Below are 72,089 nucleotides of genomic sequence, written 5' to 3'. Positions count from 1 at the left end.
TGCGATCCTCGGAATAAAAATCGGTACTGGGGTACTAAATGTGTTATTTCTGGGATAAAAAGCGATGTTCTGAGGAAAAGATGTTGAATTAATGGAAGGACAAACTGCATTTTGGCTAGATTATGACTAATTTTAGGGCAAAAAGGCGATATTTTGGAGTCAAAATGTATTCTTTCTGGGATAAACTGTGAAATTTAAGGGAGAAAAGAACTTATGTTCGGGATGAAACGCGGTGTTTTGGAGAGAAAACTTCTTACTTTGGATATGCATAGCTATGTTTTTGGAAGAAGATGTGCGATCCTCGGAATAAAAAGCGGTACTGGGGTACTAAATGTGTTATTTCTGGGATAAAAAGCGATGTTCTGAGGAAAAGATGTTGAATTAATGGAAGGAGAAACTGCATTTTGGCTAGATTATGACAAATTTTAGGGCAAAATGCGATATTATGGAGTCAAAATGTATTCTTTCTGGGATAAACTGTGAAATTTAAGGGAGAAAAGAAGTTATGTTCGGGATGAAACGCGGTGTTTTGGAGAGAAAACTTCTTACTTTTGATATGCATAGCTATGTTTTCGGAAGATGATGTGCGATCCTCTAAATAAAAAGCGGTACTGGGGTACTAAATGTGTCATTTCTGGGATAAAAAGCGATGTTCTGAGGAAAAGATGTTGAATTAATGGAAGGAGAAAATGCATTTTGGCTAGATTATGACTAATTTTAGGGCAAAAAGGCGATATTTTGGAGTCAAAATGTATTCTTTCTGGGATAAACTGTGAAATTTAAGGGAGAAAAGAAGTTATGTTCGGGATAAAACGCGGTGTTTTGGAGAGAAAACTTCTTACTTTGGATATGCATAGCTATGTTTTTGGAAGAAGATGTGCGATCCTCGGAATAAAAAGCGGTATTGGGCTACTAAATGTGTTATTTCTGGGATAAAATGCGATGTTCTGAGGAAAAGATGTTGAATTAATGGAAGGAGAAACTGCATTTTGGCTAGATTATGACTAATTTTAGGGCAAAAAGGCGATATTTTGGAGTCAAAATGTATTCTTTCTGGGATAAACTGTGAAATTTAAGGGAGAAAAGAAGTTATGTTCGGGATAAAACGCGGTGTTTTGGAGAGAAAACTTCTTACTTTGGATATGCATAGCTATGTTTTTGGAAGAAGATGTGCGATCCTCGGAATAAAAATCGGTACTCGGGTACTAAATGTGTTATTTCTGGAATAAAATGCGATGTTCTGAGGAAAAGATGTTGAATTAATGGAAGGACAAACTGCATTTTGGCTAGATTATGACTAATTTTAGGGCAAAAAGGCGATACATTGGAGTCAAAATGTATTCTTTCTGGGATAAACTGTGAAATTTAAGGGAGAAAAGAAGTTATGTTCGGGATGAAACGCGGTGTTTTGGAGAGAATACTTCTTACTTTCGATATGCATAGCTATGTTTTTGGAAGAAGATGTGCGATCCTCGGAATAAAAAGCGGTACTCGGGTACTAAATGTGTTATTTCTGGAATAAAATGCGATGTTCTGAGGAGAAGATGTTGAATTAATGGAAGGAGAAACTGCATTTTGGCTAGATTATGACTAATTTTAGGGCAAAAAGGCGATATTTTGGAGTCAAAATGTATTCTTTCTGGGATAAACTGTGAAATTTAAGGGAGAAAAGAAGTTATGTTCGGGATGAAACGCGGTGTTTTGGAGAGAAAACTTACTTTGGTTATGCATAGCTAAGTTTTTGGAAGAAGATGTGCGATCTTCGGAATAAAAAGCGGTACTGGGGTACTAAATGTGTTATTTCTGGGATAAAAAGCGATGTTCTGAGGAAAAGATGTTGAATTAATGGAAGGAGAAACTGCATTTTGGCTAGATTATGACTAATTTTAGGGCAAAAAGGCAATATTTTGGAGTCAAAATGTATTCTTTCTGGGATAAACTGTGAAATTTAAGAGAGAAAAGAATTAATGTTCGGGCTAAAACGCGGTGTTTTGGAGAGAAAACTTACTTTGGATATGCATAGCTATGTTTTTGGAAGAAGATGTGCGATCCTCGGAATAAAAATCGGTACTCGGGTACTAAATGTGTTATTTCTGGAATAAAATGCGATGTTCTGAGGAAAAGATGTTGAATTAATGGAAGGACAAACTGCATTTTGGCTAGATTATGACTAATTTTAGGGCAAAAAGGCGATACATTGGAGTCAAAATGTATTCTTTCTGGGATAAACTGTGAAATTTAAGGGAGAAAAGAAGTTATGTTCGGGATGAAACGCGGTGTTTTGGAGAGAAAACTTATTACTTTGGATATGCATAGCTATGTTTTTGGAAGAAGATGTGCGATCCTCGGAATAAAAAGCGGTATTGGGCTACTAAATGTGTTATTTCTGGGATAAAATGCGATGTTCTGAGGAAAAGATGTTGAATTAATGGAAGGAGAAACTGCATTTTGGCTAGATTATGACTAATTTTAGGGCAAAAAGGCGATATTTTGGAGTCAAAATGTATTCTTTCTGGGATAAACTGTGAAATTTAAGGGAGAAAAGAAGTTATGTTCGGGATAAAACGCGGTGTTTTGGAGAGAAAACTTCTTACTTTGGATATGCATAGCTATGTTTTTGGAAGAAGATGTGCGATCCTCGGAATAAAAATCGGTACTCGGGTACTAAATGTGTTATTTCTGGAATAAAATGCGATGTTCTGAGGAAAAGATGTTGAATTAATGGAAGGACAAACTGCATTTTGGCTAGATTATGACTAATTTTAGGGCAAAAAGGCGATACATTGGAGTCAAAATGTATTCTTTCTGGGATAAACTGTGAAATTTAAGGGAGAAAAGAAGTTATGTTCGGGATGAAACGCGGTGTTTTGGAGAGAATACTTCTTACTTTCGATATGCATAGCTATGTTTTTGGAAGAAGATGTGCGATCCTCGGAATAAAAAGCGGTACTGGGGTACTAAATGTGTTATTTCTGGGATAAAAAGCGATGTTCTGAGGAAAAGATGTTGAATTAATGGAAGGACAAACTGCATTTTGGCTAGATTATGACTAATTTTAGGGCAAAAAGGCGATATTTTGGAGTCAAAATGTATTCTTTCTGGGATAAACTGTGAAATTTAAGGGAGAAAAGAACTTATGTTCGGGATGAAACGCGGTGTTTTGGAGAGAAAACTTCTTACTTTGGATATGCATAGCTATGTTTTTGGAAGAAGATGTGCGATCCTCGGAATAAAAAGCGGTACTCGGGTACTAAATGTGTTATTTCTGGGATAAAAAGCGATGTTCTGAGGAAAAGATGTTGAATTAATGGAAGGAGAAACTGCATTTTGGCTAGATTATGACAAATTTTAGGGCAAAATGCGATATTATGGAGTCAAAATGTATTCTTTCTGGGATAAACTGTGAAATTTAAGGGAGAAAAGAAGTTATGTTCGGGATGAAACGCGGTGTTTTGGAGAGAAAACTTCTTACTTTTGATATGCATAGCTATGTTTTCGGAAGATGATGTGCGATCCTCTAAATAAAAAGCGGTACTGGGGTACTAAATGTGTCATTTCTGGGATAAAAAGCGATGTTCTGAGGAAAAGATGTTGAATTAATGGAAGGAGAAAATGCATTTTGGCTAGATTATGACTAATTTTAGGGCAAAAAGGCGATATTTTGGAGTCAAAATGTATTCTTTCTGGGATAAACTGTGAAATTTAAGGGAGAAAAGAAGTTATGTTCGGGATAAAACGCGGTGTTTTGGAGAGAAAACTTCTTACTTTGGATATGCATAGCTATGTTTTTGGAAGAAGATGTGCGATCCTCGGAATAAAAAGCGGTATTGGGCTACTAAATGTGTTATTTCTGGGATAAAATGCGATGTTCTGAGGAAAAGATGTTGAATTAATGGAAGGAGAAACTGCATTTTGGCTAGATTATGACTAATTTTAGGGCAAAAAGGCGATATTTTGGAGTCAAAATGTATTCTTTCTGGGATAAACTGTGAAATTTAAGGGAGAAAAGAAGTTATGTTCGGGATAAAACGCGGTGTTTTGGAGAGAAAACTTCTTACTTTGGATATGCATAGCTATGTTTTTGGAAGAAGATGTGCGATCCTCGGAATAAAAATCGGTACTCGGGTACTAAATGTGTTATTTCTGGAATAAAATGCGATGTTCTGAGGAAAAGATGTTGAATTAATGGAAGGACAAACTGCATTTTGGCTAGATTATGACTAATTTTAGGGCAAAAAGGCGATACATTGGAGTCAAAATGTATTCTTTCTGGGATAAACTGTGAAATTTAAGGGAGAAAAGAAGTTATGTTCGGGATGAAACGCGGTGTTTTGGAGAGAATACTTCTTACTTTCGATATGCATAGCTATGTTTTTGGAAGAAGATGTGCGATCCTCGGAATAAAAAGCGGTACTCGGGTACTAAATGTGTTATTTCTGGAATAAAATGCGATGTTCTGAGGAGAAGATGTTGAATTAATGGAAGGAGAAACTGCATTTTGGCTAGATTATGACTAATTTTAGGGCAAAAAGGCGATATTTTGGAGTCAAAATGTATTCTTTCTGGGATAAACTGTGAAATTTAAGGGAGAAAAGAAGTTATGTTCGGGATGAAACGCGGTGTTTTGGAGAGAAAACTTACTTTGGTTATGCATAGCTAAGTTTTTGGAAGAAGATGTGCGATCTTCGGAATAAAAAGCGGTACTGGGGTACTAAATGTGTTATTTCTGGGATAAAAAGCGATGTTCTGAGGAAAAGATGTTGAATTAATGGAAGGAGAAACTGCATTTTGGCTAGATTATGACTAATTTTAGGGCAAAAAGGCAATATTTTGGAGTCAAAATGTATTCTTTCTGGGATAAACTGTGAAATTTAAGAGAGAAAAGAATTAATGTTCGGGTTAAAACGCGGTGTTTTGGAGAGAAAACTTACTTTGGATATGCATAGCTATGTTTTTGGAAGAAGATGTGCGATCCTCGGAATAAAAAGCGGTATTGGGCTACTAAATGTGTTATTTCTGGGATAAAATGCGATGTTCTGAGGAAAAGATATTGAATTAATGGAAGGAGAAACTGCATTTTGGCTAGATTATGACTAACTTTAGGGCAAAAAGGCGATATTTTGGAGTCAAAATGTATTCTTTCTAGGATAAACTGTGAAATTTAAGGGAGAAAAGAAGTTATGTTCGGGATGAAACGCAATGTTTTGGAGAGAAAACTTACTTTGGATATGCATAGCTAAGTTTTTGGAAGATGTGCGATCCTCGGAATAAAAAGCGGTACTGGGGTACTAAATGTGTTATTTCTGGGATAAAAAGCGATGTTCTGAGGAAAAGATGTTGAATTAATGGAAGGAGAAACTGCATTTTGGCTAGATTATGACAAATTTTAGGGCAAAAAGGCGATATTTTGGAGTCAAAATGTATTCTTTCTGGGATAAACTGTGAAATCTAAGGGTGAAAAGAAGTTATGTTCAGGATAAAACGCGGTGTTTTGGAGAGAAAACTTCTTACTCTGGATATGCATAGCTATTTTTTTGGGAGAAGATGTGCGATCCTCGGAATAAAAAGCGGTATTGGGCTACTAAATGTGTTATTTCTGGGATAAAATGCGATGTTCTGAGGAAAAGATGTTGAATTAATGGAAGGAGAAACTGCGTTTTGGCTAGATTATGACTAATTTTAGGGCAAAAAGGCGATATTTTGGAGAAAAAATATATTCTTTCTGGGATAAACTGTGAAATTTAAGGGAGAAAAGAAGTTATGTTCGGGATAAAACGCGGTGTTTTTAAGAGAAATCTTATTTTCGATTTGCATAGCTATGTTTTCAGAAGATGATGTGCGATCCTCGGAATAAAAAGCGGTACTCGGGTACTAAATGTGTTATTTCTGGAATAAAATACGATGTTCTGAGGAAAAGATGTTGAATTAATGGAAGGAGAAACTGCATTTTGGCTAGATTATGACTATTTTTAGGGCAAAAAGGCGATATTTTGGAGTCAAAATGTATTCTTTCTGGGATAAACTGTGAAATTTAAGGGAGAAAAGAACTTATGTTCGGGATGAAACGCGGTGTTTTGGAGAGAAAACTTCTTACTTTGGATATGCATAGCTATGTTTTTGGAAGAAGATGTGCGATCCTCGGAATAAAAAGCGGTACTCGGGCACTAAATGTGTTATTTCTGGAATAAAATGCGATGTTCTGAGGAAAAGATGTTGAATTAATGGAAGGAGAAACTGCATTTTGGCTAGATTATGACAAATTTTAGGGCAAAAAGGCGATATTTTGGAGTCAAAATGTATTCTTTCTGGGATAAACTGTGAAATCTAAGGGTGAAAAGAAGTTATGTTCAGGATAAAACGCGGTGTTTTGGAGAGAAAACTTCTTACTCTGGATATGCATAGCTATTTTTTTGGGAGAAGATGTGCGATCCTCGGAATAAAAAGCGGTATTGGGCTACTAAATGTGTTATTTCTGGGATAAAATGCGATGTTCTGAGGAAAAGATGTTGAATTAATGGAAGGAGAAACTGCGTTTTGGCTAGATTATGACAAATTTTAGGGCAAAAAGGCGATATTTTGGAGAAAAAATATATTCTTTCTGGGATAAACTGTGAAATTTAAGGGAGAAAAGAAGTTATGTTCGGGATAAAACGCGGTGTTTTTAAGAGAAATCTTATTTTCGATTTGCATAGCTATGTTTTCAGAAGATGATGTGCGATCCTCGGAATAAAAAGCGGTACTCGGGTACTAAATGTGTTATTTCTGGAATAAAATACGATGTTCTGAGGAAAAGATGTTGAATTAATGGAAGGAGAAACTGCATTTTGGCTAGATTATGACTATTTTTAGGGCAAAAAGGCGATATTTTGGAGTCAAAATGTATTCTTTCAGGGATAAACTGTGAAATTTAAGGGAGAAAAGAACTTATGTTCGGGATGAAACGCGGTGTTTTGGAGAGAAAACTTCTTACTTTGGATATGCATAGCTATGTTTTTGGAAGAAGATGTGCGATCCTCGGAATAAAAAGCGGTACTGGGGTACTAAATGTGTTATTTCTGGGATAAAAAGCGATGTTCTGAGGAAAAGATGTTGAATTAATGGAAGGAGAAACTGCATTTTGGCTAGATTATGACAAATTTTAGGGCAAAAAGGCGATATTTTGGAGTCAAAATGTATTCTTTCTGGGATAAACTGTGAAATCTAAGGGTGAAAAGAAGTTATGTTCAGGATAAAACGCGGTGTTTTGGAGAGAAAACTTCTTACTCTGGATATGCATAGCTATTTTTTTGGGAGAAGATGTGCGATCCTCGGAATAAAAAGCGGTACTCGGGTTCTAAATGTGTTATTTCTGGAATAAAATGCGATGTTCTGAGGAAAAGATGTTGAATTAATGGAAGGAGAAACTGCGTTTTGGCTAGATTATGACTAATTTTAGGGCAAAAAGGCGATATTTTGGAGAAAAAATATATTCTTTCTGGGATAAACTGTGAAATTTAAGGGAGAAAAGAAGTTATGTTCGGGATAAAACGCGGTGTTTTTAAGAGAAATCTTATTTTCGATTTGCATAGCTATGTTTTCAGAAGATGATGTGCGATCCTCGGAAAAAAAGCGGTACTCGGGTACTAAATGTGTTATTTCTGGAATAAAATCCGATGTTCTGAGGAAAAGATGTTGAATTAATGGAAGGAGAAACTGCATTTTGGCTAGATTATGACTATTTTTAGGGCAAAAAGGCGATATTTTGGAGTCAAAATGTATTCTTTCTGGGATAAACTGTGAAATTTAAGGGAGAAAAGAACTTATGTTCGGGATGAAACGCGGTGTTTTGGAGAGAAAACTTCTTACTTTGGATATGCATAGCTATGTTTTTGGAAGAAGATGTGCGATCCTCGGAATAAAAAGCGGTACTGGGGTACTAAATGTGTTATTTCTGGGATAAAAAGCGATGTTCTGAGGAAAAGATGTTGAATTAATGGAAGGACAAACTGCATTTTGGCTAGATTATGACTAATTTTAGGGCAAAAAGGCGATATTTTGGAGTCAAAATGTATTCTTTCTGGGATAAACTGTGAAATTTAAGGGAGAAAAGAAGTTATGTTCGGGATAAAACGTGGTGTTTTTAAGAGAAAACTTCTTATTTCCGATTTGCATAGCTGTGTTTTCAGAAGATGATGTGCGATCCTCGGATCAAAAAGCGGTACTGGGGTACTAAATATGTTATTTCTGGGATAAAATGCGATTTTCTGAGGAAAAGATGTTGAATTAATGGAAGGAGAAACTGCATTTTGGCTAGATTATGACTAATTTTAGGGCAAAAAGGCGATATTTTGGAGACAAAATGTATTCTTTCTGGGATGAACTGTGAAATTTAAGGGAGAAAAGAAGTAATGTTCGGGATGAAACGCGGTGTTTTGGAGAGAAAACTTCTTACTTTGGATATGCATAGCTATGTTTTTGGAAGATGATGTGCGATCCTCGAAATAAAAAGCGGTATTGGGCTACTAAATGTGTTATTTCTGGGATAAAATGCGATGTTCTGAGGAAAAGATATTGAATTAGTGGAAGGAGAAACTGCATTTTGGCTAGATTATGACTAACTTTAGGGCAAAAAGGCGATATTTTGGAGTCAAAATGTATTCTTTCTGGGATAAACTGTGAAATTTAAGGGAGAAAAGAAGTTATGTTCGGGATGAAACGCGGTGTTTTGGAGAGAAAACGTCTTACTTTGGATATGCATAGCTATGTTTTTGGAAGAAGATGTGCGATCCTCAGAATAAAAAGCGGTACTCGGGTACTAAATGTGTTATTTCTGGGATAAAATGCGATGTACTGAAAAAAAGATGTTGAATTAATGGAAGGAGAAACTGCATTTTGGCTAGATTATGACTAATTTTAAGGCAAAAAGGCGATATTTTGGAGTCAAAATGTATTCTTTCTGGGATAAACTGTGAAATTTAAGGGAGAAAAGAAGTTATGTTCGGGATAAAACGCGGTGTTTTTAAGAGAAAACTTCTTTTTTCCGATTTGCATAGCTGTGTTTTCAGAAGATGATGTGCGATCCTCGGAAAAATAAAGCGGTACTGGGGTACTAAATATGTTATTTCTGGGATAAAATGCGATGTTCTGAGGAAAAGATGTTGAATTAATGGAAGGAGAAACTGCATTTTGGCTAGATTATGACAAATTTTAGGGCAAAAAGGCGATATTTTGGAGTCAAAATGTATTCTTTCTGGGATAAACTGTGAAATTTAAGGGAGAAAAGAAGTAATGTTCGAAATGAAACGCGGTGTTTTGGAGAGAAAACTTCTTACTTTGGATATGCATAGCTATGTTTTTGGAAGATGATGTGCGATCCTCAGAATAAAAAGCGGTACTCGGGTACTAAATGTGTTATTTCTGGAATAAAATGCAATGTTCTGAGGAAAAGATGTTGAATTAATGGAAGGAGAAACTGCATTTTGGCTAGATTATGACTAATTTTAGGGCAAAAAGGCGATATTTTGGTGACAAAATGTATTCTTTCTGGGATGAACTGTGAAATTTAAGGGAGAAAAGAAGTTATGTTCGGGATAAAACGCGGTGTTTTGGAGAGAAAACTTCTTACTTTGGATATGCATAGCTATGTTTTTGGAAGAAGATGTGCGATCCTCGAAATAAAAAGCGGTATTGGGCTACTAAATGTGTTATTTCTGGGATAAAATGCGATGTTCTGAGGAAAAAATATTGAATTAGTGGAAGGAGAAACTGCGTTTTGGCTAGATTATGACTAATTTTAGGGCAAAAAGGCGATATTTTGGAGTCAAAATGTATTCTTTCTGGGATAAACTGTGAAATTTAAGGGAGAAAAGAAGTAATGTTCGGGATGAAACGCGGTGTTTTGGAGAGAAAACTTCTTACTTTGGATATGCATAGCTATGTTTTTGGAAGAAGATGTGCGATGCTCGGAATAAAAAGCGGTATTGGGCTACTAAATATGTTATTTCTGGGATAAAAAGCGATGTTCTGAGGAAAAGATGTTGAATTAATGGAAGGAGAAACTGCATTTTGGCTAGATTATGACAAATTTTAGGGCAAAAAGGCGATATTTTGGAGTCAAAATGTATTCTTTCTGGGATAAACTGAAATTTAAGGGAGAAAAGAAGTTATGTTCGGGATGAAACGCGGTGTTTTGGAGAGAAAACTTCTTACTTTTGATATGCATAGCTATGTTTTTGGAAGAAGATGTGCGATCCTCGGAATAAAAAGCGGTACTCGGGTACTAAATGTGTTATTTCTGGAATAAAATGCGATGTTCTGAGGAAAAGATGTTGAATTAATGGAAGGAGAAACTGCATTTTGGCTAGATTATGACTATTTTTAGGGCAAAAAGGCGATATTTTGGAGTCAAAATGTATTCTTTCTGGGATAAACTGTGAAATTTAAGGGAGAAAAAGAAGTAATGTTCGAGATGAAACGCGGTGTTTTGGATAGAAAACTTACTTTGGATATGCATAGCTAAGTTTTTGGAAGAAGATGTGCGATCCTCGGAATAAAAAGCGGTACTGGGGTACTAAATGTGTTATTTCTGGGATAAAAAGCGATGTTCTGAGGAAAAGATGTTGAATTAATGGAAAGAGAAACAGCATTTTGGCTAGATTATGACTAATTTTAGGGCAAAAAGGCGATATTTTGGAGTCAAAATGTATTCTTTCTGGGATAAACTGTGAAATTTAAGGGAGAAAAGAAGTAATGTTCGGGATGAAACGCGGTGTTTTGGAGAGAAAACTTCTTACTTTGGATATGCATAGCTATGTTTTTAGAAGAAGATGTGCGATGCTCGGAATAAAAAGCGGTATTGGGCTACTAAATATGTTATTTCTGGGATAAAAAGCGATGTTCTGAGGAAAAGATGTTGAAGTAATGGAATGAGAAACTGCATTTTGGCTAGATTATGACAAATTTTAGGGCAAAAAGGCGATATTTTGGAGTCAAAATGTATTCTTTCTGGGATAAACTGTGAAATTTAAGAGAGAAAAGAACTTATGTTCGGGATGAAACGCGGTGTTTTGGAGAGAAAACTTACTTTGGATATGCATAGCTATGTTTTTGGAAGAAGATGTGCGATCCTCAGAATAAAAAGCGGTACTCGGGTACTAAATGTGTTATTTCTGGAATAAAATGCGATGTTCTGAGGAAAAGATGTTGAATTAATGGAAGGAGAAACTGCATTTTCGCTAGATTATGACTATTTTTTGGGCAAAAAGGCGATATTTTGGAGTCAAAATGTATTCTTTCTGGGATAAACTGTGAAATTTAAGGGAGAAAAGAAGTAATGTTCGGGATGAAACGCGGTGTTTTGGAGAGAAAACTTACTTTGGATATGCATAGCTAAGTTTTTGGAAGAAGATGTGCGATCTTCGGAATAAAAAGCGGTACTAGGGTACTAAATGTGTTATTTCTGGGATAAAAAGCGATGTTCTGAGGAAAAGATGTTGAATTAATGGAAGGAGAAACTGCATTTTGGCTAGATTATGACTATTTTTAGGGCAAAAAGGCGATATTTTGGAGTCAAAATGTATTCTTTCTGGGATAAACTGTGAAATTTAAGGGAGAAAAGAAGTTATGTTCGGGATGAAACGCGGTGTTTTGGAGAGAAAACTTCTTACTTTTGATATGCATAGCTATGTTTTTGGAAGAAGATGTGCGATCCTCGGAATAAAAAGCGGTACTCGGGTACTAAATGTGTTATTTCTGGAATAAAATGCGATGTTCTGAGGAAAAGATGTTGAATTAATGGAAGGAGAAACTGCATTTTGGCTAGATTATGACTAATTTTAGGGCAAAAAGGCGATATTTTGGAGTCAAAATGTATTCTTTCTGGGATAAACTGTGAAATTTAAGGGAGAAAAGAAGTTATGTTCGGGATGAAACGCGGTGTTTTGGAGAGAAAACTTCTTACTTTGGTTATGCATAGCTATGTTTTTGGAAGAAGATGTGCGATCCTCAGAATAAAAAGCGGTACTCGGGTACTAAATGTGTTATTTCTGGAATAAAATGCGATGTTCTGAGGAAAAGATGTTGAATTAATGGAAGGAGAAACTGCATTTTGGCTAGATTATGACTATTTTTAGGGCAAAAAGGCGATATTTTGGAGTCAAAATGTATTCTTTCTGGGATAAACTGTGAAATTTAAGGGAGATAAGAAGTAATGTTCGGGATGAAACGCGGTGTTTTGGAGAGAAAACTTACTTTGGATATGCATAGCTAAGTTTTTGGAAGAAGATGTGCGATCCTCGAAATAAAAAGCTGTATTGGGCTACTAAATGTGTTATTTCTGGGATAAAAAGCGATGTTCTGAGGAAAAGATATTGAATTAGTGGAAGGAGAAACTGCATTTTTGCTAGATTATGACTAATTTTAGGGCAAAAAGGCGATATTTTGGAGTCAAAATGTATTCTTTCTGGGATAAACTGTGAAATTTAAGGGAGAAAAGAACTTATGTTCGGGATGAAACGCGGTGTTTTGGAGAGAAAACTTCTTACTTTGGATATGCATAGCTATGTTTTTGGAAGAAGATGTGCGATCCTCAGAATAAAAAGCGGTACTCGGGTACTAAATGTGTTATTTCTGGAATAAAATGCGATGTTCTGAGGAAAAGATGTTTAATTAATGGAAGGAGAAACTGCATTTTGGCTAGATTATGACTAACTTTAGGGCAAAAAGGCGATATTTTGGAGTCAAAATGTATTCTTTCTGGGATAAACTGTGAAATTTAAGGGAGAAAAGAACTTATGTTCGGGATGAAACGCGGTGTTTTGGAGAGAAAACTAACTTTGGATATGCATAGCTAAGTTTTTGGAAGAAGATGTGCGATCTTCGGAATAAAAAGCGGTACTGGGGTACAAAATGTGTTATTTCTGGGATAAAAAGCGATGTTCTGAGGAAAAGATGTTGAATTAATGGAAGGAGAAACTGCATTTTGGCTAGATTATGACTAATTTTAGGGCAAAAAGGCGATATTTTGGAGACAAAATGTATTCTTTCTGGGATGAACTGTGAAATTTAAGGGAGAAAAGAAGTTATGTTCGGGATGAAACGCGGTGTTTTGGAGAGAAAACTTCTTACTTTGGATATGCATAGCTAAGTTTTTGGAAGAAGATGTGCGATCTTCGGAATAAAAAGCGGTACTGGGGTACTAAATGTGTTATTTCTGGGATAAAAAGCGATGTTCTGAGGAAAAGATGTTGAATTAATGGAAGGAGAAACTGCATTTTGGCTAGATTATGACTATTTTTAGGGCAAAAAGGCGATATTTTGGAGTCAAAATGTATTCTTTCTGGGATAAACTGTGAAATTTAAGGGAGAAAAGAAGTTATGTTCGGGATGAAACGCGGTGTTTTGGAGAGTAAACTTCTTACTTTTGATATGCATAGCTATGTTTTTGGAAGAAGATGTGCGATGCTCGGAATAAAAAGCGGTATTGGGCTACTAAATATGTTATTTCTGGGATAAAAAGCGATGTTCTGAGGAAAAGAGGTTGAATTAATGGAAGGAGAAACTGCATTTTGGCTAGATTATGACAAATTTTAGGGCAAAAAGGCGATATTTTGGAGTCAAAATGTATTCTTTCTGGGATAAACTGAAATTTAAGGGAGAAAAGAAGTTATGTTCGGGATGAAACGCGGTGTTTTGGAGAGAAAACTTCTTACTTTTGATATGCATAGCTATGTTTTTGGAAGAAGATGTGCGATCCTCGGAATAAAAAGCGGTACTCGGGTACTAAATGTGTTATTTCTGGAATAAAATGCGATGTTCTGAGGAAAAGATGTTGAATTAATGGAAGGAGAAACTGCATTTTGGCTAGATTATGACTATTTTTAGGGCAAAAAGGCGATATTTTGGAGTCAAAATATATTATTTCTGGGATAAACTGTGAAATTTAAGGGAGAAAAGAAGTAATGTTAGGGATGAAACGCGGTGTTTTGGAGAGAAAACTTACTTTGGATATGCATAGCTAAGTTTTTGGAAGAAGATGTGCGATCTTCGGAATAAAAAGCGGTACTGGGGTACTAAATGTGTTATTTCTGGGATAAAAAGCGATGTTCTGAGGAAAAGATGTTGAATTAATGGAAGGAGAAACTGCATTTTGGCTAGATTATGACTATTTTTAGGGCAAAAAGGCGATATTTTGGAGTCAAAATGTATTCTTTCTGGGATAAACTGTGAAATTTAAGGGAGAAAAAGAAGTAATGTTCGGGATGAAACGCGGTGTTTTGGATAGAAAACTTACTTTGGATATGCATAGCTAAGTTTTTGGAAGAAGATGTGCGATCCTCGGAATAAAAAGCGGTACTGGGGTACTAAATGTGTTATTTCTGGGATAAAAAGCGATGTTCTGAGGAAAAGATGTTGAATTAATGGAAAGAGAAACAGCATTTTGGCTAGATTATGACTAATTTTAGGGCAAAAAGGCGATATTTTGGAGTCAAAATGTATTCTTTCTGGGATAAACTGTGAAATTTAAGGGAGAAAAGAACTTATGTTCGGGATGAAACGCGGTGTTTTGGAGAGAAAACTTCTTACTTTGGATATGCATAGCTATGTTTTTGGAAGAAGATGTGCGATGCTCGGAATAAAAAGCGGTATTGGGCTACTAAATATGTTATTTCTGGGATAAAAAGCGATGTTCTGAGGAAAAGATGTTGAAGTAATGGAATGAGAAACTGCATTTTGGCTAGATTATGACAAATTTTAGGGCAAAAAGGCGATATTTTGGAGTCAAAATGTATTCTTTCTGGGATAAACTGTGAAATTTAAGAGAGAAAAGAACTTATGTTCGGGATGAAACGCGGTGTTTTGGAGAGAAAACTTACTTTGGATATGCATAGCTATGTTTTTGGAAGAAGATGTGCGATCCTCAGAATAAAAAGCGGTACTCGGGTACTAAATGTGTTATTTCTGGAATAAAATGCGATGTTCTGAGGAAAAGATGTTGAATTAATGGAAGGAGAAACTGCATTTTCGCTAGATTATGACTATTTTTAGGGCAAAAAGGCGATATTTTGGAGTCAAAATGTATTCTTTCTGGGATAAACTGTGAAATTTAAGGGAGAAAAGAAGTAATGTTCGAAATGAAACGCGGTGTTTTGGAGAGAAAACTTACTTTGGATATGCATAGCTATGTTTTTGGAAGAAGATGTGCGATCCTCGGAATAAAAAGCGGTACTCGGGTACTAAATGTGTTATTTCTGGAATAAAATGCGATGTTCTGAGGAAAAGATGTTGAATTAATGGAAGGAGAAACTGCATTTTGGCTAGATTATGACTATTTTTAGGGCAAAAAGGCGATATTTTGGAGTCAAAATGTATTCTTTCTGGGATAAACTGTGAAATTTAAGGGAGAAAAGAAGTAATGTTCGGGATGAAACGCGGTGTTTTGGAGAGAAAACTTACTTTGGATATGCATAGCTATGTTTTTGGAAGAAGATGTGTGATCTTCGGAATAAAAAGCGGTACTGGGGTACTAAATGTGTTATTTCTGGGATAAAAAGCGATGTTCTGAGGAAAAGATGTTGAATTAATGGAAGGAGAAACTGCATTTTGGCTAGATTATGACTATTTTTAGGGCAAAAAGGCGATATTTTGGAGTCAAAATGTATTCTTTCTGGGATAAACTGTGAAATTTAAGGGAGAAAAGAAGTAATGTTCGGGATGAAACGCGGTGTTTTGGAGAGAAAACTTCTTACTTTTGATATGCATAGCTATGTTTTTGGAAGAAGATGTGCGATCCTCGGAATAAAAAGCGGTACTCGGGTACTAAATGTGTTATTTCTGGAATAAAATGCGATGTTCTGAGGAAAAGATGTTGAATTAATGGAAGGAGAAACTGCATTTTGGCTAGATTATGACTAATTTTAGGGCAAAAAGGCGATATTTTGGAGTCAAAATGTATTCTTTCTGGGATAAACTGTGAAATTTAAGGGAGAAAAGAAGTTATGTTCGGGATGAAACGCGGTGTTTTGGAGAGAAAACTTCTTACTTTGGTTATGCATAGCTATGTTTTTGGAAGAAGATGTGCGATCCTCAGAATAAAAAGCGGTACTCGGGTACTAAATGTGTTATTTCTGGAATAAAATGCGATGTTCTGAGGAAAAGATGTTGAATTAATGGAAGGAGAAACTGCATTTTGGCTAGATTATGACTATTTTTAGGGCAAAAAGGCGATATTTTGGAGTCAAAATGTATTCTTTCTGGGATAAACTGTGAAATTTAAGGGAGAAAAGAAGTAATGTTCGGGATGAAACGCGGTGTTTTGGAGAGAAAACTTACTTTGGATATGCATAGCTAAGTTTTTGGAAGAAGATGTGCGATCCTCGAAATAAAAAGCGGTATTGGGCTACTAAATGTGTTATTTCTGGGATAAAATGCGATGTTCTGAGGAAAAGATGTTGAATTAATGGAAGGAGAAACTGCATTTTGGCTAGATTATGACTAATTTTAGGGCAAAAAGGCGATATTTTGGAGACAAAATGTATTCTTTCTGGGATGAACTGTGAAATTTAAGGGAGAAAAGAAGTAATGTTCGGGATGAAACGCGGTGTTTTGGAGAGAAAACTTCTTACTTTGGATATGCATAGCTAAGTTTTTGGAAGAAGATGTGCGATCTTCGGAATAAAAAGCGGTACTGGGGTACTAAATGTGTTATTTCTGGGATAAAAAGCGATGTTCTGAGGAAAAGATGTTGAATTAATGGAAGGAGAAACTGCATTTTGGCTAGATTATGACTATTTTTAGGGCAAAAAGGCAATATTTTGGAGTCAAAATGTATTCTTTCTGGGATAAACTGTGAAATTTAAGGGAGAAAAGAAGTTATGTTCGGGATGAAACGCGGTGTTTTGGAGAGAAAACTTCTTACTTTTGATATGCATAGCTATGTTTTTGGAAGAAGATGTGCGATCCTCGGAATAAAAAGCGGTACTCGGGTACTAAATGTGTTATTTCTGGAATAAAATGCGATGTTCTGAGGAAAAGATGTTGAATTAATGGAAGGAGAAACTGCATTTTGGCTAGATTATGACTAATTTTAGGGCAAAAAGGCGATATTTTGGTGACAAAATGTATTCTTTCTGGGATGAACTGTGAAATTTAAGGGAGAAAAGAAGTAATGTTCGAAATGAAACGCGGTGTTTTGGAGAGAAAACTTCTTACTTTGGATATGCATAGCTATGTTTTTGGAAGAAGATGTGCGATCCTCGAAATAAAAAGCGGTATTGGGCTACTAAATGTGTTATTTCTGGGATAAAATGCGATGTTCTGAGGAAAAGATGTTGAATTAATGGAAGGAGAAACTGCATTTTGGCTAGATTATGACTATTTTTAGGGCAAAAAGGCAATATTTTGGAGTCAAAATGTATTCTTTCTGGGATAAACTGTGAAATTTAAGGGAGAAAAGAAGTTATGTTCGGGATGAAACGCGGTGTTTTGGAGAGAAAACTTCTTACTTTTGATATGCATAGCTATGTTTTTGGAAGAAGATGTGCGATCCTCGGAATAAAAAGCGGTACTCGGGTACTAAATGTGTTATTTCTGGAATAAAATGCGATGTTCTGAGGAAAAGATGTTGAATTAATGGAAGGAGAAACTGCATTTTGGCTAGATTATGACTAATTTTAGGGCAAAAAGGCGATATTTTGGTGACAAAATGTATTCTTTCTGGGATGAACTGTGAAATTTAAGGGAGAAAAGAAGTAATGTTCGAAATGAAACGCGGTGTTTTGGAGAGAAAACTTCTTACTTTGGATATGCATAGCTATGTTTTTGGAAGAAGATGTGCGATCCTCGAAATAAAAAGCGGTATTGGGCTACTAAATGTGTTATTTCTGGGATAAAATGCGATGTTCTGAGGAAAAGATGTTGAATTAATGGAAGGAGAAACTGCATTTTCGCTAGATTATGACTATTTTTAGGGCAAAAAGGCGATATTTTGGAGTCAAAATGTATTCTTTCTGGGATAAACTGTGAAATTTAAGGGAGAAAAGAAGTAATGTTCGAAATGAAACGCGGTGTTTTGGAGAGAAAACTTACTTTGGATATGCATAGCTATGTTTTTGGAAGAAGATGTGCGATCCTCGGAATAAAAAGCGGTACTCGGGTACTAAATGTGTTATTTCTGGAATAAAATGCGATGTTCTGAGGAAAAGATGTTGAATTAATGGAAGGAGAAACTGCATTTTGGCTAGATTATGACTATTTTTAGGGCAAAAAGGCGATATTTTGGAGTCAAAATGTATTCTTTCTGGGATAAACTGTGAAATTTAAGGGAGAAAAGAAGTAATGTTCGGGATGAAACGCGGTGTTTTGGAGAGAAAACTTACTTTGGATATGCATAGCTATGTTTTTGGAAGAAGATGTGTGATCTTCGGAATAAAAAGCGGTACTGGGGTACTAAATGTGTTATTTCTGGGATAAAAAGCGATGTTCTGAGGAAAAGATGTTGAATTAATGGAAGGAGAAACTGCATTTTGGCTAGATTATGACTATTTTTAGGGCAAAAAGGCGATATTTTGGAGTCAAAATGTATTCTTTCTGGGATAAACTGTGAAATTTAAGGGAGAAAAGAAGTAATGTTCGGGATGAAACGCGGTGTTTTGGAGAGAAAACTTCTTACTTTTGATATGCATAGCTATGTTTTTGGAAGAAGATGTGCGATCCTCGGAATAAAAAGCGGTACTCGGGTACTAAATGTGTTATTTCTGGAATAAAATGCGATGTTCTGAGGAAAAGATGTTGAATTAATGGAAGGAGAAACTGCATTTTGGCTAGATTATGACTAATTTTAGGGCAAAAAGGCGATATTTTGGAGTCAAAATGTATTCTTTCTGGGATAAACTGTGAAATTTAAGGGAGAAAAGAAGTTATGTTCGGGATGAAACGCGGTGTTTTGGAGAGAAAACTTCTTACTTTGGTTATGCATAGCTATGTTTTTGGAAGAAGATGTGCGATCCTCAGAATAAAAAGCGGTACTCGGGTACTAAATGTGTTATTTCTGGAATAAAATGCGATGTTCTGAGGAAAAGATGTTGAATTAATGGAAGGAGAAACTGCATTTTGGCTAGATTATGACTATTTTTAGGGCAAAAAGGCGATATTTTGGAGTCAAAATGTATTCTTTCTGGGATAAACTGTGAAATTTAAGGGAGAAAAGAAGTAATGTTCGGGATGAAACGCGGTGTTTTGGAGAGAAAACTTACTTTGGATATGCATAGCTAAGTTTTTGGAAGAAGATGTGCGATCCTCGAAATAAAAAGCGGTATTGGGCTACTAAATGTGTTATTTCTGGGATAAAATGCGATGTTCTGAGGAAAAGATATTGAATTAGTGGAAGGAGAAACTGCATTTTTGCTAGATTATGACTAATTTTAGGGCAAAAAGGCGATATTTTGGAGTCAAAATGTATTCTTTCTGGGATAAACTGTGAAATTTAAGGGAGAAAAGAACTTATGTTCGGGATGAAACGCGGTGTTTTGGAGAGAAAACTTCTTACTTTTGATATGCATAGCTATGTTTTTGGAAGAAGATGTGCGATCCTCGGAATAAAAAGCGGTACTCGGGTACTAAATGTGTTATTTCTGGAATAAAATGCGATGTTCTGAGGAAAAGATGTTTAATTAATGGAAGGAGAAACTGCATTTTGGCTAGATTATGACTAACTTTAGGGCAAAAAGGCGATATTTTGGAGTCAAAATGTATTCTTTCTGGGATAAACTGTGAAATTTAAGGGAGAAAAGAAGTAATGTTCGGGATGAAACGCGGTGTTTTGGAGAGAAAACTAACTTTGGATATGCATAGCTAAGTTTTTGGAAGAAGATGTGCGATCTTCGGAATAAAAAGCGGTACTGGGGTACAAAATGTGTTATTTCTGGGATAAAAAGCGATGTTCTGAGGAAAAGATGTTGAATTAATGGAAGGAGAAACTGCATTTTGGCTAGATTATGACTAATTTTAGGGCAAAAAGGCGATATTTTGGAGACAAAATGTATTCTTTCTGGGATGAACTGTGAAATTTAAGGGAGAAAAGAAGTAATGTTCGGGATGAAACGCGGTGTTTTGGAGAGAAAACTTCTTACTTTGGATATGCATAGCTAAGTTTTTGGAAGAAGATGTGCGATCTTCGGAATAAAAAGCGGTACTGGGGTACTAAATGTGTTATTTCTGGGATAAAAAGCGATGTTCTGAGGAAAAGATGTTGAATTAATGGAAGGAGAAACTGCATTTTGGCTAGATTATGACTATTTTTAGGGCAAAAAGGCAATATTTTGGAGTCAAAATGTATTCTTTCTGGGATAAACTGTGAAATTTAAGGGAGAAAAGAAGTTATGTTCGGGATGAAACGCGGTGTTTTGGAGAGAAAACTTCTTACTTTTGATATGCATAGCTATGTTTTTGGAAGAAGATGTGCGATCCTCGGAATAAAAAGCGGTACTCGGGTACTAAATGTGTTATTTCTGGAATAAAATGCGATGTTCTGAGGAAAAGATGTTGAATTAATGGAAGGAGAAACTGCATTTTGGCTAGATTATGACTAATTTTAGGGCAAAAAGGCGATATTTTGGTGACAAAATGTATTCTTTCTGGGATGAACTGTGAAATTTAAGGGAGAAAAGAAGTAATGTTCGAAATGAAACGCGGTGTTTTGGAGAGAAAACTTCTTACTTTGGATATGCATAGCTATGTTTTTGGAAGAAGATGTGCGATCCTCGAAATAAAAAGCGGTATTGGGCTACTAAATGTGTTATTTCTGGGATAAAATGCGATGTTCTGAGGAAAAGATATTGAATTAGTGGAAGGAGAAACTGCGTTTTGGCTAGATTATGACTAACTTTTGGGCAAAAAGGCGATATTTTGGAGTCAAAATGTATTCTTTCTGGGATAAACTGTGAAATTTAAGGGAGAAAAGATGTTATGTTCGGGATGAAACGCGGTGTTTTGGATAGAAAACTTACTTTGGATATGCATAGCTAAGTTTTTGGAAGAAGATGTGCGATCCTCGGAATAAAAAGCGGTACTGGGGTACTAAATGTGTTATTTCTGGGATAAAAAGCGATGTTCTGAGGAAAAGATGTTGAATTAATGGAAAGAGAAACAGCATTTTGGCTAGATTATGACTAATTTTAGGGCAAAAAGGCGATATTTTGGAGTCAAAATGTATTCTTTCTGGGATAAACTGTGAAATTTAAGGGAGAAAAGAAGTAATGTTCGGGATGAAACGCGGTGTTTTGGAGAGAAAACTTCTTACTTTGGATATGCATAGCTATGTTTTAGGAAGAAGATGTGCGATGCTCGGAATAAAAAGCGGTATTGGGCTACTAAATATGTTATTTCTGGGATAAAATGCGATGTTCTGAGGAAAAGATGTTGAATTAATGGAAGGAGAAACTGCATTTTGGCTAGATTATGACTAATTTTAGGGCAAAAAGGCGATATTTTGGAGTCAAAATGTATTCTTTCTGGGATAAACAGTGAAATTTAAGGGAGAAAAGAAGTAATGTTCGGGATGAAACGCGGTGTTTTGGAGAGAAAACTTACTTTGGATATGCATAGCTAAGTTTTTGGAAGAAGATGTGCGATCTTCGGAATAAAAAGCGGTACTGGGGTACTAAATGTGTTATTTCTGGGATAAAAAGCGATGTTCTGAGGAAAAGATGTTGAATTAATGGAAGGAGAAACTGCATTTTGGCTAGATTATGACTATTTTTAGGGCAAAAAGGCGATATTTTGGAGTCAAAATGTATTCTTTCTGGGATAAACTGTGAAATTTAAGGGAGAAAAGAAGTAATGTTCGGGATGAAACGCGGTGTTTTGGAGAGAAAACTTACTTTGGATATGCATAGCTAAGTTTTTGGAAGAAGATGTGCGATCTTCAAAATAAAAAGCGGTACTGGGGTACTAAATGTGTTATTTCTGGGATAAAAAGCGATGTTCTGAGGAAAAGATGTTGAATTAATGGAAGGAGAAACTGCATTTTGGCTAGATTATGACTAATTTTAGGGCAAAAAGGCGATATTTTGGAGACAAAATGTATTCTTTCTGGGATGAACTGTGAAATTTAAGGGAGAAAAGAAGTAATGTTCGGGATGAAACGCGGTGTTTTGGAGAGAAAACTTCTTACTTTGGATATGCATAGCTAAGTTTTTGGAAGAAGATGTGCGATCTTCGGAATAAAAAGCGGTACTGGGGTACTAAATGTGTTATTTCTGGGATAAAAAGCGATGTTCTGAGGAAAAGATGTTGAATTAATGGAAGGAGAAACTGCATTTTGGCTAGATTATGACTATTTTTAGGGCAAAAAGGCGATATTTTGGAGTCAAAATGTATTCTTTCTGGGATAAACTGTGAAATTTAAGGGAGAAAAGAAGTTATGTTCGGGATGAAACGCGGTGTTTTGGAGAGAAAACTTCTTACTTTTGATATGCATAGCTATGTTTTTGGAAGAAGATGTGCGATCCTCGGAATAAAAAGCGGTACTCGGGTTCTAAATGTGTTATTTCTGGAATAAAATGCGATGTTCTGAGGAAAAGATGTTGAATTAATGGAAGGAGAAACTGCATTTTGGCTAGATTATGACTAATTTTAGGGCAAAAAGGCGATATTTTGGAGTCAAAATGTATTCTTTCTGGGATAAACTGTGAAATTTAAGGGAGAAAAGAAGTTATGTTCGGGATGAAACGCGGTGTTTTGGAGAGAAAACGTCTTACTTTGGTTATGCATAGCTATGTTTTTGGAAGAAGATGTGCGATCTTCGGAATAAAAAGCGGTACTGGGGTACTAAATGTGTTATTTCTGGGATAAAAAGCGATGTTCTGAGGAAAAGATGTTGAATTAATGGAAGGAGAAACTGCATTTTGGCTAGATTATGACTAATTTTAGGGCAAAAAGGCGATATTTTGGTGACAAAATGTATTCTTTCTGGGATGAACTGTGAAATTTAAGGGAGAAAAGAAGTAATGTTCGAAATGAAACGCGGTGTTTTGGAGAGAAAACTTCTTACTTTGGATATGCATAGCTATGTTTTTGGAAGAAGATGTGCTATCCTCGAAATAAAAAGCGGTATTGGGCTACTAAATGTGTTATTTCTGGGATAAAATGCGATGTTCTGAGGAAAAGATATTGAATTAGTGGAAGGCGAAACTGCGTTTTGGCTAGATTATGACTAACTTTTGGGCAAAAAGGCGATATTTTGGAGTCAAAATGTATTCTTTCTGGGATAAACTGTGAAATTTAAGGGAGAAAAGATGTTATGTTCGGGATGAAACGCGGTGTTTTGTATAGAAAACTTACTTTGGATATGCATAGCTAAGTTTTTGGAAGAAGATGTGCGATCCTCGGAATAAAAAGCGGTACTGGGGTACTAAATGTGTTATTTCTGGGATAAAAAGCGATGTTCTGAGGAAAAGATGTTGAATTAATGGAAAGAGAAACAGCATTTTGGCTAGATTATGACTAATTTTAGGGCAAAAAGGCGATATTTTGGAGTCAAAATGTATTCTTTCTGGGATAAACTGTGAAATTTAAGGGAGAAAAGAAGTAATGTTCGGGATGAGACGCGGTGTTTTGGAGAGAAAACTTCTTACTTTGGATATGCATAGCTATGTTTTTGGAAGAAGATGTGCGATGCTCGGAATAAAAAGCGGTATTGGGCTACTAAATATGTTATTTCTGGGATAAAAAGCGATGTTCTGAGGAAAAGATGTTGAATTAATGGAAGGAGAAACTGCATTTTGGCTAGATTATGACAAATTTTAGGGCAAAAAGGCGATATTTTGGAGTCAAAATGTATTCTTTCTGGGATAAACTGTGAAATTTAAGGGAGAAAAGAAGTAATGTTCGGGATGAAACGCGGTGTTTTGGAGAGAAAACTTACTTTGGATATGCATAGCTAAGTTTTTGGAAGAAGATGTGCGATCTTCGGAATAAAAAGCGGTACTGGGGTACTAAATGTGTTATTTCTGGGATAAAAAGCGATGTTCTGAGGAAAAGATGTTGAATTAATGGAAGGAGAAACTGCATTTTGGCTAGATTATGACTATTTTTAGGGCAAAAAGGCGATATTTTGGAGTCAAAATGTATTCTTTCTGGGATAAACTGTGAAATTTAAGGGAGAAAAGAAGTAATGTTCGGGATGAAACGCGGTGTTTTGGAGAGAAAACTTACTTTGGATATGCATAGCTAAGTTTTTGGAAGAAGATGTGCGATCTTCGGAATAAAAAGCGGTACTGGGGTACTAAATGTGTTATTTCTGGGATAAAAAGCGATGTTCTGAGGAAAAGATGTTGAATTAATGGAAGGAGAAACTGCATTTTGGCTAGATTATGACTAATTTTAGGGCAAAAAGGCGATATTTTGGAGACAAAATGTATTCTTTCTGGGATGAACTGTGAAATTTAAGGGAGAAAAGAAGTAATGTTCGGGATGAAACGCGGTGTTTTGGAGAGAAAACTTCTTACTTTGGATATGCATAGCTAAGTTTTTGGAAGAAGATGTGCGATCTTCGGAATAAAAAGCGGTACTGGGGTACTAAATGTGTTATTTCTGGGATAAAAAGCGATGTTCTGAGGAAAAGATGTTGAATTAATGGAAGGAGAAACTGCATTTTGGCTAGATTATGACTATTTTTAGGGCAAAAAGGCGATATTTTGGAGTCAAAATGTATTCTTTCTGGGATAAACTGTGAAATTTAAGGGAGAAAAGAAGTTATGTTCGGGATGAAACGCGGTGTTTTGGAGAGAAAACTTCTTACTTTTGATATGCATAGCTATGTTTTTGGAAGAAGATGTGCGATCCTCGGAATAAAAAGCGGTACTCGGGTACTAAATGTGTTATTTCTGGAATAAAATGCGATGTTCTGAGGAAAAGATGTTGAATTAATGGAAGGAGAAACTGCATTTTGGCTAGATTATGACTAATTTTAGGGCAAAAAGGCGATATTTTGGAGTCAAAATGTATTCTTTCTGGGATAAACTGTGAAATTTAAGGGAGAAAAGAAGTTATGTTCGGGATGAAACGCGGTGTTTTGGAGAGAAAACGTCTTACTTTGGTTATGCATAGCTATGTTTTTGGAAGAAGATGTGCGATCTTCGGAATAAAAAGCGGTACTGGGGTACTAAATGTGTTATTTCTGGGATAAAAAGCGATGTTCTGAGGAAAAGATGTTGAATTAATGGAAGGAGAAACTGCATTTTGGCTAGATTATGACTAATTTTAGGGCAAAAAGGCAATATTTTGGTGACAAAATGTATTCTTTCTGGGATGAACTGTGAAATTTAAGGGAGAAAAGAAGTAATGTTCGAAATGAAACGCGGTGTTTTGGAGAGAAAACTTCTTACTTTGGATATGCATAGCTATGTTTTTGGAAGAAGATGTGCGATCCTCGAAATAAAAAGCGGTATTGGGCTACTAAATGTGTTATTTCTGGGATAAAATGCGATGTTCTGAGGAAAAGATATTGAATTAGTGGAAGGCGAAACTGCGTTTTGGCTAGATTATGACTAACTTTTGGGCAAAAAGGCGATATTTTGGAGTCAAAATGTATTCTTTCTGGGATAAACTGTGAAATTTAAGGGAGAAAAGATGTTATGTTCGGGATGAAACGCGGTGTTTTGTATAGAAAACTTACTTTGGATATGCATAGCTAAGTTTTTGGAAGAAGATGTGCGATCCTCGGAATAAAAAGCGGTACTGGGGTACTAAATGTGTTATTTCTGGGATAAAAAGCGATGTTCTGAGGAAAAGATGTTGAATTAATGGAAAGAGAAACAGCATTTTGGCTAGATTATGACTAATTTTAGGGCAAAAAGGCGATATTTTGGAGTCAAAATGTATTCTTTCTGGGATAAACTGTGAAATTTAAGGGAGAAAAGAAGTAATGTTCGGGATGAGACGCGGTGTTTTGGAGAGAAAACTTCTTACTTTGGATATGCATAGCTATGTTTTTGGAAGAAGATGTGCGATGCTCGGAATAAAAAGCGGTATTGGGCTACTAAATATGTTATTTCTGGGATAAAAAGCGATGTTCTGAGGAAAAGATGTTGAATTAATGGAAGGAGAAACTGCATTTTGGCTAGATTATGACAAATTTTAGGGCAAAAAGGCGATATTTTGGAGTCAAAATGTATTCTTTCTGGGATAAACTGTGAAATTTAAGGGAGAAAAGAAGTAATGTTCGGGATGAAACGCGGTGTTTTGGAGAGAAAACTTACTTTGGATATGCATAGCTAAGTTTTTGGAAGAAGATGTGCGATCTTCGGAATAAAAAGCGGTACTGGGGTACTAAATGTGTTATTTCTGGGATAAAAAGCGATGTTCTGAGGAAAAGATGTTGAATTAATGGAAGGAGAAACTGCATTTTGGCTAGATTATGACTATTTTTAGGGCAAAAAGGCGATATTTTGGAGTCAAAATGTATTCTTTCTGGGATAAACTGTGAAATTTAAGGGAGAAAAGAAGTTATGTTCGGGATAAAACGTGGTGTTTTTAAGAGAAAACTTCTTATTTCCGATTTGCATAGCTAAGTTTTTGGAAGAAGATGTGCGATCTTCGGAATAAAAAGCGGTACTGGGGTACTAAATATGTTATTTCTGGGATAAAATGCGATGTTCTGAGGAAAAGATGTTGAATTAATGGAAGGAGAAACTGCATTTTGGCTAGATTATGACAAATTTTAGGGCAAAAAGGCGATATTTTGGAGTCAAAATGTATTCTTTCTGGGATAAACTGTGAAATTTAAGGGAGAAAAGAAGTTATGTTCGGGATGAAACGCGGTGTTTTGGAGAGAAAACTTCTTACTTTTGATATGCATAGCTATGTTTTTGGAAGAAGATGTGCGATCCTCGGAATAAAAAGCGGTACTCGGGTACTAAATGTGTTATTTCTGGAATAAAATGCGATGTTCTGAGGAAAAGATGTTGAATTAATGGAAGGAGAAACTGCATTTTGGCTAGATTATGACTATTTTTAGGGCAAAAAGGCGATATTTTGGAGTCAAAATGTATTCTTTCTGGGATAAACTGTGAAATTTAAGGGAGAAAAGAAGTAATGTTCGGGATGAAACGCGGTGTTTTGGAGAGAAAACTTACTTTGGATATGCATAGCTAAGTTTTTGGAAGAAGATGTGCGATCTTCGGAATAAAAAGCGGTACTGGGGTACTAAATGTGTTATTTCTGGGATAAAAAGCGATGTTCTGAGGAAAAGATGTTGAATTAATGGAAGGACAAACTGCATTTTGGCTAGATTATGACTATTTTTAGGGCAAAAAGGCGATATTTTGGAGTCAAAATGTATTCTTTCTGGGATAAACTGTGAAATTTAAGGGAGAAAAGAAGTTATGTTCGGCATGAAACGCGGTGTTTTGGAGAGAAAACTTCTTACTTTTGATATGCATAGCTATGTTTTTGGAAGAAGATGTGCGATCCTCGGAATAAAAAGCGGTACTCGGGTACTAAATGTGTTATTTCTGGATTAAAATGCGATGTTCTGAGGAAAAGATGTTGAATTAATGGAAGGAGAAACTGCATTTTGGCTAGATTATGACAAATTTTAGGGCAAAAAGGCGATATTTTGGAGTCAAAATGTATTCTTTCTGGGATAAACTGTGAAATTTAAGGGAGAAAAGAAGTTATGTTCGGGATGAAACGCGGTGTTTTGGAGAGAAAACGTCTTACTTTGGTTATGCATAGCTATGTTTTTGGAAGAAGATGTGCGATCCTCAGAATAAAAAGCGGTACTCGGGTACTAAATGTGTTATTTCTGGAATAAAATGCGATGTTCTGAGGAAAAGATGTTGAATTAATGGAAGGAGAAACTGCATTTTGGCTAGATTATGACTATTTTTAGGGCAAAAAGGCGATATTTTGGAGTCAAAATGTATTCTTTCTGGGATAAACTGTGAAATTTAAGGGAGAAAAGAAGTAATGTTCGGGATGAAACGCGGTGTTTTGGAGAGAAAACGTCTTACTTTGGTTATGCATAGCTATGTTTTTGGAAGAAGATGTGCGATCCTCAGAATAAAAAGCGGTACTCGGGTACTAAATGTGTTATTTCTGGAATAAAATGCGATGTTCTGAGGAAAAGATGTTGAATTAATGGAAGGAGAAACTGCATTTTGGCTAGATTATGACTATTTTTAGGGCAAAAAGGCGATATTTTGGAGTCAAAATGTATTCTTTCTGGGATAAACTGTGAAATTTAAGGGAGAAAAGATGTTATGTTCGGGATGAAACGCGGTGTTTTGGATAGAAAACTTACTTTGGATATGCATAGCTAAGTTTTTGGAAGAAGATGTGCGATCCTCGGAATAAAAAGCGGTACTGGGGTACTAAATGTGTTATTTCTGGGATAAAAAGCGATGTTATGAGGAAAAGATGTTGAATTAATGGAAAGAGAAACAGCATTTTGGCTAGATTATGACTAATTTTAGGGCAAAAAGGCGATATTTTGGAGTCAAAATGTATTCTTTCTGGGATAAACTGTGAAATTTAAGGGAGAAAAGAAGTAATGTTCGGGATGAAACGCGGTGTTTTGGAGAGAAAACTTCTTACTTTGGATATGCATAGCTATGTTTTTGGAAGAAGATGTGCGATGCTCGGAATAAAAAGCGGTATTGGGCTACTAAATATGTTATTTCTGGGATAAAATGCAATGTTCTGAGGAAAAGATGTTGAATTAATGGAATGAGAAACTGCATTTTGGCTAGATTATGACAAATTTTAGGGCAAAAAGGCGATATTTTGGAGTCAAAATGTATTCTTTCTGGGATAAACTGTGAAATTTAAGAGAGAAAAGAACTTATGTTCGGGATGAAACGCGGTGTTTTGGAGAGAAAACTTACTTTGGATATGCATAGCTATGTTTTTGGAAGAAGATGTGCGATCCTCAGAATAAAAAGCGGTACTCGGGTACTAAATGTGTTATTTCTGGAATAAAATGCGATGTTCTGAGGAAAAGATGTTGAATTAATGGAAGGAGAAACTGCATTTTGGCTAGATTATGACTATTTTTAGGGCAAAAAGGCGATATTTTGGAGTCAAAATGTATTCTTTCTGGGATAAACTGTGAAATTTAAGGGAGAAAAGAAGTAATGTTCGGGATGAAACGCGGTGTTTTGGAGAGAAAACTTACTTTGGATATGCATAGCTAAGTTTTTGGAAGAAGATGTGCGATCTTCGGAATAAAAAGCGGTACTGGGATACTAAATGTGTTATTTCTGGGATAAAAAGCGATGTTCTGAGGAAACGATGTTGAATTAATGGAAGGAGAAACTGCATTTTGGCTAGATTATGACTATTTTTAGGGCAAAAAGGCGATATTTTGGAGTCAAAATGTATTCTTTCTGGGATAAACTGTGAAATTTAAGGGAGAAAAGAAGTTATGTTCGGGATGAAACGCGGTGTTTTGGAGAGAAAACTTCTTACTTTTGATATGCATAGCTATGTTTTTGGAAGAAGATGTGCGATCCTCGGAATAAAAAGCGGTACTCGGGTACTAAATGTGTTATTTCTGGAATAAAATGCGATGTTCTGAGGAAAAGATGTTGAATTAATGGAAGGAGAAACTGCATTTTTGCTAGATTATGACTATTTTTAGGGCAAAAAGGCTATATTTTGGAGTCAAAATGTATTCTTTCTGGGATAAACTGTGAAATTTAAGGGAGAAAAGAAGTAATGTTCGGGATGAAACGCGGTGTTTTGGAGAGAAAACTTACTTTGGATATGCATAGCTATGTTTTTGGAAGAAGATGTGCGATCCTCGGAATAAAAAGCGGTACTCGGGTACTAAATGTGTTATTTCTGGAATAAAATGCGATGTTCTGAGGAAAAGATGTTGAATTAATGGAAGGAGAAACTGCATTTTGGCTAGATTATGACTAATTTTAGGGCAAAAAGGCGATATTTTGGAGTCAAAATGTATTCTTTCTGGGATAAACTGTGAAATTTAAGGGAGAAAAGAACGTATGTTCGGGATGAAACGCGGTGTTTTGGAGAGAAAACGTCTTACTTTGGTTATGCATAGCTATGTGTTTGGAAGAAGATGTGCGATCCTCAGAATAAAAAGCGGTACTCGGGTACTAAATGTGTTATTTCTGGAATAAAATGCGATGTTCTGAGGAAAAGATGTTGAATTAATGGAAGGAGAAACTGCATTTTGGCTAGATTATGACTATTTTTAGGGCAAAAAGGCGATATTTTGGAGTCAAAATGTATTCTTTCTGGGATAAACTGTGAAATTTAAGGGAGAAAAGAAGTAATGTTCGGGATGAAACGCGGTGTTTTGGAGAGAAAACTTACTTTGGATATGAATAGCTAAGTTTTTGGAAGAAGATGTGCGATCCTCGAAATAAAAAGCGGTATTGGGCTACTAAATGTGTTATTTCTGGGATAAAATGCGATGTTCTGAGGAAAAGATATTGAATTAATGGAAGGAGAAACTGCATTTTTGCTAGATTATGACTAATTTTAGGGCAAAAAGGCGATATTTTGGAGTCAAAATGTATTCTTTCTGGGATAAACTGTGAAATTTAAGGGAGAAAAGAACTTATGTTCGGGATGAAACGCGGTGTTTTGGAGAGAAAACTTTTTACTTTGGATATGCATAGCTATGTTTTTGGAAGAAGATGTGCGATCCTCAGAATAAAAAGCGGTACTCGGGTACTAAATGTGTTATTTCTGGAATAAAAAGCGATGTTCTGAGGAAAAGATGTTGAATTAATGGAAGGAGAAACTGCATTTTGGCTAGATTATGACTATTTTTAGGGCAAAAAGGCGATATTTTGGAGTCAAAATGTATTCTTTCTGGGATAAACTGTGAAATTTAAGGGAGAAAAGAAGTTATGTTCGGGATGAAACGCGGTGTTTTGGAGAGAAAACTTCTTACTTTTGATATGCATAGCTATGTTTTTGGAAGAAGATGTGCGATCCTCGGAATAAAAAGCGGTACTCGGGTACTAAATGTGTTATTTCTGGAATAAAATGCGATGTTCTGAGGAAAAGATGTTGAATTAATGGAAGGAGAAACTGCATTTTGGCTAGATTATGACTAATTTTAGGGCAAAAAGGCGATATTTTGGAGTCAAAATGTATTCTTTCTGGGATAAACTGTGAAATTTAAGGGAGAAAAGAACGTATGTTCGGGATGAAACGCGGTGTTTTGGAGAGAAAACGTCTTACTTTGGTTATGCATAGCTATGTGTTTGGAAGAAGATGTGCGATCCTCAGAATAAAAAGCGGTACTCGGGTACTAAATGTGTTATTTCTGGAATAAAATGCGATGTTCTGAGGAAAAGATGTTGAATTAATGGAAGGAGAAACTGCATTTTGGCTAGATTATGACTATTTTTAGGGCAAAAAGGCGATATTTTGGAGTCAAAATGTATTCTTTCTGGGATAAACTGTGAAATTTAAGGGAGAAAAGAAGTAATGTTCGGGATGAAACGCGGTGTTTTGGAGAGAAAACTTACTTTGGATATGAATAGCTAAGTTTTTGGAAGAAGATGTGCGATCCTCGAAATAAAAAGCGGTATTGGGCTACTAAATGTGTTATTTCTGGGATAAAATGCGATGTTCTGAGGAAAAGATATTGAATTAATGGAAGGAGAAACTGCATTTTTGCTAGATTATGACTAATTTTAGGGCAAAAAGGCGATATTTTGGAGTCAAAATGTATTCTTTCTGGGATAAACTGTGAAATTTAAGGGAGAAAAGAACTTATGTTCGGGATGAAACGCGGTGTTTTGGAGAGAAAACTTTTTACTTTGGATATGCATAGCTATGTTTTTGGAAGAAGATGTGCGATCCTCAGAATAAAAAGCGGTACTCGGGTACTAAATGTGTTATTTCTGGAATAAAAAGCGATGTTCTGAGGAAAAGATGTTGAATTAATGGAAGGAGAAACTGCATTTTGGCTAGATTATGACTAACTTTAGGGCAAAAAGGCGATATTTTGGAGTCAAAATGTATTCTTTCTGGGATAAACTGTGAAATTTAAGGGAGAAAAGAAGTAATGTTCGGGATGAAACGCGGTGTTTTGGAGAGAAAACTTACTTCGGATATGCATAGCTAAGTTTTTGGAAGAAGATGTGCGATCTTCGGAATAAAAAGCGGTACTGGGGTACTAAATGTGTTATTTCTGGGATAAAAAGCGATGTTCTGAGGAAAAGATGTTGAATTAATGGAAGGAGAAACTGCATTTTGGAAAGATTATGACTAATTTTAGGGCAAAAAGGCGATATTTTGGAGTCAAAATGTATTCTTTCTGGGATAAACTGTGAAATTTAAGGGAGAAAAGAAGTAATGTTCGGGATGAAACGCGGTGTTATGGAGAGAAAACTTACTTTGGATATGCATAGCTAAGTTTTTGGAAGAAGATGTGCGATCCTCGAAATAAAAAGCGGTATTGGGCTACTAAATGTGTTATTTCTGGGATAAAATGCGATGTACTGAAAAAAAGATGTTGAATTAATGGAAGGAGAAACTGCATTTTGGCTAGATTATGACTAATTTTAAGGCAAAAAGGCGATATTTTGGAGTCAAAATGTATTCTTTCTGGGATAAACTGTGAAATTTAAGGGAGAAAAGAAGTTATGTTCGGGATAAAACGTGGTGTTTTTAAGAGAAAACTTCTTATTTCCGATTTGCATAGCTGTGTTTTCAGAAGATGATGTGCGATCCTCGGATCAAAAAGCGGTACTGGGGTACTAAATATGTTATTTCTGGGATAAAATGCGATGTTCTGAGGAAAAGATGTTGAATTAATGGAAGGAGAAACTGCATTTTGGCTAGATTATGACAAATTTTAGGGCAAAAAGGCGATATTTTGGAGTCAAAATGTATTCTTTCTGGGATAAACTGTGAAATTTAAGGGAGAAAAGAACTTATGTTCGGGATGAAACGCGGTGTTTTGGAGAGAAAACTTCTTACTTTGGATATGCATAGCTATGTTTTTGGAAGAAGATGTGCGATCCTCAGAATAAAAAGCGGTACTCGGGTACTAAATGTGTTATTTCTGGAATAAAATGCGATGTTCTGAGGAAAAGATGTTGAATTAATGCAAGGAGAAACTGCATTTTGGCTAGATTATGACTAAATTTAGGGCAAAAAGGTGATATTTTGGAGTCAAAATGTATTCTTTCTGGGATAAACTGTGAAATTTAACGGAGAAAAGAAGTAATGTTCGGGATGAAACGCGGTGTTTTGGAGAGAAAACTTACTTTGGATATGCATAGCTAAGTTTTTGGAAGAAGATGTGCGATCTTCGGAATAAAAAGCGGTACTGGGGTACTAAATGTGTTATTTCTGGGATAAAAAGCGATGTTCTGAGGAAAAGATGTTGAATTAATGGAAGGAGAAACTGCATTTTGGCTAGATTATGACTAATTTTAGGGCAAAAAGGCGATATTTTGGAGTCAAAATGTATTCTTTCTGGGATAAACTGTGAAATTTAAGGGAGAAAAGAAGTAATGTTCGGGATGAAACGCGGTGTTTTGGAGAGAAAACTTCTTACTTTGGATATGCATAGCTATGTTTTTGGAAGAAGATGTGCGATCCTCGGAATAAAAAGCGGTACTGGGGTACTAAATGTGTTATTTCTGGGATAAAAAGCGATGTTATGAGGAAAAGATGTTGAATTAATGGAAAGAGAAACAGCATTTTGGCTAGATTATGACTAATTTTAGGGCAAAAAGGCGATATTTTGGAGTCAAAATGTATTCTTTCTGGGATAAACTGTGAAATTTAAGGGAGAAAAGAAGTAATGTTCGGGATGAAACGCGGTGTTTTGGAGAGAAAACTTCTTACTCTGGATATGCATAGCTATGTTTTTGGAAGAAGATGTGCGATGCTCGGAATAAAAAGCGGTATTGGGCTACTAAATATGTTATTTCTGGGATAAAATGCAATGTTCTGAGGAAAAGATGTTGAATTAATGGAATGAGAAACTGCATTTTGGCTAGATTATGACAAATTTTAGGGCAAAAAGGCGATATTTTGGAGTCAAAATGTATTCTTTCTGGGATAAACTGTGAAATTTAAGGGAGAAAAGAAGTAATGTTCGGGATGAAACGCGGTGTTTTGGAGAGAAAACTTACTTTGGATATGCATAGCTAAGTTTTTGGAAGAAGATGTGCGATCTTCGGAATAAAAAGCGGTACTCGGGTACTAAATGTGTTATTTCTGGAATAAAATGCGATGTTCTGAGGAAAAGATGTTGAATTAATGGAAGGAGAAACTGCATTTTGGCTAGATTATGACTATTTTTAGGGCAAAAAGGCGATATTTTGGAGTCAAAATGTATTCTTTCTGGGATAAACTGTGAAATTTAAGGGAGAAAAGAAGTAATGTTCGGGATGAAACGCGGTGTTTTGGAGAGAAAACTTACTTTGGATATGAATAGCTATGTTTTTGGAAGAAGATGTGCGATCCTCGAAATAAAAAGCGGTATTGGGCTACTAAATGTGTTATTTCTGGGATAAAATGCGATGTTCTGAGGAAAAGATATTGAATTAATGGAAGGAGAAACTGCATTTTTGCTAGATTATGACTAATTTTAGGGCAAAAAGGCGATATTTTGGAGTCAAAATGTATTCTTTCTGGGATAAACTGTGAAATTTAAGGGAGAAAAGAACTTATGTTCGGGATGAAACGCGGTGTTTTGGAGAGAAAACTTCTTACTTTGGATATGCATAGCTATGTTTTTGGAAGAAGATGTGCGATCCTCAGAATAAAAAGCGGTACTCGGGTACTAAATGTGTTATTTCTGGAATAAAATGCGATGTTCTGAGGAAAAGATGTTGAATTAATGGAAGGAGAAACTGCATTTTGGCTAGATTATGACTATTTTTAGGGCAAAAAGGCGATATTTTGGAGTCAAAATGTATTCTTTCTGGGATAAACTGTGAAATTTAAGGGAGAAAAGAAGTAATGTTCGGGATGAAACGCGGTGTTTTGGAGAGAAAACTTACTTTGGATATGAATAGCTATGTTTTTGGAAGAAGATGTGCGATCCTCGAAATAAAAAGCGGTATTGGGCTACTAAATGTGTTATTTCTGGGATAAAATGCGATGTTCTGAGGAAAAGATGTTGAATTAATGGAAGGAGAAACTGCATTTTGGCAAGATTATGACTAATTTTAGGGCAAAAAGGCGATATTTTGGAGTCAAAATGTATTCTTTCTGGGATAAACTGTGAAATTTAAGGGAGAAAAGAAGTAATGTTCGGGATGAAACGCGGTGTTATGGAGAGAAAACTTACTTTGGATATGCATAGCTAAGTTTTTGGAAGAAGATGTGCGATCCTCGAAATAAAAAGCGGTATTGGGCTACTAAATGTGTTATTTCTGGGATAAAATGCGATGTACTGAAAAAAAGATGTTGAATTAATGGAAGGAGAAACTGCATTTTGGCTAGATTATGACTAATTTTAAGGCAAAAAGGCGATATTTTGGAGTCAAAATGTATTCTTTCTGGGATAAACTGTGAAATTTAAGGGAGAAAAGAAGTTATGTTCGGGATAAAACGTGGTGTTTTTAAGAGAAAACTTCTTATTTCCGATTTGCATAGCTGTGTTTTCAGAAGATAATGTGCGATCCTCGGATCAAAAAGCGGTACTGGGGTACTAAATATGTTATTTCTGGGATAAAATGCGATGTTCTGAGGAAAAGATGTTGAATTAATGGAAGGAGAAACTGCATTTTGGCTAGATTATGACAAATTTTAGGGCAAAAAGGCGATATTTTGGAGTCAAAATGTATTCTTTCTGGGATAAACTGTGAAATTTAAGGGAGAAAAGAACTTATGTTCGGGATGAAACGCGGTGTTTTGGAGAGAAAACTTCTTACTTTGGATATGCATAGCTATGTTTTTGGAAGAAGATGTGCGATCCTCAGAATAAAAAGCGGTACTCGGGTACTAAATGTGTTATTTCTGGAATAAAATGCGATGTTCTGAGGAAAAGATGTTGAATTAATGCAAGGAGAAACTGCATTTTGGCTAGATTATGACTAAATTTAGGGCAAAAAGGTGATATTTTGGAGTCAAAATGTATTCTTTCTGGGATAAACTGTGAAATTTAACGGAGAAAAGAAGTAATGTTCGGGATGAAACGCGGTGTTTTGGAGAGAAAACTTACTTTGGATATGCATAGCTAAGTTTTTGGAAGAAGATGTGCGATCTTCGGAATAAAAAGCGGTACTGGGGTACTAAATGTGTTATTTCTGGGATAAAAAGCGATGTTCTGAGGAAAAGATGTTGAATTAATGGAAGGAGAAACTGCATTTTGGCTAGATTATGACTAATTTTAGGGCAAAAAGGCGATATTTTGGAGACAAAATGTATTCTTTCTGGGATGAACTGTGAAATTTAAGGGAGAAAAGAAGTAATGTTCGGGATGAAACGCGGTGTTTTGGAGAGAAAACTTCTTACTTTGGATATGCATAGCTATGTTTTTGGAAGAAGATGTGCGATCCTCGGAATAAAAAGCGGTACTGGGGTACTAAATGTGTTATTTCTGGGATAAAAAGCGATGTTATGAGGAAAAGATGTTGAATTAATGGAAAGAGAAACAGCATTTTGGCTAGATTATGACTAATTTTAGGGCAAAAAGGCGATATTTTGGAGTCAAAATGTATTCTTTCTGGGATAAACTGTGAAATTTAAGGGAGAAAAGAAGTAATGTTCGGGATGAAACGCGGTGTTTTGGAGAGAAAACTTACTTTGGATATGCATAGCTAAGTTTTTGGAAGAAGATGTGCGATGCTCGGAATAAAAAGCGGTATTGGGCTACTAAATATGTTATTTCTGGGATAAAATGCAATGTTCTGAGGAAAAGATGTTGAATTAATGGAATGAGAAACTGCATTTTCGCTAGATTATGACTAACTTTAGGGCAAAAAGGCGATATTTTGGAGTCAAAATGTATTCTTTCTGGGATAAACTGTGAAATTTAAGGGAGAAAAGAAGTAATGTTCGGGATGAAACGCGGTGTTTTGGAGAGAAAACTTACTTTGGATATGCATAGCTAAGTTTTTGGAAGAAGATGTGCGATCTTCGGAATAAAAAGCGGTACTGGGGTACTAAATGTGTTATTTCTGGGATAAAAAGCGATGTTCTGAGGAAAAGATGTTGAATTAATGGAAGGAGAAACTGCATTTTGGCTAGATTATGACTAATTTTAGGGCAAAAAGGCGATATTTTGGAGACAAAATGTATTCTTTCTGGGATGAACTGTGAAATTTAAGGGAGAAAAGTAATGTTCGGGATGAAACGCGGTGTTTTGGAGAGGAAACTTCTTACTTTGGATATGCATAGCTATGTTTTTGGAAGAAGATGTGCGATCCTCGGAATAAAAAGCGGTACTGGGGTACTAAATGTGTTATTTCTGGGATAAAAAGCGATGTTATGAGGAAAAGATGTTGAATTAATGGAAAGAGAAACAGCATTTTGGCTAGATTATGACTAATTTTAGGGCAAAAAGGCGATATTTTGGAGTCAAAATGTATTCTTTCTGGGATAAACTGTGAAATTTAAGGGAGAAAAGAAGTAATGTTCGGGATGAAACGCGGTGTTTTGGAGAGAAAACTTCTTACTCTGGATATGCATAGCTAAGTTTTTGGAAGAAGATGTGCGATGCTCGGAATAAAAAGCGGTATTGGGCTACTAAATATGTTATTTCTGGGATAAAATGCAATGTTCTGAGGAAAAGATGTTGAATTAATGGAATGAGAAACTGCATTTTGGCTAGATTATGACAAATTTTAGGGCAAAAAGGCGATATTTTGGAGTCAAAATGTATTCTTTCTGGGATAAACTGTGAAATTTAAGGGAGAAAAGAAGTAATGTTCGGGATGAAACGCGGTGTTTTGGAGAGAAAACTTACTTTGGATATGCATAGCTAAGTTTTTGGAAGAAGATGTGCGATCTTCGGAATAAAAAGCGGTACTGGGGTACTAAATGTGTTATTTCTGGGATAAAAAGCGATGTTCTGAGGAAAAGATGTTGAATTAATGGAAGGAGAAACTGCATTTTGGCTAGATTATGACTATTTTTAGGGCAAAAAGGCGATATTTTGGAGTCAAAATGTATTCTTTCTAGGATAAACTGTGAAATTTAAGGGAGAAAAGAAGTTATGTTCGGGATGAAACGCGGTGTTTTGGAGAGAAAACTTCTTACTTTTGATATGCATAGCTATGTTTTTGGAAGAAGATGTGCGATCCTCGGAATAAAAAGCGGTACTCGGGTACTAAATGTGTTATTTCTGGAATAAAATGCGATGTTCTGAGGAAAAGATGTTGAATTAATGGAAGGAGAAACTGCATTTTTGCTAGATTATGACTATTTTTAGGGCAAAAAGGCTATATTTTGGAGTCAAAATGTATTCTTTCTGGGATAAACTGTGAAATTTAAGGGAGAAAAGAAGTAATGTTCGGGATGAAACGCGGTGTTTTGGAGAGAAAACTTACTTTGGATATGCATAGCTAAGTTTTTGGAAGAAGATGTGCGATCTTCGGAATAAAAAGCGGTACTGGGGTACTAAATGTGTTATTTCTGGGATAAAAAGCGATGTTCTGAGGAAAAGATGTTGAATTAATGCAAGGAGAAACTGCATTTTGGCTAGATTATGACTAAATTTAGGGCAAAAAGGTGATATTTTGGAGTCAAAATGTATTCTTTCTGGGATAAACTGTGAAATTTAAGGGAGAAAAGAAGTTATGTTCGGGATGAAACGCGGTGTTTTGGAGAGAAAACTTCTTACTTTTGATATGCATAGCTATGTTTTTGGAAGAAGATGTGCGATCCTCGGAATAAAAAGCGGTACTCGGGTACTAAATGTGTTATTTCTGGAATAAAATGCGATGTTCTGAGGAAAAGATGTTGAATTAATGGAAGGAGAAACTGCATTTTGGCTAGATTATGACTAATTTAAGGCAAAAAAACGATATTTTTTCGAGTCAAAATGTATTCTTTCTGATATAAACTGTGAAATTTAAGGGAGAAAAGAAGTTATGTTCGGGATGAAACGCGGTGTTTTGGAGAGAAAACGTCTTACTTTGGTTATGCATAGCTATGTGTTTGGAAGAAGATGTGCGATCCTCAGAATAAAAAGCGGTACTCGGGTACTAAATGTGTTATTTCTGGAATAAAATGCGATGTTCTGAGGAAAAGATGTTGAATTAATGGAAGGAGAAACTGCATTTTGGCTAGATTATGACTATTTTTAGGGCAAAAAGGCGATATTTTGGAGTCAAAATGTATTCTTTCTGGGATAAACTGTGAAATTTAAGGGAGAAAAGAAGTAATGTTCGGGATGAAACGCGGTGTTTTGGAGAGAAAACTTACTTTGGATATGAATAGCTAAGTTTTTGGAAGAAGATGTGCGATCCTCGAAATAAAAAGCGGTATTGGGCTACTAAATGTGTTATTTCTGGGATAAAATGCGATGTTCTGAGGAAAAGATATTGAATTAATGGAAGGAGAAACTGCATTTTTGCTAGATTATGACTAATTTTAGGGCAAAAAGGCGATATTTTGGAGTCAAAATGTATTCTTTCTGGGATAAACTGTGAAATTTAAGGGAGAAAAGAACTTATGTTCGGGATGAAACGCGGTGTTTTGGAGAGAAAACTTCTTACTTTGGATATGCATAGCTATGTTTTTGGAAGAAGATGTGCGATCCTCAGAATAAAAAGCGGTACTCGGGTACTAAATGTGTTATTTCTGGAATAAAATGCGATGTTCTGAGGAAAAGATGTTGAATTAATGGAAGGAGAAACTGCATTTTCGCTAGATTATGACTAACTTTAGGGCAAAAAGGCGATATTTTGGAGTCAAAATGTATTCTTTCTGGGATAAACTGTGAAATTTAAGGGAGAAAAGAACTTATGTTCGGGATGAAACGCGGTGTTTTGGAGAGAAAACTTTTTACTTTGGATATGCATAGCTATGTTTTTGGAAGAAGATGTGCGATCCTCAGAATAAAAAGCGGTACTCGGGTACTAAATGTGTTATTTCTGGAATAAAAAGCGATGTTCTGAGGAAAAGATGTTGAATTAATGGAAGGAGAAACTGCATTTTGGCTAGATTATGACTAACTTTAGGGCAAAAAGGCGATATTTTGGAGTCAAAATGTATTCTTTCTGGGATAAACTGTGAAATTTAAGGGAGAAAAGAAGTAATGTTCGGGATGAAACGCGGTGTTTTGGAGAGAAAACTTACTTTGGATATGCATAGCTAAGTTTTTGGAAGAAGATGTGCGATCTTCGGAATAAAAAGCGGTACTGGGGTACTAAATGTGTTATTTCTGGGATAAAAAGCGATGTTCTGAGGAAAAGATGTTGAATTAATGGAAGGAGAAACTGCATTTTGGCAAGATTATGACTAATTTTAGGGCAAAAAGGCGATATTTTGGAGTCAAAATGTATTCTTTCTGGGATAAACTGTGAAATTTAAGGGAGAAAAGAAGTAATGTTCGGGATGAAACGCGGTGTTATGGAGAGAAAACTTACTTTGGATATGCATAGCTAAGTTTTTGGAAGAAGATGTGCGATCCTCGAAATAAAAAGCGGTATTGGGCTACTAAATGTGTTATTTCTGGGATAAAATGCGATGTACTGAAAAAAAGATGTTGAATTAATGGAAGGAGAAACTGCATTTTGGCTAGATTATGACTAATTTTAAGGCAAAAAGGCGATATTTTGGAGTCAAAATGTATTCTTTCTGGGATAAACTGTGAAATTTAAGGGAGAAAAGAAGTTATGTTCGGGATAAAACGTGGTGTTTTTAAGAGAAAACTTCTTATTTCCGATTTGCATAGCTGTGTTTTCAGAAGATGATGTGCGATCCTCGGATCAAAAAGCGGTACTGGGGTACTAAATATGTTATTTCTGGGATAAAATGCGATGTTCTGAGGAAAAGATGTTGAATTAATGGAAGGAGAAACTGCATTTTGGCTAGATTATGACAAATTTTAGGGCAAAAAGGCGATATTTTGGAGTCAAAATGTATTCTTTCTGGGATAAACTGTGAAATTTAAGGGAGAAAAGAACTTATGTTCGGGATGAAACGCGGTGTTTTGGAGAGAAAACTTCTTACTTTGGATATGCATAGCTATGTTTTTGGAAGAAGATGTGCGATCCTCAGAATAAAAAGCGGTACTCGGGTACTAAATGTGTTATTTCTGGAATAAAATGCGATGTTCTGAGGAAAAGATGTTGAATTAATGGAAGGAGAAACTGCATTTTGGCTAGATTATGACTAATTTTAGGGCAAAAAGGTGATATTTTGGAGTCAAAATGTATTCTTTCTGGGATAAACTGTGAAATTTAAGGGAGAAAAGAAGTAATGTTCGGGATGAAACGCGGTGTTTTGGAGAGAAAACTTACTTTGGATATGCATAGCTAAGTTTTTGGAAGAAGATGTGCGATCTTCGGAATAAAAAGCGGTACTGGGGTACTAAATGTGTTATTTCTGGGATAAAAAGCGATGTTCTGAGGAAAAGATGTTGAATTAATGGAAGGAGAAACTGCATTTTGGCTTGATTATGACTAATTTTAGGGCAAAAAGGCGATATTTTGGAGACAAAATGTATTCTTTCTGGGATGAACTGTGAAATTTAAGGGAGAAAAGAAGTAATGTTCGGGATGAAACGCGGTGTTTTGGAGAGAAAACTTCTTACTTTGGATATGCATAGCTATGTTTTTGGAAGAAGATGTGCGATCCTCGGAATAAAAAGCGGTACTGGGGTACTAAATGTGTTATTTCTGGGATAAAAAGCGATGTTATGAGGAAAAGATGTTGAATTAATGGAAAGAGAAACAGCATTTTGGCTAGATTATGACTAATTTTAGGGCAAAAAGGCGATATTTTGGAGTCAAAATGTATTCTTTCTGGGATAAACTGTGAAATTTAAGGGAGAAAAGAAGTAATGTTCGGGATGAAACGCGGTGTTTTGGAGAGAAAACTTCTTACTCTGGATATGCATAGCTATGTTTTTGGAAGAAGATGTGCGATGCTCGGAATAAAAAGCGGTATTGGGCTACTAAATATGTTATTTCTGGGATAAAATGCAATGTTCTGAGGAAAAGATGTTGAATTAATGGAATGAGAAACTGCATTTTCGCTAGATTATGACTAACTTTAGGGCAAAAAGGCGATATTTTGGAGTCAAAATGTATTCTTTCTGGGATAAACTGTGAAATTTAAGGGAGAAAAGAAGTAATGTTCGGGATGAAACGCGGTGTTTTGGAGAGAAAACTTACTTTGGATATGCATAGCTAAGTTTTTGGAAGAAGATGTGCGATCTTCGGAATAAAAAGCGATACTGGGGTACTAAATGTGTTATTTCTGGGATAAAAAGCGATGTTCTGAGGAAAAGATGTTGAATTAATGGAAGGAGAAACTGCATTTTGGCTAGATTATGACTAATTTTAGGGCAAAAAGGCGATATTTTGGAGACAAAATGTATTCTTTCTGGGATGAACTGTGAAATTTAAGGGAGAAAAGAAGTAATGTTCGGGATGAAACGCGGTGTTTTGGAGAGAAAACTTCTTACTTTGGATATGCATAGCTATGTTTTTGGAAGAAGATGTGCGATCCTCGGAATAAAAAGCGGTACTGGGGTACTAAATGTGTTATTTCTGGGATAAAAAGCGATGTTATGAGGAAAAGATGTTGAATTAATGGAAAGAGAAACAGCATTTTGGCTAGATTATGACTAATTTTAGGGCAAAAAGGCGATATTTTGGAGTCAAAATGTATTCTTTCTGGGATAAACTGTGAAATTTAAGGGAGAAAAGAAGTAATGTTCGGGATGAAACGCGGTGTTTTGGAGAGAAAACTTCTTACTCTGGATATGCATAGCTATGTTTTTGGAAGAAGATGTGCGATGCTCGGAATAAAAAGCGGTATTGGGCTACTAAATATGTTATTTCTGGGATAAAATGCAATGTTCTGAGGAAAAGATGTTGAATTAATGGAATGAGAAACTGCATTTTGGCTAGATTATGACAAATTTTAGGGCAAAAAGGCGATATTTTGGAGTCAAAATGTATTCTTTCTGGGATAAACTGTGAAATTTAAGGGAGAAAAGAAGTAATGTTCGGGATGAAACGCGGTGTTTTGGAGAGAAAACTTACTTTGGATATGCATAGCTAAGTTTTTGGAAGAAGATGTGCGATCTTCGGAATAAAAAGCGGTACTGGGGTACTAAATGTGTTATTTCTGGGATAAAAAGCGATGTTCTGAGGAAAAGATGTTGAATTAATGGAAGGAGAAACTGCATTTTGGCTAGATTATGACTATTTTTAGGGCAAAAAGGCGATATTTTGGAGTCAAAATGTATTCTTTCTAGGATAAACTGTGAAATTTAAGGGAGAAAAGAAGTTATGTTCGGGATGAAACGCGGTGTTTTGGAGAGAAAACTTCTTACTTTTGATATGCATAGCTATGTTTTTGGAAGAAGATGTGCGATCCTCGGAATAAAAAGCGGTACTCGGGTACTAAATGTGTTATTTCTGGAATAAAATGCGATGTTCTGAGGAAAAGATGTTGAATTAATGGAAGGAGAAACTGCATTTTTGCTAGATTATGACTATTTTTAGGGCAAAAAGGCTATATTTTGGAGTCAAAATGTATTCTTTCTGGGATAAACTGTGAAATTTAAGGGAGAAAAGAAGTAATGTTCGGGATGAAACGCGGTGTTTTGGAGAGAAAACTTACTTTGGATATGCATAGCTAAGTTTTTGGAAGAAGATGTGCGATCTTCGGAATAAAAAGCGGTACTGGGGTACTAAATGTGTTATTTCTGGGATAAAAAGCGATGTTCTGAGGAAAAGATGTTGAATTAATGGAAGGAGAAACTGCATTTTGGCTAGATTATGACTATTTTTAGGGCAAAAAGGCGATATTTTGGAGTCAAAATGTATTCTTTCTGGGATAAACTGTGAAATTTAAGGGAGAAAAGAAGTTATGTTCGGGATGAAACGCGGTGTTTTGGAGAGAAAACTTCTTACTTTTGATATGCATAGCTATGTTTTTGGAAGAAGATGTGCGATCCTCGGAATAAAAAGCGGTACTCGGGTACTAAATGTGTTATTTCTGGAATAAAATGCGATGTTCTGAGGAAAAGATGTTGAATTAATGGAAGGAGAAACTGCATTTTGGCTAGATTATGACTAATTTAAGGCAAAAAAACGATATTTTTTCGAGTCAAAATGTATTCTTTCTGATATAAACTGTGAAATTTAAGGGAGAAAAGAAGTTATGTTCGGGATGAAACGCGGTGTTTTGGAGAGAAAACGTCTTACTTTGGTTATGCATAGCTATGTGTTTGGAAGAAGATGTGCGATCCTCAGAATAAAAAGCGGTACTCGGGTACTAAATGTGTTATTTCTGGAATAAAATGCGATGTTCTGAGGAAAAGATGTTGAATTAATGGAAGGAGAAACTGCATTTTGGCTAGATTATGACTATTTTTAGGGCAAAAAGGCGATATTTTGGAGTCAAAATGTATTCTTTCTGGGATAAACTGTGAAATTTAAGGGAGAAAAGAAGTAATGTTCGGGATGAAACGCGGTGTTTTGGAGAGAAAACTTACTTTGGATATGAATAGCTAAGTTTTTGGAAGAAGATGTGCGATCCTCGAAATAAAAAGCGGTATTGGGCTACTAAATGTGTTATTTCTGGGATAAAATGCGATGTTCTGAGGAAAAGATATTGAATTAATGGAAGGAGAAACTGCATTTTTGCTAGATTATGACTAATTTTAGGGCAAAAAGGCGATATTTTGGAGTCAAAATGTATTCTTTCTGGGATAAACTGTGAAATTTAAGGGAGAAAAGAACTTATGTTCGGGATGAAACGCGGTGTTTTGGAGAGAAAACTTCTTACTTTGGATATGCATAGCTATGTTTTTGGAAGAAGATGTGCGATCCTCAGAATAAAAAGCGGTACTCGGGTACTAAATGTGTTATTTCTGGAATAAAATGCGATGTTCTGAGGAAAAGATGTTGAATTAATGGAAGGAGAAACTGCATTTTCGCTAGATTATGACTAACTTTAGGGCAAAAAGGCGATATTTTGGAGTCAAAATGTATTCTTTCTGGGATAAACTGTGAAATTTAAGGGAGAAAAGAAGTAATGTTCGGGATGAAACGCGGTGTTTTGGAGAGAAAACTTACTTTGGATATGCATAGCTAAGTTTTTGGAAGAAGATGTGCGATCTTCGGAATAAAAAGCGGTACTGGGGTACTAAATGTGTTATTTCTGGGATAAAAAGCGATGTTCTGAGGAAAAGATGTTGAATTAATGGAAGGAGAAACTGCATTTTGGCTAGATTATGACTAATTTTAGGGCAAAAAGGCGATATTTTGGAGACAAAATGTATTCTTTCTGGGATGAACTGTGAAATTTAAGGGAGAAAAGAAGTAATGTTCGGGATGAAACGCGGTGTTTTGGAGAGAAAACTTCTTACTTTGGATATGCATAGCTATGTTTTTGGAAGAAGATGTGCGATCCTCAGAATAAAAAGCGGTACTCGGGTACTAAATGTGTTATTTCTGGAATAAAATGCGATGTTCTGAGGAAAAGATGTTGAATTAATGGAAGGAGAAACTGCATTTTGGCAAGATTATGACTAATTTTAGGGCAAAAAGGCGATATTTTGGAGTCAAAATGTATTCTTTCTGGGATAAACTGTGAAATTTAAGGGAGAAAAGAAGTAATGTTCGGGATGAAACGCGGTGTTTTGGAGAGAAAACTTACTTTGGATATGCATAGCTAAGTTTTTGGAAGAAGATGTGCGATCCTCGAAATAAAAAGCGGTATTGGGCTACTAAATGTGTTATTTCTGGGATAAAATGCGATGTACTGAAAAAAAGATGTTGAATTAATGGAAGGAGAAACTGCATTTTGGCTAGATTATGACTAATTTTAAGGCAAAAAGGCGATATTTTGGAGTCAAAATGTATTCTTTCTGGGATAAACTGTGAAATTTAAGGGAGAAAAGAAGTTATGTTCGGGATAAAACGTGGTGTTTTTAAGAGAAAACTTCTTATTTCCGATTTGCATAGCTGTGTTTTCAGAAGATGATGTGCGATCCTCGGATCAAAAAGCGGTACTGGGGTACTAAATATGTTATTTCTGGGATAAAATGCGATGTTCTGAGGAAAAGATGTTGAATTAATGGAAGGAGAAACTGCATTTTGGCTAGATTATGACAAATTTTAGGGCAAAAAGGCGATATTTTGGAGTCAAAATGTATTATTTCTGGGATAAACTGTGAAATTTAAGGGAGAAAAGAACTTATGTTCGGGATGAAACGCGGTGTTTTGGAGAGAAAACTTAATACTTTGGATATGCATAGCTATGTTTTTGGAAGAAGATGTGCGATCCTCAGAATAAAAAGCGGTACTCGGGTACTAAATGTGTTATTTCTGGAATAAAATGCGATGTTCTGAGGAAAAGATGTTGAATTAATGCAAGGAGAAACTGCATTTTGGCTAGATTATGACTAAATTTAGGGCAAAAAGGTGATATTTTGGAGTCAAAATGTATTCTTTCTGGGATAAACTGTGAAATTTAAGGGAGAAAAGAAGTAATGTTCGGGATGAAACGCGGTGTTTTGGAGAGAAAACTTACTTTGGATATGCATAGCTAAGTTTTTGGAAGAAGATGTGCGATCTTCGGAATAAAAAGCGGTACTGGGGTACTAAATGTGTTATTTCTGGGATAAAAAGCGATGTTCTGAGGAAAAGATGTTGAATTAATGGAAGGAGAAACTGCATTTTGGCTAGATTATGACTAATTTTAGGGCAAAAAGGCGATATTTTGGAGTCAAAATGTATTCTTTCTGGGATAAACTGTGAAATTTAAGGGAGAAAAGAAGTTATGTTCGGGATGAAACGCGGTGTTTTGGAGAGAAAACGTCTTACATTGGTTATGCATAGCTATGTTTTTGGAAGAAGATGTGCGATCCTCAGAATAAAAAGCGGTACTCGGGTACTAAATGTGTTATTTCTGGAATAAAATGCGATGTTCTGAGGAAAAGATGTTTAATTAATGGAAGGAGAAACTGCATTTTGGCAAGATTATGACTATTTTTAGGGCAAAAAGGCGATATTTTGGAGTCAAAATGTATTCTTTCTGGGATAAACTGTGAAATTTAAGGGAGAAAATAAGTAATGTTCGGGATGAAACGCGGTGTTTTGGAGAGAAAACTTACTTTGGATATGCATAGCTAAGTTTTTGGAAGAAGATGTGCGATCCTCGAAATAAAAAGCGGTATTGGGCTACTAAATTTGTTATTTCTGGGATAAAATGCGATGTTCTGAGGAAAAGATATTGAATTAGTGGAAGGAGAAACTGCATTTTTGCTAGATTATGACAAATTTTAGGGCAAAAAGGCGATATTTTGGAGTCAAAATGTATTCTTTCTGGGATAAACTGTGAAATTTAAGGGAGAAAAGAACTTATGTTCGGGATGAAACGTGGTGTTTTGGAGAGAAATCTTCTTACTTTGGATATGCATAGCTATGTTTTTGGAAGAAGATGTGCGATCCTCAGAATAAAAAGCGGTACTGGGGTACTAAATGTGTTATTTCTGGGATAAAAAGCGATTTTCTGAGGAAAAGATGTTGAATTAATGGAAGGAGAAACTGCATTTTGGCTAGATTATGACTATTTTTAGGGCAAAAAGGCGATATTTTGGAGTCAAAATGTATTCTTTCTGGGATAAACTGTGAAATTTAAGGGAGAAAAGAAGTTATGTTCGGGATGAAACGCGGTGTTTTGGAGAGAAAACTTCTTACTTTTGATATGCATAGCTATGTTTTTGGAAGAAGATGGGCGATCCTCGGAATAAAAAGCGGTACTCGGGTACTATATGTGTTATTTCTGGGATAAAATGCGATGTTCTGAGGAAAAGATATTGAATTAGTGGAAGGAGAAACTGCATTTTTGCTAGATTATGACAAATTTTAGGGCAAAAAGGCGATATTTTGGAGTCAAAATGTATTCTTTCTGGGATAAACTGTGAAATTTAAGGGAGAAAAGAACTTATGTTCGGGATGAAACGCGGTGTTTTGGAGAGAAAACTTCTTACTTTGGATATGCATAGCTATGTTTTTGGAAGAAGATGTGCGATCCTCGGAATAAAAAGCGGTACTCGGGTACTAAATATGTTATTTCTGGAATAAAATGCGATGTTCTGAGGAAAAGATGTTGAATTAATGGAAGGAGAAACTGCATTTTGGCTAGATTATGACTATTTTTAGGGCAAAAAGGCGATATTTTGGAGTCAAAATGTATTCTTTCTGGGATAAACTGTGAAATTTAAGGGAGAAAAGAAGTTATGTTCGGGATGAAACGCGGTGTTTTGGAGAGAAAACTTCTTACATTTGATATGCATAGCTATGTTTTTGGAAGAAGATGTGCGATCCTCGGAATAAAAAGCGGTACTCGGGTACTAAATGTGTTATTTCTGGAATAAAATGCGATGTTCTGAGGAAAAGATGTTGAATTAATGGAAGGAGAAACTGCATTTTGGCTAGATTATGACTAATTTTAGGGCAAAAAGGCGATATTTTGGAGTCAAAATGTATTCTTTCTGGGATAAACTGTGAAATTTAAGGGAGAAAAGAAGTTATGTTCGGGATGAAACGCGGTGTTTTGGAGAGAAAACGTCTTACTTTGGTTATGCATAGCTATGTTTTTGGAAGAAGATGTGTGATCCTCAGAATAAAAAGCGGTACTCGGGTACTAAATGTGTTATTTCTGGGATAAAATGCGATGTTCTGAGGAAAAGATATTGAATTAGTGGAAGGAGAAACTGCATTTTTGCTAGATTATGACTAATTTTAGGGCAAAAAGGCGATATTTTGGAGTCAAAATGTATTCTTTCTGGGATAAACTGTGAAATTTAAGGGAGAAAAGAACTTATGTTCGGGATGAAACGCGGTGTTTTGGAGAGAAAACTTGTTACTTTGGATATGCATAGCTATGTTTTTGGAAGAAGATGTGCGATCCTCGAAATAAAAAGCGGTATTGGGCTACTAAATGTGTTATTTCTGGGATAAAATGCGATGTTCTGAGGAAAAGATATTGAATTAGTGGAAGGAGAAACTGCATTTTTGCTAGATTATGACTAATTTTAAGGCAAAAAGGCGATATTTTGGAGTCAAAATGTATTCTTTCTGGGATAAACTGTGAAATTTAAGGGAGAAAAGAAGTTATGTTCGGGATAAAACGTGGTGTTTTTAAGAGAAAACTTCTTATTTCCGATTTGCATAGCTGTGTTTTCAGAAGATGATGTGCGATCCTCGGATCAAAAAGCGGTACTGGGGTACTAAATATGTTATTTCTGGGATAAAATGCGATGTTCTGAGGAAAAGATGTTGAATTAATGGAAGGAGAAACTGCATTTTGGCTAGATTATGACAAATTTTAGGGCAAAAAGGCGATATTTTGGAGTCAAAATGTATTATTTCTGGGATAAACTGTGAAATTTAAGGGAGAAAAGAACTTATGTTCGGGATGAAACGCGGTGTTTTGGAGAGAAAACTTAATACTTTGGATATGCATAGCTATGTTTTTGGAAGAAGATGTGCGATCCTCAGAATAAAAAGCGGTACTCGGGTACTAAATGTGTTATTTCTGGAATAAAATGCGATGTTCTGAGGAAAAGATGTTGAATTAATGGAAGGAGAAACTGCATTTTGGCTAGATTATGACTAATTTTAGGGCAAAAAGGCGATATTTTGGAGTCAAAATGTATTCTTTCTGGGATAAACTGTGAAATTTAAGGGAGAAAAGAAGTTATGTTCGGGATGAAACGCGGTGTTTTGGAGAGAAAACTTACTTTGGATATGCATAGCTAAGTTTTTGGAAGAAGATGTGCGATCTTCGGAATAAAAAGCGGTACTGGGCTACTAAATGTGTTATTTCTGGGATAAAAAGCGATGTTCTGAGGAAAAGATGTTGAATTAATGGAAGGAGAAACTGCATTTTGGCTAGATTATGACTAATTTTAGGGCAAAAAGGCGATATTTTGGAGACAAAATGTATTCTTTCTGGGATGAACTGTGAAATTTAAGGGAGAAAAGAAGTAATGTTCGGGATGAAACGCGGTGTTTTGGAGAGAAAACTTCTTACTTTTGATATGCATAGCTATGTTTTTGGAAGAAGATGTGCGATCCTCGAAATAAAAAGCGGTATTGGGCTACTAAATGTGTTATTTCTGGGATAAAATGCGATGTTCTGAGGAAAAGATATTGAATTAGTGGAAGGAGAAACTGCATTTTGGCTAGATTATGACTAAATTTAGGGCAAAAAGGCGATATTTTGGAGTCAAAATGTATTCTTTCTGGGATAAACTGTGAAATTTAAGGGAGAAAAGAAGTTATGTTCGGGATGAAACGCGGTGTTTTGGAGAGAAAACTTCTTACTTTTGATATGCATAGCTATGTTTTTGGAAGAAGATGTGCGATCCTCGGAATAAAAAGCGGTACTCGGGTACTAAATGTGTTATTTCTGGAATAAAATGCGATGTTCTGAGGAAAAGATGTTGAATTAATGGAAGGAGAAACTGCATTTTGGCTAGATTATGACTAATTTTAGGGCAAAAAGGCGATATTTTGGAGTCAAAATGTATTCTTTCTGGGATAAACTGTGAAATTTAAGGGAGAAAAGAAGTTATGTTTGGGATGAAACGCGGTGTTTTGGAGAGAAAACGTCTTACTTTGGTTATGCATAGCTATGTTTTTGGAAGAAGATGTGCGATCCTCAGAATAAAAAGCGGTACTCGGGTACTAAATGTGTTATTTCTGCAATAAAATGCGATGTTCTGAGGAAAAGATGTTGAATTAATGGAAGGAGAAACTGCATTTTGGCTAGATTATGACTATTTTTAGGGCAAAAAGGCGATATTTTGGAGTCAAAATGTATTCTTTCTGGGATAAACTGTGAAATTTAAGGGAGAAAAGAAGTAATGTTCGGGATGAAACGCGGTGTTTTGGAGAGAAAACTTCTTACTTTGGATATGCATAGCTATGTTTTTGGAAGAAGATGTGCGATCCTCAGAATAAAAAGCGGTACTCGGGTACTAAATGTGTTATTTCTGGAATAAAATGCGATGTTCTGAGGAAAAGATGTTGAATTAATGGAAGGAGAAACTGCATTTTGGCTAGATTATGACTAATTTTAGGGCAAAAAGGCGATATTTTGGAGACAAAATGTATTCTTTCTGGGATGAACTGTGAAATTTAAGGGAGAAAAGAAGTAATGTTCGGGATGAAACGCGGTGTTTTGGAGAGAAAACTTCTTACTTTGGTTATGCATAGCTATGTTTTTGGAAGAAGATGTGTGATCCTCAGAATAAAAAGCGGTACTCGGGTACTAAATGTGTTATTTCTGGGATAAAATGCGATGTTCTGAGGAAAAGATATTGAATTAGTGGAAGGAGAAACTGCATTTTTGCTAGATTATGACTAATTTTAGGGCAAAAAGGCGATATTTTGGAGTCAAAATGTATTCTTTCTGGGATAAACTGTGAAATTTAAGGGAGAAAAGAACTTATGTTCGGGATGAAACGCGGTGTTTTGGAGAGAAAACATGTTACTTTGGATATGCATAGCTATGTTTTTGGAAGAAGATGTGCGATCCTCGAAATAAAAAGCGGTATTGGGCTACTAAATGTGTTATTTCTGGGATAAAATGCGATGTTCTGAGGAAAAGATATTGAATTAGTGGAAGGAGAAACTGCATTTTTGCTAGATTATGACTAATTTTAAGGCAAAAAGGCGATATTTTGGAGTCAAAATGTATTCTTTCTGGGATAAACTGTGAAATTTAAGGGAGAAAAGAAGTTATGTTCGGGATAAAACGTGGTGTTTTTAAGAGAAAACTTCTTATTTCCGATTTGCATAGCTGTGTTTTCAGAAGATGATGTGCGATCCTCGGATCAAAAAGCGGTACTGGGGTACTAAATATGTTATTTCTGGGATAAAATGCGATGTTCTGAGGAAAAGATGTTGAATTAATGGAAGGAGAAACTGCATTTTGGCTAGATTATGACAAATTTTAGGGCAAAAAGGCGATATTTTGGAGTCAAAATGTATTCTTTCTGGGATAAACTGTGAAATTTAAGGGAGAAAAGAAGTTATGTTCGGGATGAAACGCGGTGTTTTGGAGAGAAAACTTCTTACTTTGGATATGCATAGCTATGTTTTTGGAAGAAGATGTGCGATCCTCAGAATAAAAAGCGGTACTCGGGTACTAAATGTGTTATTTCTGGAATAAAATGCGATGTTCTGAGGAAAAGATGTTGAATTAATGGAAGGAGAAACTGCATTTTGGCTAGATTATGACTAATTTTAGGGCAAAAAGGCGATATTTTGGAGTCAAAATGTATTCTTTCTGGGATAAACTGTGAAATTTAAGGGAGAAAAGAAGTTATGTTCGGGATGAAACGCGGTGTTTTGGAGAGAAAACTTACTTTGGATATGCATAGCTAAGTTTTTGGAAGAAGATGTGCGATCTTCGGAATAAAAAGCGGTACTGGGCTACTAAATGTGTTATTTCTGGGATAAAAAGCGATGTTCTGAGGAAAAGATGTTGAATTAATGGAAGGAGAAACTGCATTTTGGCTAGATTATGACTAATTTTAGGGCAAAAAGGCGATATTTTGGAGACAAAATGTATTCTTTCTGGGATGAACTGTGAAATTTAAGGGAGAAAAGAAGTAATGTTCGGGATGAAACGCGGTGTTTTGGAGAGAAAACTTCTTACTTTGGATATGCATAGCTATGTTTTTGGAAGAAGATGTGCGATCCTCAGAATAAAAAGCGGTACTCGGGTACTAAATGTGTTATTTCTGGAATAAAATGCGATGTCCTGAGGAAAAGATGTTGAATTAATGGAAGGAGAAACTGCATTTTTGCTAGATTATGACTATTTTTAGGGCAAAAAGGCGATATTTTGGAGTCAAAATGTATTCTTTCTGGGATAAACTGTGAAATTTAAGGGAGAAAAGAAGTAATGTTCGGGATGAAACGCGGTGTTTTGGAGAGAAAACTTACTTTGGATATGCATAGCTAAGTTTTTGGAAGAAGATGTGCGATCTTCGGAATAAAAAGCGGTACTGGGGTACTAAATGTGTTATTTCTGGGATAAAAAGCGATGTTCTGAGGAAAAGATGTTGAATTAATGGAAGGAGAAACTGCATTTTGGCTAGATTATGACTATTTTTAGGGCAAAAAGGCGATATTTTGGAGTCAAAATGTATTCTTTCTGGGATAAACTGTGAAATTTAAGGGAGAAAAGAAGTTATGTTCGGGATGAAACGCGGTGTTTTGGAGAGAAAACTTCTTACTTTTGATATGCATAGCTATGTTTTTGGAAGAAGATGTGCGATCCTCGGAATAAAAAGCGGTACTCGGGTACTAAATGTGTTATTTCTGGAATAAAATGCGATGTTCTGAGGAAAAGATGTTGAATTAATGGAAGGAGAAACTGCATTTTGGCTAGATTATGACTATTTTTAGGGCAAAAAGGCGATATTTTGGAGTCAAAATGTATTCTTTCTGGGATAAACTGTGAAATTTAAGGGAGAAAAGAAGTTATGTTCGGGATGAAACGCGGTGTTTTGGAGAGAAAACTTCTTACATTTGATATGCATAGCTATGTTTTTGGAAGAAGATGTGCGATCCTCGGAATAAAAAGCGGTACTCGGGTACTAAATGTGTTATTTCTGGAATAAAATGCGATGTTCTGAGGAAAAGATGTTGAATTAATGGAAGGAGAAACTGCATTTTGGCTAGATTATGACTAATTTTTGGGCAAAAAGGCGATATTTTGGAGTCAAAATGTATTCTTTCTGGGATAAACTGTGAAATTTAAGGGAGAAAAGAAGTTATGTTCGGGATGAAACGCGGTGTTTTGGAGAGAAAACGTCTTACTTTGGTTATGCATAGCTATGTTTTTGGAAGAAGATGTGTGATCCTCAGAATAAAAAGCGGTACTCGGGTACTAAATGTGTTATTTCTGGGATAAAATGCGATGTTCTGAGGAAAAGATATTGAATTAGTGGAAGGAGAAACTGCATTTTTGCTAGATTATGACTAATTTTAGGGCAAAAAGGCGATATTTTGGAGTCAAAATGTATTCTTTCTGGGATAAACTGTGAAATTTAAGGGAGAAAAGAACTTATGTTCGGGATGAAACGCGGTGTTTTGGAGAGAAAACTTGTTACTTTGGATATGCATAGCTATGTTTTTGGAAGAAGATGTGCGATCCTCGAAATAAAAAGCGGTATTGGGCTACTAAATGTGTTATTTCTGGGATAAAATGCGATGTTCTGAGGAAAAGATATTGAATTAGTGGAAGGAGAAACTGCATTTTTGCAAGATTATGACTAATTTTAAGGCAAAAAGGCGATATTTTGGAGTCAAAATGTATTCTTTCTGGGATAAACTGTGAAATTTAAGGGAGAAAAGAAGTTATGTTCGGGATAAAACGTGGTGTTTTTAAGAGAAAACTTCTTATTTCCGATTTGCATAGCTGTGTTTTCAGAAGATGATGTGCGATCCTCGGATCAAAAAGCGGTACTGGGGTACTAAATATGTTATTTCTGGGATAAAATGCGATGTTCTGAGGAAAAGATGTTGAATTAATGGAAGGAGAAACTGCATTTTGGCTAGATTATGACAAATTTTAGGGCAAAAAGGCGATATTTTGGAGTCAAAATGTATTCTTTCTGGGATAAACTGTGAAATTTAAGGGAGAAAAGAAGTTATGTTCGGGATGAAACGCGGTGTTTTGGAGAGAAAACTTCTTACTTTGGATATGCATAGCTATGTTTTTGGAAGAAGATGTGCGATCCTCAGAATAAAAAGCGGTACTCGGGTACTAAATGTGTTATTTCTGGAATAAAATGCGATGTTCTGAGGAAAAGATGTTGAATTAATGGAAGGAGAAACTGCATTTTGGCTAGATTATGACTAATTTTAGGGCAAAAAGGCGATATTTTGGAGTCAAAATGTATTCTTTCTGGGATAAACTGTGAAATTTAAGGGAGAAAAGAAGTTATGTTCGGGATGAAACGCGGTGTTTTGGAGAGAAAACTTACTTTGGATATGCATAGCTAAGTTTTTGGAAGAAGATGTGCGATCTTCGGAATAAAAAGCGGTACTGGGCTACTAAATGTGTTATTTCTGGGATAAAAAGCGATGTTCTGAGGAAAAGATGTTGAATTAATGGAAGGAGAAACTGCATTTTGGCTAGATTATGACTAATTTTAGGGCAAAAAGGCGATATTTTGGAGACAAAATGTATTCTTTCTGGGATGAACTGTGAAATTTAAGGGAGAAAAGAAGTAATGTTCGGGATGAAACGCGGTGTTTTGGAGAGAAAACTTCTTACTTTTGATATGCATAGCTATGTTTTTGGAGGAAGATGTGCGATCCTCGAAATAAAAAGCGGTATTGGGCTACTAAATGTGTAATTTCTGGGATAAAATGCGATGTTCTGAGGAAAAGATATTGAATTAGTGGAAGGAGAAACTGCATTTTGGCTAGATTATGACTAAATTTAGGGCAAAAAGGCGATATTTTGGAGTCAAAATGTATTCTTTCTGGGATAAACTGTGAAATTTAAGGGAGAAAAGAAGTTATGTTCGGGATGAAACGCGGTGTTTTGGAGAGAAAACTTCTTACTTTTGATATGCATAGCTATGTTTTTGGAAGAAGATGTGCGATCCTCGGAATAAAAAGCGGTACTCGGGTACTAAATGTGTTATTTCTGGAATAAAATGCGATGTTCTGAGGAAAAGATGTTGAATTAATGGAAGGAGAAACTGCATTTTGGCTAGATTATGACTAATTTTAGGGCAAAAAGGCGATATTTTGGAGTCAAAATGTATTCTTTCTGGGATAAACTGTGAAATTTAAGGGAGAAAAGAAGTTATGTTTGGGATGAAACGCGGTGTTTTGGAGAGAAAACGTCTTACTTTGGTTATGCATAGCTATGTTTTTGGAAGAAGATGTGCGATCCTCAGAATAAAAAGCGGTACTCGGGTACTAAATGTGTTATTTCTGCAATAAAATGCGATGTTCTGAGGAAAAGATGTTGAATTAATGGAAGGAGAAACTGCATTTTGGCTAGATTATGACTATTTTTAGGGCAAAAAGGCGATATTTTGGAGTCAAAATGTATTCTTTCTGGGATAAACTGTGAAATTTAAGGGAGAAAAGAAGTAATGTTCGGGATGAAACGCGGTGTTTTGGAGAGAAAACTTCTTACTTTGGATATGCATAGCTATGTTTTTGGAAGAAGATGTGCGATCCTCAGAATAAAAAGCGGTACTCGGGTACTAAATGTGTTATTTCTGGAATAAAATGCGATGTTCTGAGGAAAAGATGTTGAATTAATGGAAGGAGAAACTGCATTTTGGCTAGATTATGACTAATTTTAGGGCAAAAAGGCGATATTTTGGAGACAAAATGTATTCTTTCTGGGATGAACTGTGAAATTTAAGGGAGAAAAGAAGTAATGTTCGGGATGAAACGCGGTGTTTTGGAGAGAAAACTTCTTACTTTGGTTATGCATAGCTATGTTTTTGGAAGAAGATGTGTGATCCTCAGAATAAAAAGCGGTACTCGGGTACTAAATGTGTTATTTCTGGGATAAAATGCGATGTTCTGAGGAAAAGATATTGAATTAGTGGAAGGAGAAACTGCATTTTTGCTAGATTATGACTAATTTTAGGGCAAAAAGGCGATATTTTGGAGTCAAAATGTATTCTTTCTGGGATAAACTGTGAAATTTAAGGGAGAAAAGAACTTATGTTCGGGATGAAACGCGGTGTTTTGGAGAGAAAACTTGTTACTTTGGATATGCATAGCTATGTTTTTGGAAGAAGATATGCGATCCTCGAAATAAAAAGCGGTATTGGGCTATAAAATGTGTTATTTCTGGGATAAAATGCGATGTTCTGAGGAAAAGATATTGAATTAGTGGAAGGAGAAACTGCATTTTTGCTAGATTATGACTAATTTTAAGGCAAAAAGGCGATATTTTGGAGTCAAAATGTATTCTTTCTGGGATAAACTGTGAAATTTAAGGGAGAAAAGAAGTTATGTTCGGGATAAAACGTGGTGTTTTTAAGAGAAAACTTCTTATTTCCGATTTGCATAGCTGTGTTTTCAGAAGATGATGTGCGATCCTCGGATCAAAAAGCGGTACTGGGGTACTAAATATGTTATTTCTGGGATAAAATGCGATGTTCTGAGGAAAAGATGTTGAATTAATGGAAGGAGAAACTGCATTTTGGCTAGATTATGACAAATTTTAGGGCAAAAAGGCAATATTTTGGAGTCAAAATGTATTCTTTCTGGGATAAACTGTGAAATTTAAGGGAGAAAAGAAGTTATGTTCGGGATGAAACGCGGTGTTTTGGAGAGAAAACTTCTTACTTTGGATATGCATAGCTATGTTTTTGGAAGAAGATGTGCGATCCTCAGAATAAAAAGCGGTACTCGGGTACTAAATGTGTTATTTCTGGAATAAAATGCGATGTTCTGAGGAAAAGATGTTGAATTAATGGAAGGAGAAACTGCATTTTGGCTAGATTATGACTAATTTTAGGGCAAAAAGGCGATATTTTGGAGTCAAAATGTATTCTTTCTGGGATAAACTGTGAAATTTAAGGGAGAAAAGAAGTTATGTTCGGGATGAAACGCGGTGTTTTGGAGAGAAAACTTACTTTGGATATGCATAGCTAAGTTTTTGGAAGAAGATGTGCGATCTTCGGAATAAAAAGCGGTACTGGGCTACTAAATGTGTTATTTCTGGGATAAAAAGCGATGTTCTGAGGAAAAGATGTTGAATTAATGGAAGGAGAAACTGCATTTTGGCTAGATTATGACTAATTTTAGGGCAAAAAGGCGATATTTTGGAGACAAAATGTATTCTTTCTGGGATGAACTGTGAAATTTAAGGGAGAAAAGAAGTAATGTTCGGGATGAAACGCGGTGTTTTGGAGAGAAAACTTCTTACTTTTGATATGCATAGCTATGTTTTTGGAAGAAGATGTGCGATCCTCGAAATAAAAAGCGGTATTGGGCTACTAAATGTGTTATTTCTGGGATAAAATGCGATGTTCTGAGGAAAAGATATTGAATTAGTGGAAGGAGAAACTGCATTTTGGCTAGATTATGACTAAATTTAGGGCAAAAAGGCGATATTTTGGAGTCAAAATGTATTCTTTCTGGGATAAACTGTGAAATTTAAGGGAGAAAAGAAGTTATGTTCGGGATGAAACGCGGTGTTTTGGAGAGAAAACTTCTTAATTTTGATATGCATAGCTATGTTTTTGGAAGAAGATGTGCGATCCTCGGAATAAAAAGCGGTACTCGGGTACTAAATGTGTTATTTCTGGAATAAAATGCGATGTTCTGAGGAAAAGATGTTGAATTAATGGAAGGAGAAACTGCATTTTGGCTAGATTATGACTAATTTTAGGGCAAAAAGGCGATATTTTGGAGTCAAAATGTATTCTTTCTGGGATAAACTGTGAAATTTAAGGGAGAAAAGAAGTTATGTTTGGGATGAAACGCGGTGTTTTGGAGAGAAAACGTCTTACTTTGGTTATGCATAGCTATGTTTTTGGAAGAAGATGTGCGATCCTCAGAATAAAAAGCGGTACTCGGGTACTAAATGTGTTATTTCTGCAATAAAATGCGATGTTCTGAGGAAAAGATGTTGAATTAATGGAAGGAGAAACTGCATTTTGGCTAGATTATGACTATTTTTAGGGCAAAAAGGCGATATTTTGGAGTCAAAATGTATTCTTTCTGGGATAAACTGTGAAATTTAAGGGAGAAAAGAAGTAATGTTCGGGATGAAACGCGGTGTTTTGGAGAGAAAACTTCTTACTTTGGATATGCATAGCTATGTTTTTGGAAGAAGATGTGCGATCCTCAGAATAAAAAGCGGTACTCGGGTACTAAATGTGTTATTTCTGGAATAAAATGCGATGTTCTGAGGAAAAGATGTTGAATTAATGGAAGGAGAAACTGCATTTTGGCTAGATTATGACTAATTTTAGGGCAAAAAGGCGATATTTTGGAGACAAAATGTATTCTTTCTGGGATGAACTGTGAAATTTAAGGGAGAAAAGAAGTAATGTTCGGGATGAAACGCGGTGTTTTGGAGAGAAAACTTGTTACTTTGGATATGCATAGCTATGTTTTTGGAAGAAGATGTGCGATCCTCGAAATAAAAAGCGGTATTGGGCTACTAAATGTGTTATTTCTGGGATAAAATGCGATGTTCTGAGGAAAAGATATTGAATTAGTGGAAGGAGAAACTGCATTTTGGCTAGATTATGACTAACTTTAGGGCAAAAAGGCGATATTTTGGAGTCAAAATGTATTCTTTCTGGGATAAACTGTGAAATTTAAGGGAGAAAAGAAGTTATGTTCGGGATGAAACGCGGTGTTTTGGAGAGAAAACTTCTTATTTCCGATTTGCATAGCTGTGTTTTCAGAAGATGATGTGCGATCCTCGGATCAAAAAGCGGTACTGGGGTACTAAATATGTTATTTCTGGGATAAAATGCGATGTTCTGAGGAAAAGATGTTGAATTAATGGAAGGAGAAACTGCATTTTGGCTAGATTATGACAAATTTTAGGGCAAAAAGGCGATATTTTGGAGTCAAAATGTATTCTTTCTGGGATAAACTGTGAAATTTAAGGGAGAAAAGAAGTTATGTTCGGGATGAAACGCGGTGTTTTGGAGAGAAAACTTCTTACTTTGGATATGCATAGCTATGTTTTTGGAAGAAGATGTGCGATCCTCAGAATAAAAAGCGGTACTCGGGTACTAAATGTGTTATTTCTGGAATAAAATGCGATGTTCTGAGGAAAAGATGTTGAATTAATGGAAGGAGAAACTGCATTTTGGCTAGATTATGACTAATTTTAGGGCAAAAAGGCGATATTTTGGAGTCAAAATGTATTCTTTCTGGGATAAACTGTGAAATTTAAGGGAGAAAAGAAGTTATGTTCGGGATGAAACGCGGTGTTTTGGAGAGAAAACTTACTTTGGATATGCATAGCTAAGTTTTTGGAAGAAGATGTGCGATCTTCGGAATAAAAAGCGGTACTGGGCTACTAAATGTGTTATTTCTGGGATAAAAAGCGATGTTCTGAGGAAAAGATGTTGAATTAATGGAAGGAGAAACTGCATTTTGGCTAGATTATGACTAATTTTAGGGCAAAAAGGCGATATTTTAGAGACAAAATGTATTCTTTCTGGGATGAACTGTGAAATTTAAGGGAGAAAAGAAGTAATGTTCGGGATGAAACGCGGTGTTTTGGAGAGAAAACTTCTTACTTTTGATATGCATAGCTATGTTTTTGGAAGAAGATGTGCGATCCTCGAAATAAAAAGCGGTATTGGGCTACTAAATGTGTTATTTCTGGGATAAAATGCGATGTTCTGAGGAAAAGATATTGAATTAGTGGAAGGAGAAACTGCATTTTGGCTAGATTATGACTAAATTTAGGGCAAAAAGGCGATATTTTGGAGTCAAAATGTATTCTTTCTGGGATAAACTGTGAAATTTAAGGGAGAAAAGAAGTTATGTTCGGGATGAAACGCGGTGTTTTGGAGAGAAAACTTCTTACTTTTGATATGCATAGCTATGTTTTTGGAAGAAGATGTGCGATCCTCAGAATAAAAAGCGGTACTCGGGTACTAAATGTGTTATTTCTGGAATAAAATGCGATGTTCTGAGGAAAAGATGTTGAATTAATGGAAGGAGAAACTGCATTTTGGCTAGATTATGACTAATTTTAGGGCAAAAAGGCGATATTTTGGAGTCAAAATGTATTCTTTCTGGGATAAACTGTGAAATTTAAGGGAGAAAAGAAGTTATGTTTGGGATGAAACGCGGTGTTTTGGAGAGAAAACGTCTTACTTTGGTTATGCATAGCTATGGTTTTGGAAGAAGATGTGCGATCCTCAGAATACAAAGCGGTTATCGGGTACTAAATGTGTTATTTCTGCAATAAAATGCGATGTTCTGAGGAAAAGATGTTGAATTAATGGAAGGAGAAACTGCATTTTGGCTAGATTATGACTATTTTTAGGGCAAAAAGGCGATATTTTGGAGTCAAAATGTATTCTTTCTGGGATAAACTGTGAAATTTAAGGGAGAAAAGAAGTAATGTTATGGATGAATTGCGGTGTTTTGGAGAGAAAACTTCTTACTTTGGATATGCATAGCTATGTTTTTGGAAGAAGATGTGCGATCCTCAGAATAAAAAGCGGTACTCGGGTACTAAATGTGTTATTTCTGGAATAAAATGCGATGTTCTGAGGAAAAGATGTTGAATTAATGGAAGGAGAAACTGCATTTTGGCTAGATTATGACTAATTTTAGGGCAAAAAGGCGATATTTTGGAGACAAAATGTATTCTTTCTGGGATGAACTGTGAAATTTAAGGGAGAAAAGAAGTAATGTTCGGGATGAAACGCGGTGTTTTGGAGAGAAAACTTCTTACTTTGGATATGCATAGCTATGTTTTTGGAAGAAGATGTGCGATCCTCGAAATAAAAAGCGGTATTGGGCTACTAAATGTGTTATTTCTGGGATAAAATGCGATGTTCTGAGGAAAAGATATTGAATTAGAGGAAGGAGAAACTGCATTTTGGCTAGATTATGACTAACTTTAGGGCAAAAAGGCGATATTTTGGAGTCAAAATGTATTCTTTCTGGGATAAACTGTGAAATTTAAGGGAGAAAAGAAGTAATGTTCGGGATGAAACGCGGTGTTTTGGAGAGAAAACTTCTTACTTTTGATATGCATAGCTATGTTTTTGGAAGAAGATGTGCGATCCTCGGAATAAAAAGCGGTATTGGGCTACTAAATGTGTTATTTCTGGGATAAAATGCGATGTTCTGAGGAAAAGATATTGAATTAGTGGAAGGAGAAACTGCATTTTGGCTAGATTATGACTAACTTTAGGGCAAAAAGGCGATATTTTGCAGTCAAAATGTATTCTTTCTGGGATAAACTGTGAAATTTAAGGGAGAAAAGAAGTAATGTTCGGGATGAAACGCGGTGTTTTGGAGAGAAAACTTACTTTGGATATGCATAGCTAAGTTTTTGGAAGAAGATGTGCGATCTTCGGAATAAAAAGCGGTACTGGGCTACTAAATGTGTTATTTCTGGGATAAAAAGCGATGTTCTGAGGAAAAGATGTTGAATTAATGGAAGGAGAAACTGCATTTTGGCTAGATTATGACTATTTTTAGGGCAAAAAGGCGATATTTTGGAGTCAAAATGTATTCTTTCTGGGATAAATTGTGAAATTTAAGGGAGAAAAGAAGTTATGTTCGGGATGAAACGCGGTGTTTTGGAGAGAAAACTTCTTACTTTTGATATGCATAGCTATGTTTTTGGAAGAAGATGTGCGATCCTCGGAATAAAAAGCGGTACTCGGGTACTAAATGTGTTATTTCTGGAATAAAATGCGATGTTCTGAGGAAAAGATGTTGAATTAATGGAAGGAGAAACTGCATTTTGGCTAGATTATGACTAATTTTAGGGCAAAAAGGCGATATTTTGGAGTCAAAATGTATTCTTTCTGGGATAAACTGTGAAATTTAAGGGAGAAAAGAAGTTATGTTCGGGATGAAACGCGGTGTTTTGGAGAGAAAACGTCTTACTTTGGTTATGCATAGCTATGTTTTTGGAAGAAGATGTGCGAACCTCAGAATAAAAAGCGGTACTCGGGTACTAAATGTGTTATTTCTGCAATAAAATGCGATGTTCTGAGGAAAAGATGTTGAATTAATGGAAGGAGAAACTGCATTTTGGCTAGATTATGACTATTTTTAGGGCAAAAAGGCGATATTTTGGAGTCAAAATGTATTCTTTCTGGGATAAACTGTGAAATTTAAGGGAGAAAAGAAGTAATGTTCGGGATGAAACGCGGTGTTTTGGAGAGAAAACTTACTTTGGATATGCATAGCTAAGTTTTTGGAAGAAGATCTGCGATCCTCGAAATAAAAAGCGGTATAAGGCTACTAAATGTGTTATTTCTGGGATAAAATGCGATGTTCTGAGGAAAAGATATTGAATTAGTGGAAGGAGAAACTGCATTTTTGCTAGATTATGACTAATTTTAGGGCAAAAAGGCGATATTTTGGAGTCAAAATGTATTCTTTCTGGGATAAACTGTGAAATTTAAGGGAGAAAAGAAGTTATGTTCGGGATGAAACGCGGTGTTTTGGAGAGAAAACTTCTTACTTTTGATATGCATAGCTATGTTTTTGGAAGAAGATGTGCGATCCTCGGAATAAAAAGCGGTACTCGGGTACTAAATGTGTTATTTCTGGAATAAAATGCGATGTTCTGAGGAAAAGATGTTGAATTAATGGAAGGAGAAACTGCATTTTGGCTAGATTATGACTAATTTTAGGGCAAAAAGGCGATATTTTGGAGACAAAATGTATTCTTTCTGGGATGAACTGTGAAATTTAAGGGAGAAAAGAAGTAATGTTCGGGATGAAACGCGGTGTTTTGGAGAGAAAACTTCTTACTTTGGATATGCATAGCTATGTTTTTGGAAGAAGATGTGCGATCCTCGAAATAAAAAGCGGTATTGGGCTACTAAATGTGTTATTTCTGGGATAAAATGCGATGTTCTGAGGAAAAGATGTTGAATTAATGGAAGGAGAAACTGCATTTTGGCTAGATTATGACTATTTTTAGGGCAAAAAGGCGATATTTTGGAGTCAAAATGTATTCTTTCTGGGATAAACTGTGAAATTTAAGGGAGAAAAGAAGTAATGTTCGGGATGAAACGCGGTGTTTTGGAGAGAAAACTTACTTTGGATATGCATAGCTAAGTTTTTGGAAGAAGATCTGCGATCCTCGAAATAAAAAGCGGTATAAGGCTACTAAATGTGTTATTTCTGGGATAAAATGCGATGTTCTGAGGAAAAGATATTGAATTAGTGGAAGGAGAAACTGCATTTTTGCTAGATTATGACTAATTTTAGGGCAAAAAGGCGATATTTTGGAGTCAAAATGTATTCTTTCTGGGATAAACTGTGAAATTTAAGGGAGAAAAGAAGTTATGTTCGGGATGAAACGCGGTGTTTTGGAGAGAAAACTTCTTACTTTTGATATGCATAGCTATGTTTTTGGAAGAAGATGTGCGATCCTCGGAATAAAAAGCGGTACTCGGGTACTAAATGTGTTATTTCTGGAATAAAATGCGATGTTCTGAGGAAAAGATGTTGAATTAATGGAAGGAGAAACTGCATTTTGGCTAGATTATGACTAATTTTAGGGCAAAAAGGCGATATTTTGGAGACAAAATGTATTCTTTCTGGGATGAACTGTGAAATTTAAGGGAGAAAAGAAGTAATGTTCGGGATGAAACGCGGTGTTTTGGAGAGAAAACTTCTTACTTTGGATATGCATAGCTATGTTTTTGGAAGAAGATGTGCGATCCTCGAAATAAAAAGCGGTATTGGGCTACTAAATGTGTTATTTCTGGGATAAAATGCGATGTTCTGAGGAAAAGATATTGAATTAGTGGAAGGAGAAACTGCATTTTGGCTAGATTATGACTAACTTTAGGGCAAAAAGGCGATATTTTGGAGTCAAAATGTATTCTTTCTGGGATAAACTGTGAAATTTAAGGGAGAAAAGAAGTAATGTTCGGGATGAAACGCGGTGTTTTGGAGAGAAAACTTCTTACTTTTGATATGCATAGCTATGTTTTTGGAAGAAGATCTGCGATCCTCGAAATAAAAAGCAGTATTGGGCTACTAAATGTGTTATTTCTGGGATAAAATGCGATGTTCTGAGGTAAAGATATTGAATTAGTGGATGGAGAAACTGCATTTTTGCTAGATTATGACTAATTTTAGGGCAAAAAGGCGATATTTTGGAGTCAAAATGTATTCTTTCTGGGATAAACTGTGAAATTTAAGGGAGAAAAGAAGTTATGTTCGGGATGAAACGCGGTGTTTTGGAGAGAAAACTTCTTACTTTTGATATGCATAGCTATGTTTTTGGAAGAAGATGTGCGATCCTCGGAATAAAAAGCGGTACTCGGGTACTAAATGTGTTATTTCTGGGATAAAATGCGATGTACTGAAAAAAAGATGTTGAATTAATGGAAGGAGAAACTGCATTTTAGCTAGATTATGACTAATTTTAAGGCAAAAAGGCGATATTTTGGAGTCAAAATGTATTCTTTCTGGGATAAACTGTGAAATTTAAGGGAGAAAAGAAGTTATGTTCGGGATAAAACGTGGTGTTTTTAAGAGAAAACCTCTTATTTCCGATTTGTATAGCTGTGTTTTCAGAAGAAGATGTGCGATCCTCGGAATAAAAAGCGGTATTGGGCTACTAAATTTGTTATTTCTGGGATAAAATGCGATGTTCTGAGGAAAAGATGTTGAATTAATGGAAGGAGAAACTGCATTTTGGCTAGATTATGACTAACTTTAGGGCAAAAAGGCGATATTTTGGAGTCAAAATGTATTCTTTCTGGGATAAACTGTGAAATTTAAGGGAGAAAAGAAGTTATGTTCGGGATGAAACGCGGTGTTTTGGAGAGAAAACTTCTTACTTTGGATATGCATAGCTATGTTTTTGGAAGAAGATGTGCGATCCTCAGAATAAAAAGCGGTACTCGGGTTCTAAATGTGTTATTTCTGGAATAAAATGCGATGTTCTGAGGAAAAGATATTGAATTAGTGGAAGGAGAAACTGCATTTTGGCTAGATTATGACTAACTTTAGGGCAAAAAGGCGATATTTTGCAGTCAAAATGTATTCTTTCTGGGATAAACTGTGAAATTTAAGGGAGAAAATAAGTTATGTTCGGGATGAAACGCGGTGTTTTGGATAGAAAACTTACTTTGGATATGCATAGCTAAGTTTTTGGAAGAAGATGTGCGATCTTCGGAATAAAAAGCGGTACTGGGCTACTAAATGTGTTATTTCTGGGATAAAAAGCGATGTTCTGAGGAAAAGATGTTGAATTAATGGAAGGAGAAACTGCATTTTGGCTAGATTATGACTATTTTTAGGGCAAAAAGGCGATATTTTGGAGTCAAAATGTATTCTTTCTGGGATAAACTGTGAAATTTAAGGGAGAAAAGAACTTATGTTCGGGATGAAACGCGGTGTTTTGGAGAGAAAACGTCTTACTTTGGATATGCATAGCTATGTTTTCAGAAGATGATGTGCGATCCTCAGAAACAAAAAGCGGTACTGGGGTACTAAATATGTTATTTCTGGGATAAAATGCGATGTTCTGAGGAAAAGATGTTGAATTAATGGAAGGAGAAACTGCATTTTGGCTAGATTATGACAAATTTTAGGGCAAAAAGGCGATATTTTGGAGTCAAAATGTATTCTTTCTGGGATAAACTGTGAAATTTAAGGGAGAAAAGAAGTTATGTTCGGGATGAAACGCGGTGTTTTGGAGAGAAAACTTCTTACTTTGGATATGCATAGCTATGTTTTTGGAAGAAGATGTGCGATCCTCAGAATAAAAAGCGGTACTCGGGTACTAAATGTGTTATTTCTGGAATAAAATGCGATGTTCTGACGAAAAGATGTTGAATTAATGGAAGGAGAAACTGCATTTTGGCTAGATTATGACTATTTTTAGGGCAAAAAGGCGATATTTTGGAGTCAAAATGTATTCTTTCTGGGATAAACTGTGAATTTTAAGGGAGAAAAGAAGTAATGTTCGGGATGAAACGCGGTGTTTTGGAGAGAAAACTTACTTTGGATATGCATAGCTAAGGTTTTGGAAGAAGATGTGCGATCTTCGGAATAAAAAGCGGTACTGGGGTACTAAATGTGTTATTTCTGGGATAAAAAGCGATGTTCTGAGGAAAAGATGTTGAATTAATGGAAGGAGAAACTGCATTTTGGCTAGATTATGACTAACTTTAGGGCAAAAAGGCGATATTTTGGTGACAAAATGTATTCTTTCTGGGATGAACTGTGAAATTTAAGGGAGAAAAGAAGTAATGTTCGGGATGAAACGCAGTGTTTTGGAGAGAAAACTTCTTACTTTGGATATGCATAGCTATGTTTTTGGAAGAAGATGTGCGATCCTCGAAATAAAAAGCGGTATTGGGCTACTAAATGTGTTATTTCTGGGATAAAATGCGATGTTCTGAGGAAAAGATATTGAATTAGTGGAAGGAGAAACTGCATTTTGGCTAGATTATGACTAACTTTAGGGCAAAAAGGCGATATTTTGGAGTCAAAATGTATTCTTTCTGGGATAAACTGTGAAATTTAAGGGAGAAAAGATGTTATGTTCGGGATGAAACGCGGTGTTTTGGATAGAAAACTTACTTTGGATATGCATAGCTAAGTTTTTGGAAGAAGATGTGCGATCCTCGGAATAAAAAGCGGTACTGGGGTACTAAATGTGTTATTTCTGGGATAAAAAGCGATGTTCTGAGGAAAAGATGTTGAATTAATGGAGGGAGAAACTGCATTTTGGCTAGATTATGACTAATTTTAGGGCAAAAAGGCGATATTTTGGAGTCAAAATGTATTCTTTCTGGGATAAACTGTGAAATTTAAGGGAGAAAAGAAGTAATGTTCGGGATGAAACGCGGTGTTTTGGAGAGAAAACTTCTTACTTTGGATATGCATAGCTATGTTTTTGGAAGAAGATGTGCGATCCTCAGAATAAAAAGCGGTACTCGGGTACTAAATGTGTTATTTCTGGAATAAAATGCGATGTTCTGAGGAAAAGATGTTGAATTAATGGAAGGAGAAACTGCATTTTGGCTAGATTATGACTAACTTTAGGGCAAAAAGGCGATATTTTGGAGTCAAAATGTATTCTTTCTGGGATAAACTGTGAAATTTAAGGGAGAAAATAAGTTATGTTCGGGATAAAACGTGGTGTTTTTAAAAGAAAACTTCTTATTTCCGATTTGCAAAGCTGTGTTTTCAGAAGATGATGTGCGATCCTCGGAATAAAATGCGGTACTGGGGTATTAAATATGTTATTTCTGGGATAAAATGCGATGTTCTGAGGAAAAGATGTTGAATTAATGGAAGGAGAAACTGCATTTTGGCTAGATTATGACAAATTTTAGGGCAAAAAGGCGATATTTTGGAGTCAAAATGTATTCTTTCTGGGATAAACTGTGAAATTTAAGGGAGAAAAGAAGTTATGTTCGGGATGAAACGCGGTGTTTTGGAGAGAAAACTTACTTTGGATATGCATAGCTATGTTTTTGGAAGAAGATGTGCGATCCTCGGAATAAAAAGCGGTACTCGGGTACTAAATGTGTTATTTCTGGAATAAAATGCGATGTTCTGAGGAAAAGATGTTGAATTAATGGAAGGAGAAACTGCATTTTGGCTAGATTATGACTATTTTTAGGGCAAAAAGGCGATATTTTGGAGTCAAAATGTATTCTTTCTGGGATAAACTGTGAAATTTAAGGGAGAAAAGAAGTAATGTTCGGGATGAAACGCGGTGTTTTGGAGAGAAAACTTACTTTGGATATGCATAGCTAAGTTTTTGGAAGAAGATGTGCGATCTTCGGAATAAAAAGCGGTACTGGGGTACCCAATGTGTTATTTCTGGGATAAAAAGCGATGTTCTGAGGAAAAGATGTTGAATTAATGGAAGAAGAAACTGCATTTTGGCTAGATTATGACTAATTTTAGGGCAAAAAGGTGATATTTTGGAGTCAAAATGTATTCTTTCTGGGATAAACTGTGAAATTTAAGGGAGAAAAGAAGTAATGTTCGGGATAAAACGTGGTGTTTTTAAAAGAAATCTTCTTATTTCCGATTTGCAAAGCTGTGTTTTCAGAAGATGATGTGCGATCCTCGGAATAAAAAGCGGTACTGGGGTACTAAATATGTTATTTCTGGGATAAAATGCGATGTTCTGAGGAAAAGATGTTGAATTAATGGAAGGAGAAACTGCATTTTCGCTAGATTATGACAAATTTTAGGGCAAAAAGGCGATATTTTGGAGTCAAAATGTATTCTTTCTGGGATAAACTGTGAAATTTAAGGGAGAAAAGAAGTTATGTTCGGGATGAAACGCGGTGTTTTGGAGAGAAAACTTCTTACTTTGGATATGCATAGCTATGTTTTTGGAAGAAGATGTGCGATCCTCGGAATAAAAAGCGGTACTCGGGTACTAAATGTGTTATTTCTGGAATAAAATGCGATGTTCTGAGGAAAAGATGTTGAATTAATGGAAGGAGAAACTGCATTTTGGCTAGATTATGACTAATTTTAGGGCAAAAAGGCGATATTTTGGAGTCAAAATGTATTCTTTCTGGGATAAACTGTGAAATTTAAGGGAGAAAAGAAGTTATGTTCGGGATGAAACGCGGTGTTTTGGAGAGAAAACGTCTTACTTTGGTTATGCATAGCTATGTTTTTGGAAGAAGATGTGCGATCCTCAGAATAAAAAGCGGTACTCGGGTACTAAATGTGTTATTTCTGCAATAAAATGCGATGTTCTGAGGAAAAGATGTTGAATTAATGGAAGGAGAAACTGCATTTTGGCTAGATTATGACTATTTTTAGGGCAAAAAGGCGATATTTTGGAGTCAAAATGTATTCTTTCTGGGATAAACTGTGAAATTTAAGGGAGAAAAGAAGTAATGTTCGGGATGAAACGCGGTGTTTTGGAGAGAAAACTTCTTACTTTGGATATGCATAGCTATGTTTTTGGAAGAAGATGTGCGATCCTCAGAATAAAAAGCGGTACTCGGGTACTAAATGTGTTATTTCTGGAATAAAATGCGATGTTCTGAGGAAAAGATGTTGAATTAATGGAAGGAGAAACTGCATTTTGGCTAGATTATGACTAATTTTAGGGCAAAAAGGCGATATTTTGGAGACAAAATGTATTCTTTCTGGGATGAACTGTGAAATTTAAGGGAGAAAAGAAGTAATGTTCGGGATGAAACGCGGTGTTTTGGAGAGAAAACTTCTTACTTTGGATATGCATAGCTATGTTTTTGGAAGAAGATGTGCGATCCTCGAAATAAAAAGCGGTATTGGGCTACTAAATGTGTTATTTCTGGGATAAAATGCGATGTTCTGAGGAAAAGATATTGAATTAGTGGAAGGAGAAACTGCATTTTGGCTAGATTATGACTAACTTTAGGGCAAAAAGGCGATATTTTGGAGTCAAAATGTATTCTTTCTGGGATAAACTGTGAAATTTAAGGGAGAAAAGAAGTAATGTTCGGGATGAAACGCGGTGTTTTGGAGAGAAAACTTCTTACTTTTGATATGCATAGCTATGTTTTTGGAAGAAGATGTGCGATCCTCGGAATAAAAAGCGGTATTGGGCTACTAAATGTGTTATTTCTGGGATAAAATGCGATGTTCTGAGGAAAAGATATTGCATTAGTGGAAGGAGAAACTGCATTTTGGCTAGATTATGACTAACTTTAGGGCAAAAAGGCGATATTTTGCAGTCAAAATGTATTCTTTCTGGGATAAACTGTGAAATTTAAGGGAGAAAATAAGTTATGTTCGGGATGAAACGCGGTGTTTTGGAGAGAAAACTTACTTTGGATATGCATAGCTAAGTTTTTGGAAGAAGATGTGCGATCTTCGGAATAAAAAGCGGTACTGGGCTACTAAATGTGTTATTTCTGGGATAAAAAGCGATGTTCTGAGGAAAAGATGTTGAATTAATGGAAGGAGAAACTGCATTTTGGCTAGATTATGACTATTTTTAGGGCAAAAAGGCGATATTTTGGAGTCAAAATGTATTCTTTCTGGGATAAACTGTGAAATTTAAGGGAGAAAAGAAGGTGTGTTCGGGATAAAACGCGGTGTTTTTGGAGAGAAAACTTCTTACTTTGGATATGCATAGCTATGTTTTTGGAAGAAGATGTGCGATCCTCGGAATAAAAAGCGGTATTGGGCTACTAAATGTGTTATTTCTGGGATAAAATGCGATGTTCTGAGGAAAAGATGTTGAATTAATGGAAGGAGAAACTGCATTTTGGCTAGATTATGACTAATTTTAGGGCAAAAAGGCGATATTTTGGAGTCAAAATGTATTCTTTCTGGGATAAACTGTGAAATTTAAGGGAGAAAAGAAGTTATGTTCGGGATGAAACGCGGTGTTTTGGAGAGAAAACGTCTTACTTTGGTTATGCATAGCTATGTTTTTGGAAGAAGATGTGCGAACCTCAGAATAAAAAGCGGTACTCGGGTACTAAATGTGTTATTTCTGCAATAAAATGCGATGTTCTGAGGAAAAGATGTTGAATTAATGGAAGGAGAAACTGCATTTTGGCTAGATTATGACTATTTTTAGGGCAAAAAGGCGATATTTTGGAGTCAAAATGTATTCTTTCTGGGATAAACTGTGAAATTTAAGGGAGAAAAGAAGTAATGTTCGGGATGAAACGCGGTGTTTTGGAGAGAAAACTTACTTTGGATATGCATAGCTATGTTTTTGGAAGAAGATCTGCGATCCTCGAAATAAAAAGCGGTATTGGGCTACTAAATGTGTTATTTCTGGGATAAAATGCGATGTTCTGAGGAAAAGATATTGAATTAGTGGAAGGAGAAACTGCATTTTTGCTAGATTATGACTAATTTTAGGGCAAAAAGGCGATATTTTGGAGTCAAAATGTATTCTTTCTGGGATAAACTGTGAAATTTAAGGGAGAAAAGAAGTTATGTTCGGGATGAAACGCGGTGTTTTGGAGAGAAAACTTCTTACTTTTGATATGCATAGCTATGTTTTTGGAAGAAGATGTGCGATCCTCGGAATAAAAAGCGGTACTCGGGTACTAAATGTGTTATTTCTGGGATAAAATGCGATGTACTGAAAAAAAGATGTTGAATTAATGGAAGGAGAAACTGCATTTTAGCTAGATTATGACTAATTTTAAGGCAAAAAGGCGATATTTTGGAGTCAAAATGTATTCTTTCTGGGATAAACTGTGAAATTTAAGGGAGAAAAGAAGTTATGTTCGGGATAAAACGTGGTGTTTTTAAGAGAAAACC

The sequence above is a fragment of the Coturnix japonica genome, chromosome W (assembly GCF_054131305.1).
Source record: "Coturnix japonica strain WE chromosome W, WE-NBRP24, whole genome shotgun sequence".
Taxonomy (NCBI): domain Eukaryota; kingdom Metazoa; phylum Chordata; class Aves; order Galliformes; family Phasianidae; genus Coturnix; species Coturnix japonica.
Note: the sequence above shows the minus strand (reverse complement) of the source record.